The 67,471-nt window shown below is 48.8% G+C and overlaps 1 protein-coding gene across 1 annotated transcript; it reads right to left on the bottom strand.

The window, feature by feature from the left end:
• Positions 1–7,437: 7,437 nt before the first annotated feature.
• On the bottom strand, positions 7,438–26,927 carry TBC1D21 (TBC1 domain family member 21). The gene is made up of 11 exons (XM_034994152.1): positions 26,868–26,927; positions 13,556–13,663; positions 13,321–13,424; positions 12,010–12,104; positions 11,374–11,484; positions 11,157–11,257; positions 10,103–10,199; positions 9,621–9,721; positions 8,550–8,666; positions 7,850–7,933; positions 7,438–7,470 (listed from the first exon to the last, which is right to left on the bottom strand). The coding sequence occupies exons 1-11, from the start codon at positions 26,925–26,927 to the stop codon at positions 7,438–7,440; spliced, it is 1,011 nt and encodes a 336-aa protein (XP_034850043.1).
• Positions 26,928–67,471: the final 40,544 nt, after the last annotated feature.

Here is a 67,471-nt window from a genome sequence, read left to right as displayed (position 1 = left end):
AGAATAAGTGATAGTGGGTGCACCCTACTTCTGCAGTGTCTTCCCGATAGCTATGGGTTCTCTGAGTTGGTGTCTGCTGGACCAAACGCATTTATAGGCATCCGTACTATAATCCTATAATCCGTAAGGTAGGTATCTTGATTCCTAAGTGAAGAAACAGAGGCTTGAAGAGGCTCATTGTCCAGGCTCACCCGACGACTGCCTGGAATCTGACTCTGGAGCCCACGGACTAAAGCGGTTCCCTCTGTGTCTGCGTCGGGTGTGGCCTTTTAGGAGGGAACCAGAGCTGTGAGGCTCGAGGCAGACAGACAGCTCTGGAAGCCTTCACTGACGGGACCGAGCTGAGGTGAGGGGGATGGGGAAGTGCAGAGGATCTGGGCCGTGGGGTAGGAGCGACCCCAGGCACTTCTGTGCTCTCCTGAGGAAACATTTGTCAGTGTCTCCGGAGCCCCAGTTAGCATGTGCTCTCTTCCCCGACACTCACCCCTCCTTCCCCACTCAACAAGGCAGCCTCATTCCTGCGTGTCACCCTGCCATCAGCTATAGGGGTCTCTGAGAACAGGGCCACTGCTGCCCCAGAAGGAGAGAACAAACTCACCCATTCACTTGGGTGTCACGCTTCCTCCCATTTCTTTTTTTTTTTTTTAAAGATTTTATTTATCTATTTGAGAGAGAGAATGAGAGACAGAGAGCATGAGAGGGAGGAGGGTCAGAGGGAGAAGCAGACTCCCCGCCGAGCAGGGAGCCCGATGTGGGACTCGATCCCGGGACTCCAGGATCATGACCCGAGCCGAAGGCAGTCGCTTAACCAACTGAGCCACCCAGGTGCCCCTCCTCCCATTTCATAGAGGAGGAAAACTGAAGCCCAGCGGGGGCTGTGATTGCCCCAACCACGGCTCATCCCTCGGGCCTGTCACCCTGCCTGAGTGGCACGGGGGTGAGTGACTGAGTCTTTGCCGAGGAGAGAGGAGTCAGGAGTCCAGTCTCCCCAGCACAGTATCTCCCCTTCAATTCCTCCTCTGTCCCCCTGCCTTTGTCTGACAGGCTCTTCAACACCCTCCCCTCCTGAGGTTAAGAGTTCTGAGAGCCCGCCTTCGCCAACTCCCCCTCCCCATCGTCACCTTCTCTGTCACTTCAGCTCTCATCTCGTATTGGCCACTACAATGACCATCCCCGCCCCCCCACTCCACCCCTGCCTCTGTTACTTGCGCCACCGTGGACATCACAGCCAGGGCCATTCTTCCTCCCCGCATCGCCGTGCCCCTCCTCCTCGGGGCTTCCACCCTCCTCTCCTCACTGCCATCCTCTCCCTCGCGACTACTGTTAACATTACCTCTGTCAGCGCCACTTTACCCGCCGTGTCGCATGCGATATTGCCCACGCCATGACTGTCCCCACCGCTGCCACAACCATCCCCTCCCGGCCCGTTTCCAGCCCCATCACCACCACCATTGCCAGAACCTTCACCACCCTCACCTCCTCCTCTGCCATCTCCTCAACTGTTTACTATTTTCACCCCATCCCTTCCACCGTCACTCTCCCGCTGCCTCGTTCGCCTCTGTCGCCCCTGTCACCACCTCTCTCCTCCAGTGCTCATGGCTGACCTTGAACCTGGGACTTGAGCAAGGAGCCAGTCTGAGAAGAACATTCCCCCCGCCCACCCCCGCCCCGCCCTGGATTTCTCAGAGAAGATCATCAACAGGCCAGCTGTCAGAACAGTCGCTACTCTTGACCCTTCCTCAGGATGCTTCTGACAGGAGACAACTCCGCCCTCCCTGTCAGCCATGCTTGTACCTAGAGAGACAGCGGCTGTTGGTTGAAGGATCGAGGCCATTAATCCGGGGCTGCCCTTGTTTGCATTATGACTGCATACATTTGCATCTCATTTGCTCCCAGCTTCTGAGCGTGGCACTGTGGGTGTTCAGGTGCCATTTGCATATCACGGCAGGTGAGGGTCAGGCCTTTGAGACTTGGGCACTTATTAATTCCCTAAAGAGATTCTTTTATGAATCTGCTGGTGCAGAAAAGAAGTTGGAATGCTTAATTCTAGAGTCATCCAGCTGCAGGGCGCTACAGGGTGGGGAGGTGGGGCAGGGGTCGCTGGAGGCTTCTGTGTGGTCCAGGGTGGGACCGGTGGTGGGGGGGGGGGGGTTGGCTGCAGAGACCCTGTGGACTTTGGCCCACAGTATCCGTTCAGGATAATGGCCTGCACAGCCACTCCTGTCCTCTCCAGGCCATAATCCATGTGCTGTGTGACCCTGGGCAAGTCCCTTCCCGTCCCGAGTGGAAGGAGGGCATTAAGCCACCAATCACCCTCCAGGCAGCACCTGCTCTGAGCACCAGGATTCTCATTGCTGACTGCGCACAGGAGTCCCCTGGGGAGCTTCTAAAACATACCCACATCCTGGCCCCACCCCCAGAGATTCAGATTTCCTCAGTGGGCCTTGGGCATAGGTGATTCTCCTGTGCAGCCAAGATTCAAAGCTACTGCTTGTGACCCTGCCTCTAGCCTCCTGCTGCCTCCCTTGACCCACCGCCCTCGTTTCCAGTTGCTGCTAATCTTGTCCTCACTATAGGCTCACTAGCCCCAGGCTCTGGCAAGACGGTGTGGGTCTTAGTGCTTCTGTTCCAGGTCTGGGAAATAATTCCTTTCCCCTTGCGGGTGGTGCGGCTGGTAGCCTGCATATGGCAGCTTAGTACTCAGCATGGAACCTCCTCACTCTCCACCTCGGTCTTCCCCCACCTCCCTGCCAGGGGCTGGTCCAGAGAGGGGCCTGCAGGGGCTGGGGTGTGGAGGGGGCTACTCCTGTGCGGCTCTCCTCCACCCCTCCTTTCCCACACTCACATGGCACGGCAGCCCCTCTTGGTCCTTACACTCACCCCTGCATGCCGACGTCCTTGTGCCTTGAGCCCAGCTCAGCCCCGGTCCCAGAGAAGGAATGGCCAGTGCAACCTGAACTTCGTTTCAAAACAAGACGTGGTAATGAACATGGCTCTGATTTGGCCTTCTCCAAACTTCTGGGGCGGGATAAGGGAAGTGGGACAGAGCCTCCTGCACGCTCCTCAGTAGTCCAGCCCCCCTGTGGGTCCTCGGCTGCCAAGGGCAGGGGTGGCCTGTGAGGTGGGGGGTCTGCCCTGCAGAGGAGCACACAGGGGACTTGGTGTGCGCCGTGGGGTAGATGGTGCACCGGAGCGAGGCTGCGAGCAGGTGGGGAGGGGGACACAGGGAGCTCCCCCAGAGCCCATACTGTGGTATTAACAGTGTGGGCTCTGGGGTTCGCCTGTCAGCGCTATCACTGGCCATGCACCCCGCACCGCTGGTTCCTCAGCAGGAGAAAGAGGGTGATGGCGGCGTCTGTCTTCTGAATGAGGTTCGGGGCCGGGCGGCCTATGAAGTGCTCAGCACAGGCTTGGGGCACAGCGCTCACTCAGCAAGGGCAGCTGTGAGGACCGTGGGGTCGGGTCGGGGCCACGGTGCCTGCCCTGGTCCTGATCTCCTGAAGCTCCGGCGCTCTCCGCATTGTCACAGTCCCCTCCCTCCGGGCTTCAGGTTCCTCAGAGGTCTGCGGGGAGGTGGGATTGGGGAAGACGTGCTACCTTGTCCTTCGGGGTGGGGGCTGCTGCTCCAGAGTCTGGGGCCAGGCTTCTCAGAGGCCTCTCTGTGGGGTTCCGGCTCAGGCCCCAGCGCTGAGGACCTCTGGACTTGCAGACCCGGGCCTGCTTCCACCCCGAGGGGAGAGGGTCAGAGGGCAGGACAAGGCACCTACCCTCCCCCAGCAGCTCCAGAACTGAGCGGCTGGTCCATGCAGGGGGAGAACTGGCAGGGCTTGGTGATGAATTGAAGTGGGGGTGGGTGCGGGGGTTGGTGAGATAGGGAGAAGGGGCAGCCTTGAGGATCAGTTTGTCACTTTGCCAGGTTCGACCCACACCGCTGGCTCTGTGGATGGTCCTTGACATGAGTGACCCCCTTTAGATAGCTGAGGAAGAAACCTCACATTCCCTCCTATGTCACTATCTCCTTCTTTCACTTCTTTCTCGCTCTTCCTTCCTGTCTTGTGCTCTTCAGAGGCCAGTGCTCCAGCCTCCAGTCTGGTCAGTGAGGTTGGGTCCCGCGCTGTGGAGGCCCCTTCCCCTAGCTGGGGTCTTCCTAGCAGGTAGGGAGGAACCCTTCCCCCTCACTGGACAAAGGTCTGGAGCTACAGCCCAGGCCTAGGCTCTGCTGGCCAGCCTGGGTTTCTGAGTCTGACACACAGGCTCTGGGGCCCAGAGAACCCAGATCTTTATATGTGCTGCCTCTGCAAAGCTCTTAGTGGGTAGAGAGCCATTATCCTGGCTCCAGGAATAAGGAGTGGGCTTGGGGTCACTGAAGGTAGCCAGAGGGGGGAGAAGGAACCACCTCTGGGGAAGAGGCTTAGAACAAGAATGAAGGGGGGCACTGGTGAGGTCATGGAAGAAACAGCTGGTCCAGGCTTTCATATCAAGCTCAGGACCGATGTTGGAGAGCTTGGATGGGGCCCAGGGGCTTTGATTTTCTTTATCCCGATGCTCATGGCCACTTGACTTATTTAAAAATATTATATTTAGGTCTTACTCATTGGAAGTGTGTTAGGCATTAGTTTTTCCAGAATAAATTTATCACTGTTTTCATCTCCACCATGATTGACTGCCATCACCACCAGGACCACCATCAGCATCAACCCTGAGATGGCCACTGGAGACAGTCAGTAAATTTTTGCTGATGGAACAAAAGTCCACACCATCGCCACCACCAGTGACAGTAACATCTCCACCACTGCCAGAATCGATATTACATGTCTGCCACCAGTGTTACCCCTGACGACACCATGACCACCACCTCCACCATCATTAATGACATCACACCTCTGCCACCATCCGTACCATACCACTGGCACCAAGAACATCACTGACAACCACCAACCTCACTGATGTCCCCATCATCATCACCAAAGCTTATACTGTCACCTCCGCCACCAACCCTACACCATTGCTAATATCACCATTAGTACCACCATCATCTGATGTCACCACCATGACCCATGACAACACCACCACCACCACTAATTGTTATCTTCTCCCATAGAATCATGTTCCTTTCCTTCAGGGCACGAAAAGGAAATTGGCAATTATACATTCTTCAAGGTGATTATCTGGTCTCCACTCAACTCTATGTGACCCAGAATTGGGGATTGTGTCGCTCATCACCCCACTCTTGAATTCTCAGTGCGTGGACAGTGGGCAGCTCACAGTAAGGATTCAATAAACGTGTGTTGGAGTAACAAATTATTTAGACCAGCACGGTCTCTACACCAAAGGGAACTTAGGCTCTAGGATTTCAAAGCTTGCCATAGTTCTATCTTTGGACTGGATCTTACTGGAACAACATGACACTGGGTGATAAAGTGATAAAGGAAGTGAGGAGAAGCCTGGGCTCAGCAGCTCAGTGCGAAGATCCTAATCCACACTCCACTGGCCAGGGGTGCTGCAGATGAGCTGAGAGAAGCCTGCTATTCTAAGATCATTACCATCGCCTGACATTTATCTGAACCTGGATCAATTCAGTGTCAGGACTTAATCCGGTTCATGTTTAAGACCAACAGAGGTGTCAAACATGCTCCCAGGAGGCCAGAGGTTCTTTGGAGGTACCATAGGGAATGACGTGAGGTTTGAGGAGGGGTCTGAGGGGGATCACAGGGAGGAAGGCCCTGGGCTCCCCACCCAAACTTCAAACACTGGGCTCTTGAGAAAGATTGTATAACCGTGGTTTTAAAACATGATTTTACAAACAGGTTTGGAAACCACTGGTCTAGAAAGTGAGTTCTTGAATTTTTTAGTTTTGGAATAGATGTCTGGCATGGTGTATGTGTCTCAACCAACAATCATAGGCCAACTGATGCTACCAGGCCAAAGGATGCCTTAGGAAAAGCATATCTGATGTTTCTCTGGACTCTTCCCAAGGCCACAGTTGGTGCACCAAGTTGTCTTTGACTCTGGTTCTTTGGTAAAATGAAAACAGTTTTGTTCTTAGAGAATTGTATTCCACGAAGGAAGCCTTATTTAAATAAACTGTCTTGGGAACATAAACCCAAGAAGCGCAATACATGAACTTACCCACGTGCCTTCCTGCCTGGAAAGTGCTGGCTCTTTAGCCGTGCAGGAGAGACGCTGGTGGGGGATCAGGGCTTCACTCTTCAGCTACACCCTCTTCCAGGACACACACAGTGGCCAAGAGACTCAGAGCTAGCCATGGATGGGGACTGTCTCTTGAGGGAAGGAGACCAGACACTAATTGGGGATGTAGTGCTTTTTGAGCGACGATCATGAGAGTGACAGGATGGGAGCAGAAAGGGGCGGCCCAGGAAGAGTGAGAAGAGGGTTATGCCTCTTCCTGGGGGCCAGGGTCACGGCAAAACCAGGGATCCTTCCTACCCATCTGTCAGCCCCTCTGAAAAGGTGTAGCCGCTGGGCAGGGGTGCGTGTGTGTGTGTGTATGTGTGTGTGTTTGCACGCATGCGTGCACAGGCATGCAAGAATACACACTTACAGAGCAGATACGGGGACACCGGGCCAGCCCCAGCCCCTCTGCAGGTTCAGCCCCTTCTGGCCCATCCTCCTGTCTGCCCTGAGGGCACCCTCAGAGCAGAGCAGGCTGGGCAGGGGTTTCCAGGCTGTGGCACCATCTGGGAAGGGTGGGCTGCACAAGTCTCTGCCCCAGGGAGTGACTGGACTGCGTTCTCTAGAGAGACTGAGTAAGGCCAAAGAAAAGAGTTTAGTCTTTAGTTAGAGGAGGCATTCCAGGCTGAGATGTGGACGTGTGCTTGTGAGGCTTTGAAACCAGGAGGGGAATGGCCTGCGAGCCAGAGACCTGGGCCGTGTCCTTCCATAGACTGCCAGGGAATCCGTGGACGAACCACTGAACGTGGGATCACGGTGTTGGGCGTGAGGGGGAAAATGGTGGAGTTTGTGCAAAGCCCTGTGGTCAGGACCTCTTTTCAAGACCTGGTCCAGGGATGGAGCAGGTCTATGAGACGCGTTCAGTTTGTCCTCCGCAGGAGGCAAGGAGGCTCTCGAAGCTGTTTCTATCCTGACCCAGGTGCTTTCGAGTGTGGAGCCACCGTAGCCTTGGCAAACCTTCAGCTGTGGAGGAGTGGCCGACGGGCGGGGTCTCCCCAGTGTGCCTGCCCCTTCTCTGCCTCACCTCTCCCTGCTCGCCCACCAGGCCTCTGTCTGTATTGGACATTCCACTCGGCCCTCACGCGTCCACAGGAGACACACTGCCCACCACAAACTGTGACTCCAGAGGCTGTTTCCAGTGTAGTTGTATTACCTACACCCTCACCCTAACGCCCCGTCGGACTTCACGGCTGAAGCACCACCTCCGTCCTGTCCGTTGAGGGCATCTGTCCATTGCGAGAGTCCTCAGAGAAAGAAGTCCTTTAATGACTGAGGAACCTGGGGAAGAGGAGGGTTCCGGCAGGTTGAGGTGGACAGATGGTCTGTTGCTCTCATTCTTCAGTCTGTCCAGCCAGTGACATTCTACTGAACCCCAGGGCGCCCAGCCCTGTGCCCGACCCGCTGGGATGGACGCAGGGCACGAGGGGTGAAGGCTGAGTCACTGGGCAGCGCCGTCTCCCTTGGGAGGTGGGATTTGCATATGCAAACAGAAGCCGACCACGCAGAGCAACACCCATGGGCTAGTGGCAGAGAACAAGGCACAAACTGTGTCTCTGAAGCCGAACATGCCTGCCATATGCCGGGGCTGGGCTCAGAAAATCAGAGAGGGCTTCTTGGATGAGGAAGAGGAAGAAGGCAAATAATGAGGGCCACTTACATCTTTCTGGATGAGCTCAGCATACACCAAGCAGGCAGCAGAGATCAGCACGTCCGCGTCAAGGTCAATGAGGTTGTTGCAGGCCTGTGCCGGGAACGGAAGCCGGGAGGAAGCAGGTCTCCCTGGGCACAGGCAGCTTCCTGCTGCTTCCCGGGGACAAGGCCACTGCTCATGGCAGTCGCTGAGGCCACCTGATCTCGCCCCAGCCAGCCTGGCACAGTGCCGGCGATTTCACCACTGGAATGTGGTATTTGCGGGGAGATGGTAAATATCGTTTTCATACTGGGCTCTGAGGGGTACCAGGGTTCCACTGAGGGTCTCAGGAGCTTCTAAGGAGATCTTGTTTTATAATTGGGCTGCCGCCCTAGATTTTTTTAACCCAGACTCCAGTTGCTTTTTAGAAATGTCAGAAAACTCTCGGTCTTTTGCCACAGGGGACCCTAGGGCCCAGGGGGTTAACTGTGAGGCAGTAAACCTAGAGGTTAAGAAGCATTCAAGGCCTCAGTTTCTTCCTATGTTAAATCAGGGTGCTGCCATGGTGGTTATGGTCCCTCTGCCTCTGGCCTGTCATGGGTTTCCGTGCGTTGGTCTAAATAAGCACGAGCACCGTGCTCAGGGCATCACAGTTCCTGCCAGGGCCCAAGGGCTGGGATGGCACAGGGGTTTTGGGGAGGCTGGCCTGGCCCGAGGGCGCTCTCACCAGGAGGATGCCATCGCTGGTCATGCTCTCCTGCAGCACCTGCTCGCGCACCATCTGCAGCATGCTGTAGGCCACCAGCACCTGGAAGTTTCTGCAGGGTTTCCCCGTCAGCAGAACCTGCAGCAGCCCCCGAGTCTCAGCTGGGGCTTCCCAGCCCTTCGGATGGTGAGGTGCCCGCTGACCACAGGCCCACCCGGGGTCAGCTGTTCCTGGGCCTCACTGCTGACTCCCTCATTCACTCAGGCAAGTGCTACCTTGGGGGGTCCCAGGTATTGTGCTGGCTACTGGGGGACTCAGAGAAAAAGCTTCAGGGAATTCATTAGCTAGAGGAGGAGAGGAGGAGACAGGGAAGGAGGGAAAGAGAAAGGGAGAGGGAGGGAGGAAGGGGAGGGAGAAGGAGGGAGAATGACCCGGTGACTATCCAAAGCATTTGAGTGGAGCTTTGGCAAAGCAACGGTTGATAAGTCAACAATCCAGGGGTGTCCCCAGAGGTCTGGGGGGTGGCCATGGACTTGGGCATGGAAACCAGCAGGCCATGAGGGAGGGTTAAGGAGGGTGGGAGTTGACTTGTGGGTCGCTGAATGCCAGGCTGAGTGTTGGGCTGGACAGAGCAGAAATGGGTAGTGGGTCTGTTCCTGGGGGGGTTCATGGGCTGATAGCCCATGATCAAAGAACTGCACCTTTGACCTGCCCTTGGAGGGCCCCTCCTTCTCCATGAGTGAGGGCTCTGCAGGGAGCCAGCACTCAAATGGAGGGGAAGGCAGAGGAAGGGGCAGCTGGGGATGCAGAGCAGAGGGAGGCCTGCATGGGCAGGGAGGGGGGGCAGGAAAGCAGATCAGGCTTTACCCGCACAGGCTGAGGGGCCCCTCCTCCTGCCCTCGCTGCCCTGCAGAAGGTCCTGGATGGGACTGAATGAACAGAAGGACGTGCTAATGCGCTCACCTCCTCCAGCAAGGCCCCATAAACCCTAACCTGCTCAACTCCATCCCAAGTCAGGAAGCAAGGAAACGGGCTTCCCCCCTGCCCTCTGGAGGGGTGGGGGCCTAGCCCTTCCCTCCAAGGAGGACTCACCTCCCAGAGCCTCCAGACGTCGTCGAAGGACTTGAAGGCATGCTGGAAGCAGAGGCAGAACCAGGGGAAGAGGGACTGCACGGCCCCCGCCCCCTTCCCTCCTGTGGAGAGAGAGACACGGGGTGTCAGCCCGGACGGAGGCCCGGGTCAGGGAAACCAGGGGCGGCACACATGATAGAGCAGAAGCGCCCAGACAGGCCGAACAGTAGGGCACGTGAACACACAGGGGAAACCCAAAATGCCTGGCTCTCACGTTGCCAACTATCTTCGGAGAATGTTTGGAGTGAATTTTCAACTGTCCAGATTCCAACCGCACATCTAGATGAACCCTCCTCCCAGGGCCCGGAGAGAAGACCAAAGGATCCTGTTCTCTCGCTGCCATGACAGGGCATTGCTACCTGGGGCTGGGTCCTGGGTCCCTCTCATTCCTGCCCTGTGGGGGGAGCTGTACGTCTGCAGGAGGTTGGGGATGGTCCACTCACTTAGGTGCTCAGCAAACACGGGGTCCAAGAAGTTGATCAGGGTGTTGAGCATGTCCAGGTTCTTGCCTACTCCGATCTTGATAACACAGCTGTGCTCCTGAGAGAGATGGGTGGGTGGGAGGCCAACCTAATCTTTCTCTGCTTGAGGGCCGGCCTGCTTCACCAACAATTCAGTTCTGGAGGCCCTGTGTGTGGCTGGCTCCAGGCTGGGCTCATGTCTGTATGAGCCTGGGTGTCTGTATGTGTGTGTGCACACTCACCTCATGTCTGTGTCTCTGTGATCTGTGTGTGTAGGTGTGTTCGTCTGTATATGTGTATGCACCTATGTGTGTGGTGTGGGGGGGTGGGGATCCAGAGATGTCTCAGGTGTGGCTCTCAATGCAGTGAGCCCAGTTATGCCTTCACACACACACCGTAGGTCAGAACCAGGTGGGACAGGGGAAGAGCAGTGAGCACATTGTTGCAGGGACGGAGACAATTCTGGACAGCCTCTCACAGACCATGAGGAAAGGCTTTCCAGGGAGGGTGTTCCGGAGAGAAGCAACTTCAAAAGCCCTCAACCTGATCACTGTGGGGTGTGTCTGGGGAGTCCTGCGTCCCCTGGTGGGCCTGAAGTGCGGGTCGTGTGAAGGGAGCAGTGAGAGAGAAGGCCAAAGATAGTCCTTGAATGCCTGGCCAAGGTTATTGGATTTATTCCGAAGGTGATGGGGAGCCATGGAGAGGATCTGTGGGAGCAGAGCCATGTTTTGGGAAGGGAATGCCAGGAGAGGGAGCCATCCCTGGGACTGGCCAGTTACACTCTTTCGAGGTTTGGTGAGAGCTGGATCCAGAGCACCCTTCCAGCCCCCTCCTCAACTCCAGTGCCTGCAACACATACAACCCATGCCCCATAAACTCACTAGGGTGAGTGCTGCCTGCCCAGGCTCCTCTGGGACCCAGAGGGGCTGTTTCAGGGCTGGAGGAAAGAGCTGGGGCTCCCATTGCCTGCCTAACCTCCAGGGGGTGTCTGGTGAGTGGCAGGGAGGTGGTCCCTGAGCTCAGGCCCAGCCCTCACCATTTTCTGCAGGAAGAACTGGAAAAGCCAGAAGGTCTCATGGTCATGTTCCGCCATCAGCTGGAAAAGCATCACCATCTCGTGGAAGCCCTGCTGGTACTCTGGGGTGGGGGTGGGGGGACAGTGAGGACAGGTGAGCCTGGGCTTGGGCGGGGAAGGGATTCCAGGAAGGAATTGAGAAGAGGGGGCTGAGGAGAGGCTCAGCCCTGTGGCCCACCTGCCTGGGTATTGCAGACATAACTCAGGAGCAAGATTTTCTCCAGTCTCTTCTTGTCGATAATGACGTTGCCTAGGGGGTCTTTGTCATAGAGTTTCTGAATGTCATATGCTAGGTTGGGGACAAGAGACAAGTAGGTGGCACCAGATCACCTCAACAGAGGGGCCATGAATGAGTTTATTCCCTAAAGGGCAGGACCCAGGACACCCTGGAGGGGGTTGTAAAAACGGCATCCACCCACGAGACTCTGCCCAGCACCACACCCTGAGCTGCCCGGCTTTGTCCCCACCTCCAAATCTTTGACTAGGCCATACCTTCTGCCAAGAATGCGGCCCAACCCCCATCCCCACTCCACTAGCCCCATCCAATTGAAATCCAGCCTAGTTCAAAGCCAAAGGGGAGATGAAGACAAAGCAGCAGGAACAGCATGCACTCAAGGGAATATGACGCTAGACATATAGGAGCCCCCAGGAGAGATGGTGGATGGACTAACCAGGATTTAGCCAGCAGAATTCCAGAATTCAAGGCAGTTCCCAGGAACCAGGGAATCATCTGCCCCTGGATATGACTGAGGAGCAGGCAGGCATGCCCTCAGGCACTACCCCCTCCCGAGCCCTGCCCACCCAACTAGCTCACCGATGGTATTCCGAGTCTCCATAAAGTTCCGGTGCAGGTTTTCCAGAAGGGGCTGAATCTTTATATACATTTCGCATAAGGCCTCATAGTTCTTCCTGTGCAAAGAGAACTGAGGCTGGAGGAGGCAGCCTTCTCCCGGCCAATCAAGGGAAGTCTGAGCAGCTCTCTCCACTAGGCTGCTCGCCCTACCTGGGTGTGATGTTTCCCCTCATCTCCATCAGGCGCCAGCCCTAACCACGTTCTGTGCTAATGTGCCCCTGGAGGGCAGCATGGAGGTGGCCCTGGGGGTCCCACGGCTGCTCCTGAATCCTGGCTCCACAAATTAATAATTGGGTGTTTGCAAAGAGGGTGAGGCCTTGGAGACATCACGATCCCTCTCTAAGCCTCAGTTTCCTCTTCTGTAGAATGGGGATAATCCTGGCACCTTGGCCTTAGAATTGGAAGGATTGGATGAGACAGTGTCTAGTGTCCATCATTAGAATGTGCTTGGGTGCTGTAGGGGGCTAAATGGCGACCCTTCAAAAGATATGTCTGTGCCTTAACTGCTAAATCCTGTGAATGTGAACTTATTTGAAAAAGGGCCTTTGCGGGTGTAATTAAGTTAAGGATCTCAAGATGAGATCAATCTAGATTATCTAGGTGGACCCTAAACCCAATGACAAGTGTCCTTCTAAGGACACACAGAGAGACAGAGGGAAGAGGAACAGGCCATGTGACCACAGAGGCAGAGATGGGAGGAGTCCCCAGAGCCAGCAGAACCTCAGAGGCAGGGGAGGACCCTTCCCTAGAGCCTTCAGGGAGTGTGGCGCTGCCGGCAGCTTGCCGTTGGGCTTCTGGCCTCCAGAGCCGAGAGAACAGATTTCTGCTGTTGCCAAACCCTCGTTTGTGGGGCCTGTTACAGCAGCCTTGGGGAGCTAACCCGGGCTCCCGTCAGGGCTCTCGAGCTTTCCAGGCTGGCCCTCAGTTCCCCTACTGCCCTGAATGATTCTTCACTGGCCCTTTGTGCATGAATCTTCACCTCAGATAGGCTGCGTAGGCCCTAGGGAAGGAAGGGATAGATGGCGGCGGGGCTGAGGACCTGCTGGGATCCAGCCCAGGCCGGGCAGTCTGTGCGCTGCTAAATGGAGCTGGGTGGGAAGGGGCTGGCACCTCCTGGGTTTGGGCCCTGGGTCAGGAGCACATGGGGAGTTTGTCTCTTAGAATAAGAAATCCATTTGGGGGAAGAAGACTGCACTTGTCAGGCTGGGATGGGCACTCCCTCCCACCTGCACTGCCACCCACTCTCCCCTGACAGGATCTGGAATGTTCTACCTCCTTGTGCTGTCCACTGTGAGTCGCTCATCCTGGGAGCTCTGCCACGAGTAGTAGCCCGTGAGGAACTTCCAGGCTTCTGTCCTCACGTAGGGGTGCAGACCCTGGGGTGGGGACGAGAGGTGAGAGATCATGGGACCTCCAGATGCCTGCCAAGAGGGTGTCTCCAAACGCCATGCCTGCCCCTTGCCCACCCATGCCCTCCAGTGCCAGGGCAAGGCCTTGAGGACCGTACCCGCTCCAGGATGTTCACACAAATGAGGTCTCGTGACTTGGTCAACAGACCATTCTCATCAAAGAAGCCATCCCATTCCGTCTTGTCAATGGGTGGTTTTCTCTTCACCTGGCAAGGACAATCACTTCAGCCCTCTGTTAGGAACCTTTGGCGGTACTAGCTCAGCAAGATGGCGGAGGAGTAGGAGACCTGGACTTGGTCTCCTCTCGGGGATTCGGCTGGATGGGGATCAAACCATTCTGAACACCTACAAACTCAACGGGAGATCGAAGAAAAGAAGAGCAACAACTCTCTGAACAGAAAAGCGACCACTTTCTGGAAGGTAGGACGTGCGGAGAAGTGAATCCGAGGCGATATTCGGGAGGATAGACGGCGGGGGAGGGGCCTCCGTCGGCCGCTTCTGGCAAGTGATAGAGCCGCGGAGCACAAAATCGGAACTTTTAAAAGTCTGCTCCGCCGAGGGACGTCACTCTGGTGGCTAAGCGGGGGTGGAACCCTCCGGGACAGTGTGGTCTCAGGACCCTCGGGGTCACAGAAAGACTGGGGGTGCCTGAGGGTGGCAGAGCTCCCAGGTATCGGAGCCGGGAAGCCGGCTGCAGAGGCGGAGCCCAGGCGTGGGCTCTCAGCTCGGGGTTGCCATAAACCCTGATCCGCAGCACAGTCGGGCCCCTGCTCCTCCAGCAGGGACCCCACAAGCGGCAGATCCGGGGACACTCACCTTCCTCCCCCGGGAGGAGCCGCGCGGGAGCGCACTGTGGGGATCTGCTGGGTTTGGAGACTCCACCCGAGGTCGGGTGCCAGAGACAGAGGCGCGCGGTCACAGGCTGGGTGAGCACGGGGTGCAGCCAGAGACTGGGGAGACGGGAGTGACTGGCGGCTTTTCTCTGGGGGCTCACTGAGGAGCGGGGCCCTGAGTTCTCGGCTCCTCTGGGGCGGAGATTGGGAGGCCGCCATTTTCACGCTCCGCCTCCAAAGTTGTACGGAAAGCTTGCAGGGAACAAAAGCTCCCGAGAGCAAACCGGAGCAGATTACTTGGCCGGGAGGGGGCAAGGGCGGGGCAATTCCGCCTCCGGCAGAGACCTTTGGAAACCACGGCAACAGGCCCCTCCCCAGAAGATCAGCGAGAACAGCCAGCCAAGGCCAAGTTTACCGATCAATGAGAACGGCAGAACTCCAGCGCTGGGGGAATATTGCACATAGAATTCACGGCTTTTTTACCATGATTCTTTAGTCTTTCAAAGTTAATTTTTTTTAACTGTCTTTTTTTTTTTAATTTTTCTTTTTCCCTTTTTCAACCAACATCTTATCAATCCCTTTTTTTAAAAAACATTTTTATTTTTCATTTTTAGAGTCATATTCTATCCCTTCATAGTAGTTACCCGTATTTTTGGCATATATATATAAGTTGTTCTCTCTTTAAAATTTTGAGATAGTTTCTTCTAACAGATTAAATTATACCCTAAATCTCTAGTATATGGTTTTTTCTACTCCCCTGCCTGATCACATTCTCTCCCTTTTTTTTTCTTTTTTCTCTTTTTTTAAATCCTCTTCTTTCAAACAACTTCTTATCAATTCCTTTTGTAAAATTTTTTATAATTTCCATCTTTACAGTCATATTCCATCCCTTCATCATATCAACCCTTATTTTTGTACATATATAAGTTTTTCTTTCTTTAAAATTTTGGGAGGCACTTTCTTATAAAAGACCAAAATACACCCCAAATCTAGTGTGTGGCACTGATCTATATACCAGCCTGATCATATTTGATCACATTCTGGGTTTTTTTTTTGTTGTTGTTGTTTTGTTTTATTTGTTTTTGTTTGTTTTTATCTTTATCTTTTTCTTTTTCTTTTTTTTCTTTTTCTTTTTTCTCTCTTTCCCTTTCTTTTTCCACTGCTTCAGGTCTTTTCTGATTTGTTTAGAGTATATTTTCTGGGGACGTTGTTACTCTGCTAGCATTTTGTTCTCTCATTAATCTATTCTCCTCTGCACAAAATGACAAGATGGAAAAAATCACCTCAACAAAAAGAACAAGAGGTAGTACCGACTGCCAGGGACCTACTCAATACGGACATTAGTACGATGTCAGATCTAGAGTTCAGAATCATCACTTTAAAGATACTAGCTGGGCTTGAAAAAAATATGGAAGTTATTAGAGAAACCCTTTCTGGAGAAGTAAAAGAACTAAAATCTAACCAAGTCGAAATCAAAAAGGCTATTAATGAGGTGCAATCAAAAATGGGGGCTAACTGCTACGATAAATGAGGCAGAAGAGAGAATCAGTAATATAGAAGACCAAATGATGGAAAATAAAGAAGCTGAGAAAAAGAGAGATAAACAACTACTGGATCACGAGGGCAGAATTCGAGAGATAAGCGATACCATAAGATGAAACAACATTAGAATAATTGGGATCCCAGAAGAAGAAGAAAGAGAGAGAGGGGCAGAAGGTATAATGGAGCAAATTATAGCAGAGAACTTCCCTAATTTGGGAAAGGAAACAGGCATGAAAATCCAGGAAGCACAGAGAACCCCTCTCAAAATCAATAAAAATAGGTCAACACCCCGACATCTAATAGTAAAACTTACGAGTCTCAGAGACAAAGAGAAAATCCTGAAAGCAGCTTGGGAGAAGAGATATGTAACCTACAAGGGTAGAAACATTAGATTGGCAACAGACCTATCCACAGAGACCTGGTAGGCCAGAAAGGACTGGCAGGATATATTCAGAGCACTAAATGAGAAAAATATGCAGCCAAGAATACTATATCCAGCTAGGCTGTCATTGAAAATTGAAGGAGAGATAAAAAGCTTCCAGGACAAACAAAAACTAAAGGAATTTGCAAACACGAAACCAGCCCTACAAGAAATCTTGAAAGGGGTCCTCTAAGCAAAGAGAGACCCTAAAAGCAACATAGACCAGAAAGGAACACAGACAATATATGGTAACAGTCACCTTACAGGCAATACAATGGCACTAAATTCCTATCTTTCAATAGTTACCCTGAATGTAAATGGGCTAAATGCCCCAATCAAAAGACACAGGCTATCAGACTGGATTAAAAAACAAGACCCATCGATATGCTGTCTGCAAGAGACTCATTTTAGAACCAAAGACACCCCCAGATTGAAAGTGAGGGGGTGGAAAACCATTTACCATGCTAATGGACACCAAAAGAAAGCTGGGGTGGCAATCCTTATATCAGACAAATTAGATTTTAAACCAAAGACTGTAATAAGAGATGAGGAAGGACATTATATCCTACTTAGAGGGTCTATCCAACAAGAAGATCTAACAATTGTAAATATCTATGCCCCTAACATGGGAGCAGCCAATTATATAAGGCAATTAATAACAAAAGCAAAGAAACACATCGACAACAATACAATAATAGTGGGGGACTTTAACACTTCCCTCACTGAAATGGACAGATCGTCTAAGCAAAAGATCAACAAGGAAATAAAGACTTTAAATGACACACTGGACCAAATGGACTTCACAGACATATTCAGAACATTCCATCCCAAAGCAACAGAATACACATTCTTCTCTAGTCCCCATGGAACATTCTCCAGAATAGATCACATCCTAGGTCACAAATCAGGTCTCAACCGGTACCAAAAGATTGGGATCATTCTCTGCCTATTTTCAGACCACAATGCTTTGAAACTAGAACTCAATCACAAGAGGAAAGTTGGAAAGAACTCAAATACATGGAGGCTAAAGAGCATCCTACTGAAGAATGAATGGGTCAACCAGGAAATTAAAGAAGAATTAAAAAAATACATGGAAACCAATGAAAATGAAAACACAACTATTCAAAATCTTTGGGATGCAGCAAAGGCAGTCCTAAGAGGAAAGTATATAGCAATACAAGCCTTTCTCAAGAAACAAGAAAGATCTCAAGTACACAACCTAACCCTACACCTAAAGGAGCTGGAGAAAGAACAGCAAATAAAGCCTAAACCCAGCAGGAGAAGAGAAATAATAAAGATCAGAGCAGAAATCAATGAAATAGAAACTAAAAGAACAGTAGAACAGATCAACGAAACTAAGAGCTGGTTCTTTGAAAGAATTAACAAGATTGATAAACCCCTGGCCAGACTTATCAAAAAGAAAAGAGAAGTGACCCAAATCAACAAAATCATGAATGAAAGAGGAGAGATCACAACCAACACCAAAGAAATACAAACAATTATAAGAACATATTATGAGCAACTCTATGCCAGCAAATTAGATAACCTGGAAGAAATGGATGCATTCCTAGAGATGTATCAACTACCAAAACTGAACCAGGAAGAAATAGAAAACCTGAACAGACCTATAACCACTAAGGAAATTGAAGCAGTCATCAAAAATCTCCCAAAAAACAAAAGCCCAGGGCCAGATGGCTTCCCAGGGGAATTCTACCAAACATTTCAAGAAGAATTAATACCTATTCTTCTGAAACTGTTCCAAAAAATAGAAATGGAAGGAAAACTTCCAAAGTCATTTTATGAGGCCAGCATTACCTTGATCCCCAAACCAGACAAAGACCCCATCAAAAAGGAGAATTACAGACCAATATCCCTGATGAACATGGATGCAAAAATTCTCACCAAAATACTAGCCAATAGGATCCAACAGTACATTAAAAGGATTATTCACCACGACCAAGTGGGATTTATCCCTGGGCTGCAAGGTTGGTTCAACATCCACAAATCAATCAATGTGATACAATACATTAACAAAAGAAAGAACAAGAATCATATGATCCTCTCAATAGATGCAGAAAAAGCTTTTGACAAAGTACAGCATCCTTTCTTGATCAAAACTCTTCAGAGTATAGGCATAGAGGGTACATACCTCAATATCATAAAAGCCATCTATGAAAAACCTACAGCGAATATCATTCTCAATGGGGAAAAACTGAGAGCTTTCCCCCTAAGGTCGGGAATGCGGCAGGGATGTCCACTATCACCACTGCTATTCAACATAGTATTGGAAGTCCTAGCCACAGCAATCAGACAACAAAAAGAAATAAAAGGCATCCAAATCGGCAAAGAAGTCAAACTCTCACTCTTTGCAGATGATATGATACTTTATGTGGAAAACCCCAAAGACTCCACCCCAAAACTGCTAGAACTCATACAGGAATTCAGTAAAGTGGCAGGATATAAAATCAGTGCACAGAAGTCAGTGGCATTCCCATACACCAACAACAAGACAGAAGAAAGAGAAATTAAGGAGTCGATCCCATTTACAATCGCACCCAAAACCATAAGATACCTAGGAATAAATCTAACCAAAGAGACAAAGGATCTGTACTCAGAAAACTATAAAATACTCATGAAAGAAATTGAGGAAGACACAAAGAAATGGAAAAACGTTCCATGCTCATGGATTGGAAGAACAAATATTGTGAAGATGCCAATGCTACCTAGAGCAATCTACACATTCAATGCAATCCCCATCAAAATACCATCCACTTTTTTCAAAGAAATGGAACAAATAATCCTAAAATTTGTATGGAACCAGAAAAGACCCCGCATAGCCAGAGGAATGTTGAAAAAGAAAAGCAAAGCTGGCGGCATCACAATTCTGGACTTCCAGCTCTATTACAAAGCTGTCATCATCAAGACAGCATGGTACTGGCACAAAAACAGACACATAGATCAATGGAACAGAATAGAGAGCCCAGAAATGGACCCTCAACTCTATGGTCAACTCATCTTTGACAAAGCAGGAGAGAATGTCCAGTGGAAAAAAGACAGTCTCTTCAACAAATGGTGTTGGGAAAATTGGACAGCCACATGCAGAAGAATGAAACTGGACGATTTCCTTACACCACACACAAAAATAGACTCCAAATGGTTGAAAGACCTCAATGTGAGACAGGAGTCCATCAAAATCCTAAAGGAGAACACAGGCAGCAACCTCTTTGACCTCAGCCGAAGCAACTTCTTCCTAGAAACATCGCCAAAGGCAAGGGAAGCAAGGGCAAAAATGAACTATTGGGACTTCATCAAGATAAAAAGCTTTTGCAAAGCAAAGGAAACAGTCAACAAAACCAAAAGACAACTGACAGAATGGGAGAAGATATTTGCAAATGACATATCAGATAAAGGGCTAGTATCCAAAATCTATAAAGAACTCATCAAACTCAACACCCAAAGAACAAAGAATCCAATCAAGAAATGGGCAGAAGACATGAACAGACATTTTTCCAAAGAAGACATCCAAATGGCCACAGACACATGAAAAAGTGCTCAATATCGCTCAGCATCAGGGAAATCCAAATCAAAACCTCAATGAGATACCATCTCACACCAGTCAGAATGGCTAAAATTAACAAGTCAGGAAACGACAGATGTTGGCGGGGATGCGGAGAAAGGGGAACCCTCCTACACTGTTGGTGGGAATGCAAGCTGGTGCAGCCACTCTGGAAAACTGTATGGAGGTTCCTCAAAAAGTTGAAAATAGAGCTACCATATGATCCAGCAATTGCACTACTGGGTATTTACCCCAAAGATACAAAAGTAGGGATCCGAAGGGGTACGTGCACCCCAATGTTTATAGCAGCAATGTCCACAATAGCCAAACTGTGGAAAGAGCCAAGATGTCCATCGACAGATGAATGGATAAAGAAGATGTTGTATATATATACAATGGAATATTATGCAGCCATCAAAAGGAATGAGATCTTGCCATTTGCAACGACGTGGATGGAACTGGAGGGTATTATGTTGAGCGAAATAAATCAAACAGAGAAAGACATGTATCATATGATCTCACTGATATGAGGAATTCTTAATCACAGGAAACAAACTGAGGGTTGCTGGAGTGGGGGGTGGGGTGGGAGGGATGGGGTGACTGGGTGATAGACACTGGGGAGGGTATGTGCTCTGGTAAGCGCTGTGAATTGTGCAAGACTGTTGAATCTCAGATCTGTACCTCTGAAACAAATAATGCAATATATGTTAAGAAAAAAAAAGAAGAAGAAGAAGGTAGTAGGAGGGGAAGAATGAAGCGGGGGAAATCGGAGGGGTAGACAAACCATGAGACAATGGACTCTGAAAAACAAACTGAACGTTCTAGAGGGGAGGCGGGTGGGAGGATGGGTTAGCCTGGTGATGGGTATTGAGGAGGGCACATTCTGCATGGAGCACTGGGTGTTATGCACAAACAATGAATCATGGAACACTACATCTAAAACTAATGATGTAATGTATGGGGATTAACATAAGAATAAATAAATAAATAAATAAATGAAAAAAAAAGGAACCTTTGGCTTTTCTTTTAAGTGAGATTTTTTTTTTTCCACGCTATACTCTGGAGTTTGCAATATGAATCAAGTTCCCTGCTTCTGACTCACTTCTGGAAATCTATCCTGAAGAAATTACTGCAAAGTTATAGAAAAATGCTGAATGCACAATAATTTTCATTGCGCATTACTTACCAAAATGAAAACCGCATGTGCTCTAAACATTATGCAATAAGGGAATAGTTAAATAAACTATAATTTATATGCTCAATGGAATATTGTGAGGCATAAAAAATGATGCTTACAGGGAATGAGTAATAACCTGGAAAAATGAAAATGTTAACGGAAAAAAGCAGAATACAAAATTATACATTCAGTATCTAGCCTCTATCTTCTCTATGCACTATACTCCCCGTATACCTGGTACATATTATGAAAACTACACCTTATATACTCTAGGGTATAGTGAATTAACCACTATAAAAATTCTGTAAGAAAAAAAAAGAAGAAAAAAAACCCCACCAAAAATCCTACCAAAAGCATGGGTCCTGCATAATCTTTTCCTTTTTCTTGTGTTTTCAAACTTTTCTGTAACAATGTCTACTGCTTTGATAGTGGAAAAATATAAAATAAGCACTAAACACTCCGATGAGCTACGTTTTGCCTTTCCTAGAAGAGTAAAACAGTTCATCATAAGAAATGGTTTCTGGTTTATATAAGAGAGGTGTGTGTGTGTGTGTGTGTGTGTGTGTGTGTTTGATGGGGGCAGGTGAGTGCACTGCATGCCAAGTAATTAAAAATGCTCATAAGACAATAACCAGGAGGTAAGAGCTCCTGTCAGAAGCGGGGAAGCTTCGGGGCGCCTGGGTGGCTCAGTTGGTTGGGCGACTGCCTTCAGCTCAGGTCATGATCCCAGGGTCCTGGGATCGAGTCCCGCATCGGGCTCCCTGCTCTGCGGGGAGCCTGCTTCTCCCTTTCCCACTCCCCCTGCTTGTGTTTCCTCTCTCGCTGTGTCTCTCTCTGTCAAATAAATAAATAAAATCTTAAAAAAAAAAAAAAAAAAGAAGCGGGGAAGCTTCCTAGAGGAAGCCTTTATTGGAGAGAAGCATACCTTGAAATGCCATATTGCAAGCATGAGGATGTGCTGATGGACAGAGCTTGGCAGGTGACTAGACATGTCTGATATACACACTCCCAACTCCCCATTGATATACACCTGAATATGCACATGTGTGACTCAAATTGACTTTGCGTATGAGTCACCTGCAGAATCTGCATTGTACGAAGATTCTGACTCAGAGGGTCTGGGGTGGGGCCCAGGATGACGCATTTCTAACAAGCTCCCAGGAGATTGCTGATGCTGCTGGTCCACTGATCGCGAGAGGCAAGCTATTAGAAATTGCTTTAGCACTGGAAATAAAAAAATAAGAACCCACGGGCCCAGATTTGGGATAATTTCCACTAACTCCACATTTGATAGGGATGGGTTGAGCCCCTTAGTAAATCATACACGCTCTATCTTCTGAACCGAAATAGGACACAGGGGCCCATGAAGGTACCAAAAAAAAAAAAAACCAACGCAAAATCTCCACCCTCATTGTTGACCTAAACTTGGGAAGCGGGGTCTGTCCTGATGTCATGCCCCAGTTGCATAGACACTGTCGTCTGAGCAGACCCCGGCTTCCTACCCTCAGACTGCCATCCTGTTCTCCCAACCTATATTCAGACTGCAACACTCAGCATGCACTGTGGCAGGAAGTAAGAGAAAATAGGCAACGTTGGACTGTGTCCTGGGGTCCTTAATCATGAACTTTGGCAATGCATTTCCATAGAAATCTTAGTCAATTTATCAATTTCTACCGTAAAGACAGCTGTGATTTTGATGGGGACTGTGCTGAATTTATAGCTCAATTTGGGGAGAATTGATAATAATATTGAGCTTTCTGACCCATGAACATGGTATATTTCTCCATCTATTTAGGTCTTCTTTAATTTCTCTCAGCATTGTTTTGTAGGTATGTAGGCTATTCTATATTTTATCAGATTTACCCCTAAATATTTTGGGTTGGGGGAGATGTTATTGTAAAAGGTGTTATTTTAAAACTTCCAACTTCCAATTGTTCGTTGCTAGTATATAGAAATACAATGGGTTTTTATACATTGATCTTGTGTCCTGCCACTTTGTTAACCTCACTTATTAGTCCTAGTAGCTTTTGTGGATTCCATGGGGATTTATTATAGAGGCAAACAATCAGCAAACTACAACCCATGGACCAAATCTGGCCTGCAACCTTTTTTTTTGTTTTAAATAAAGTTTTATTGGCACACAGCCATGCCCATTCATTCATGTATTGTTTATGGCTGCTTTCATGCTAAAATAACAGAATAAAGGGGCCCCTCGGGGCTCATTCTGTTAAGCATCTGCCCTCAGCTCAGGTCATGATCCTGGAGTCCCAGGGTTCAAGCCCCGCCTTGGGCTCCCTGTTCAGCAGGGAGCCTGCTTTTCCCTCTTCCTCTGTCCCTCCCCCCACTTGTGCTCTCTCACTCGCTCTCTCTCTCTCAAATAAATAAATAAATAAATAAAAATCTTTAAAATAGAGTTAAGTAGTTGGAACAGAGATATATGGCACACAAAGACTAACATAATCCATATTTCTCCATCTATTTAGGTCTTCTTTAATTTCTCTCAGCATTGTTTTGTAGGTATGTAGGCTATTCATATATTTTGTCAGATTTATCCGCAAATATTTTGGGTTGGGGGGGATGTTATTGTAAAAATTTATTTATTTATTTATGAACTGGCTAGAACATCCAGTGCAGTGGTGAATAAACGTGGTGAGAGCAGCTATCTTTGCTATGTTCCCAATCTTAGAGGAAAAGCATTCAGACTTTCATGACTCAGTATGATGTTAACTGCAGGCATTTTGTAGCTGCCCTTTATGAGGTTGAGGAAGCTCTCTTCCATTCCTAGTCTGCTGAGAGTTTTTATCAGGAATGGCTACTGGATTTTTTCAAATGATACTCTTAATCTGTTGAAATGGTCATACAGTTTTTCATTTCTTAGTTTGTTAATATGGTAAATTATATTGCATGATTTTGAATGTTAAATCAGCCTTGCATTTCTTGATAAACCCTACTGGTGATATTTTAATTATATATATATATATTATATTATATATATATGTTATTGGAGACTGTATGCTAAATTTTATTTAGGATCTTTGCATCAATGTTCATGTGAAATATTGGTCTATGATTTTCTTTTCTTGTAATGTCTTTGATTTTGGTATCAGGATAATGTTGGCTTCATAAAATGAGCATGGATGTATTCCCACTTTAAAATTTTTTAGAATAGTTTGTATTGAAGCAGTATCACTTCTTTTTTCAATATTTAGTATAGCTCACCAGTGAAGCCATTGAGGCCTGGAGTGTTTTTTGTGGGAAGATTTTTAACTACAGACATTTTTTTATTAGATTGAAGGATGGAGTCAGAAGAAAAAAATTTTTTTTAACTTTAAAAATTAGAGATTTATAGGAACAGGGCAGTTTCCTTCTAATTCACTTTTAAAGATAAAAGCAAATAATACACAAAACAACATGGAATTAATAAAAGCATAAAGCATAAAAAATGATAGAAACCCAAATAAATCATTTATGAAAACAAATGCATTAAATTCTCTGATTGGTTGTAAACATTTACAAAGCATTGATGATGTGCCAGGCGCTGTCCCAAGCACTTTATATTTATCATTTAACCTTTGCAACAATTGGCCATCTGCCTAACTTTGCCATGGCTGAATTCACTTACAAAAAGTCACTGACTTCCCCTTTCAGGAAACTCAATTTCTCTATTTCTGCCACTTCTATGGTCAAACCTAAGCAAACTACAGGCCAACCACAAGAACATCTAAGACATTTGCTGACAAGCCAAGGACAAGCACAAGAAACCTGTTGACCTGGGAATATTTCCACACAGAAGTCCTTGCCCTCTCTTCTCCAGTACATTCACACTGCCTGTCTATGCCAGAAATCATAGAATCTGTATCTGGGGTTCTTTGAAGTAAGAGGGATTGTCAACTCAATGGCCTCTCAAATCCACCTTCATTCTCCCATAATCCCCCATTTCTTGCTCCACTAACCTATTAACACGCTGCACCACCATCTGGGTACAATGACCTGGTGATTCAGGCTTGGGTGATATGTAGTCCACGAGGTGCTGGATACCCTTCAGCTCTGCAATAGCTTTTTTCCTAGTCTCTTAGGAGGAGTACTGCTAGTTAGAGCAGTTGTGAAACTCTCCCACCTTTATGGTGTGCTTAAACAGGTCAAAGCTCTCCACTAGCAAACCTAGAGACACCATGGCCATATTTCCTCTAGAGTAGGGGAGCCAGAAATAGGAGGCCTAAGTGGTTCAGTTTGTCTAACATCTTCCTGCTACCAGAGGACTTGGCTGCAGGCATATATCCTCCCACCCTCTTCTATTCTGCATCATTGGGTTAAGATTTTTCTCTAATACTTTAAATTTTTTTATTTTTTAAAGATTTATTTATTTATTTGAGAAAGAGAGAGCACACAGAGGGAGAGGGAGAAGCAGGCTTCCCGCAGAGCAGGGAGCCCGATGCAGGGCTCGATCCCAGGACCCTGGGATCATGAACTGAGCCAAAGGCAGACGCTTAACCGACTGAGCCACCCAGGCGCCCCCTCTAATATTTTTAGTAAAAGAGGAAAGCTACTGCAGGATAAGGCAAGTTTTCCAGGAGGGTCTCTGTTGCCATGTTGCTCTGAATACTCATAGCAACCGAGCCCCCAGTAGGCCTGGGAAGGGTTATACTGGCTGCTTATTGATCTCAACCTCTTCTACTCCAGTTCCCTTGAGGGACAAGATATACTTACTTCCAAAAGTAAGAGTGGCTCACCCAGGGGAGAGCAGGCTGGCCCAAGGAGGGAAGGGGTATTAAAATTGGGGTGGAGGAGGCATATGTGCAACTTGGAAGTTACCTGGGTGATTATTATCAACCCAGGTATGGGGGCGTATCATCAGTATAGCAGAGTGATTAAATGAATGGTTTAAAACAGCGGTTCTCAAAGTTAGCTGCATATCAGACTCACCTGGAGCACTTGTTAAAACACAGATCACTGGACCCCACCCTGAGAGTTTCTGGTTCAGAACACCTGGGGATCAAGAGTCTGCATTACAAGTTCTCAGTTGATGCTGATGAGGCAGTTTTGGGCACCACACTTTGAGAATCACTGATTTGGAAGATGGACTCCGCAGTCTGGGTCTAAATACCAGCTCTGCCACTTACCAGCTGTGTGACTTTAGGCAAGTTGCTTTGTCTCTGTGCCCCAACTTTCTCATAAAATGAAGATAATAGCATCATCCACCTCATAGAGGGTCATGGTGAGAATAAATGACTATAAATAAAGCATTAGAACAGTCGTGGTACATACTAAAAGCTATGTGACAGTTGGTTATTTTATTATTATCACTCTATAAGTTCAGAGAAATGAATAAAGATATAAAGAAAATTCAAATCAAGACTTGGTGATAATTTGCAATAAAGCTATAACATCATTCCTTAATCAATATGATTAATGAAACTTGAGATTGGTTAAGGTCACTGTAATTAGTTATTATGATTTTGAAAAATATACCATGTGGAAAACTTTTATGACTGAGGCTGACTTTTAAATGAAGAGATGTATCTTATTAAGTGGGCTTTAAACCACCTACTAACAAAGGCATTACTGCCACCTGGTGGCAGCATACCAAAATTGTTGGCAAAAACACCAAGGACAATTTATCGAGATTGAACTTGCAAACCTCAAAGTCATTAAAGTTAGAATGTCACATATAGGGAAAGGTAACTGGCTTAGAAAGAAGGGTGAAGGGGCTAGGGGACCTGTGTTTTTTCAGTCCTGATGTGAGATCAAGGTACAACTTCCCCTGCTCAACCTTATAGGCCAGCTCAGGGTTCTAGTCCTTCCCACCCCACTGAGGAAAGTGGCCCTAATGCAAACCAGAAGTTGGGGAGGGAGGGGCTTGGAGCTGATGAAGAACACGCACCAGGATGAAGGAGGCTGACCACCTGGCAGAGAGGCTATTTTCAGGAGAGAGGGTGGTCATGGCCCCTGCAGGATGTCTTCAAAGCAGCTTCTGACCAGGGCTCACTTGGAGCCCTAAATGATGCTTAATTAGCAGGGGAAAGTGGTCTTCCTTTTGGGGGATGAATTTCATTCCCAGGAGGAACTGGGCCTCTCCTTGACCTCCCACAGCTGAACAGAGCTGGGCAGCATGTGTCACAAGGCCCCTGGAACCCTCATCACAATGACCTTGGAACATAGGGGCGCTCAGCTTCAGAGGTAACACACACCCAGGAACCAACCAAAGATATCAGTCAGCCAGAAAATCACAGGACATACAGATGTACAGTGGAGGTTGGGGCTGAGAACATGCAGATCAGTGTGCTGGGCAGGTCAGGGGAGGCTTCCTAGGAGAGGTGGGCCAGGAAGCCTTCCTCCCTATCTCTGGCTAGCCCTCCTCCGGGCTCCCTCCCCTTGTTATCCCACAGATCAGTACCCAAACCCAGATAACACCTAGAATTTGAGCTTCAGGTTTTTGGGGTATCAATTCCAGAGATCCAGAATCAGTTGTCTGGGTGGGGATCTGGGGGACTGTATTTTGAAAAACTCCCTGGGCGATTCAGTGTCAGTATGTGTATTTGATTGGTATCTTCTGGGGTTAGAGACCAGTCTTATTTATCTTTATATACAGAGCACTTAAGACAGTGCCTGCATGACTAATGAATGACTTAATTGAATGGAAGAATAAACGAAGCTCTCTTAGATCTCATCTCACTGTCCTCTCTGAAGGTATTACAGAGATTTCTGTATGTACCTTGTCTCCCCTCCTACCCTGGGTTCCTCAGGCCAGGGTCAATGTCTGATTCCTTTGTGCTTTCCTCCCAGGACCAATCCCTGCAGCCTAGCACTTGGCAGGTTCTCAATATTTGTTGAATGAATCTGAGAAGTTGGCTCCTCTTGGCTCCGGCCTCACTGGTTCTCTACCTTAAGCATTGCTTGCATTTCTACCCAGGTCCCGGCCATTAAAGCCATCTGGCTTGAAAGCATCCATAGTCATTAAGAGAGAGTAGTAATTAGACCAACCAAATTGGAATCAGGAGCTTGGAGATGGAATTTGGACTCGGACCTTAAATTTGGATGTTCCCCCCCTCTGAGCCATGGGTCCCCCAGCCATGAAATCAGAATACAGTCAACCTCCAGCTCTCACATCCTTATTAACATAATGAATCAACATCCAGATGGAAGTCTTCAGTGGACACAATTCACTGTCTCATTTACTGTTACTGTTCTGCAGCTTTCGGGACTGCGGGGGTCCTTTTAAATCAAAACACCTTATTCTCCGCCTCCCTCCACTACTCCATGCCAGCCTAGGAAAGCATTATAGCTTTGTCCCCTTAATCTGCTGCCCCTAGGTCTTCATGGAGCAGGAGGTAGGTGGCTTTGAGCAGAAAGTGGTGGAATGAGGATGGGGCAGCCTCCCACAGCAGGGTGCCTCCATTCTGAGGTCAGCAAGAAGCTTCCAAAGCAAATGTCCAGACCAGGAGACACCATTTGGGATCATCTATACTTCTGTTCCTCCACATTAACAATGTCGACGACTGAGAATTAACTGCAATTTTTCCCCAAGAAGTTCAGGATCAGGCAGGGCGTTGGAAAAACTGAGTGCTAAATCCGACGTGGCTTCTAAAATGAACACGATGGCCATAGATCATCTACTGAACTTCCTTTCGCCTCTGGCTCCTTGTCTGCAAATTGTAGATAATAACCCCGGCCCAAATTAGCTGGTACGGTTTGGTCATATTACAAAAGCCTCAGAGCACCACATGGAGGCTTAATATTCAAATGGAATTGCAGGACACTGAAGCAAGAAGCGTTTTTGATCCCTTTTTGCTAAAACTTACAAGGGATTTGCATGTGTCAATCTCATTTCTTCAGGGCTGAATGGTCCTTACCGCGTCCATTTATTTACATAATTCCCCAGATTCTTTACATTCCCCCCCATCACTTTTCTTTTATGCATTTCCCCCTCCTTGATAGCTGCCCAGGTTTTCTGCTTTAAATTTCCGTACATGGGGGTTCAGGGCACAAGAATCCCAGCTTTTCAAATATTTTTCTTGGTATAGGATTATGGGCAAAGGTTGGAGAGATCTAGAATTTGCATTAAGGAAGTCCTGGGAGGGAGCAACCCTTGCAGCCGATCTTTTCTTGGGAGACTCTGGGTTGTCCGTTGGCGGAAGGGTGTGGTGGTGAGGCAGGAGGGTGGCAGGCAGGCTTGGAAGGTACCTGGGGAAGACCAGCTCATCCTCAGAAGTGCAGGGCTCTCGCAATGAGAAAGCTCATGGGCTTTGGTGCCAGAAAAACCCAGGTTCAAATCCTGACCATGCCGCCCATCCAACCGTGTGAACTTGGTCCCACCTATCCAGAAAGGCATGAAGTCTTTCTGCTTGGCCACTCAGGAGTGGACCTGGGCCTGGGACACTTCCTTACCAAGAGACAGGGAGTCCTCACAACCTGTGCTGGATTTATCGCCTCCTGTGGGAATGTCTGTCCCTGTTCCAGATTCAATGCGCGCTCCTTTGTTCTGCTTAAGTGTGCGCATCAAGTGGCGCCTGGCCAATCCCGCTGCTGAATCTCTTCCCAGCAGGGAGGGAGCGGGGTCCTTTGTCTGCAGCACCCGGTGCATGAGAGGGGTGCGTGCAGATCATGGCCCTGTGTTGGCTGGGGGACGGGACCCATTGGCCACAGCGGACTAATGCCCACTGCTGAAGTTGATCCCCATCGCTTTGTGTGAACACAGCCTTGTTCCCTCCGGGTCCTGTGTGAGTAGGGTCTTTCCTGGTGATGCCGACACCTGCAAACCACGGGGTGGCTCGGCATCTTGGGATGCTGCGCCTGGTGGCGGGCATTGCTGTGCTACTCGGCCTCCTCTGTGCGGTGCACCTCCTCCCCAAAGGTGGTTTCGCTTGACACTATCTCTTGCCCTTCTGCGGGGGGTCAGGGGAAGGGAGAGCTGTGGGATACTACCTCATGGAACTGAAGGGTAAGTGAAGCCACGTGCATAAAGAGCCTGGCCTGGGCCTGGAGCTCGGGGCTTCCCAGTGCATGGTATGTATTATTAACCTCAGCATCCCTATTTTTGTTATTGATGCCCGGACGTGTCCATGAAAATCACTATGAACTAGACGTGAGTCAAGGGGCTGCCTGCTTCTGTGAGGCTTGTTGTAACATCCGTGTGAAAGTTCAAAGATCCCGTGAGCCAGACAGTTTCTGCTTCTCTGCATTTCCCCAGGAACCTAAGGACGAGGATTACTATCCAAGCGGGCTGAGGCCAGTATTAGAAATTTCCCTCGAGCTCCTTATGTCAATGCAACACAACACAACTCTATGCAATTCGGTGTGACCGTGTCCCCGAAACAGTGATCTGCCAGCCCCTTCAAAGGACATCTCCCCATGACTGTCTACGTCTGGGCCGTGCTAGTTCTTGGTATAAATCACACGCATTTTATCTCATTGCAAAGTGCCAATGATCTTTTATGCTAAAGCTGTATTTTTCTCTTTGGCCCTCATTGTGAGGAACGAGGATAAGTTTAGATTTCCCACAGCAGGTTTCCTGCCCTTGCCCCCACGGAGCACGGTATTTCTGACAAAGCTGGAGACAGCTGCACGTCATGTGTCACTAATGTGAGGGAAGCAGAGAGCGGGGAGTTGGGGATGCAGATGGCTGTCTTCTGAGTGCTGTGGCAGTTGGAATTCCCCAGAGACATAGCAAGCCTCGCTGAAGTCCGCTGAGCCAGTTGGAGTGCCAGAGGAGGGGTTATTCACTGCACTTTGGGTCATTTTCAAGGTCTGGGGGGGCCCACACTTCCCCCCAATCAGTTGAAGATGATACCTCTATCACCTCCCATCCAGTTGTCAAGCATGCCAGAAATAACCCACAGGAGCAATGGCTGGGCTTAGAATCCACCAGAATCGGCAAAAGAGAGGCACTCAGCCCTGGGCAGCTGAGCCTGAGTCCCCATGAACTCCTTCCTGCTCTGAAAGGGCCTTGCCCCTTAGGAGTTCCTCATCATGGGTCTCCTTGACCCCTGACCTCCAGCCCATCTGACCTGGACCATCCTGTGTGGGCGGCAGAAGCCCAGAAAAGTTAAGTTACTTGCTTGGGATCACCCAGTGAGTAAGTGGGGGAGCCAGGAACCCCCTACCTCCACCCAGCTTTGCCACTAGCCAGGCTGTCTCTGTCACATTGGCAGGAGTGGGCATCTGTGAACCCCTTGCTGGCTCAGGGGACTGTGATCCCGTAGCCCAGTGAGGAGGAGGGAGTCTGCCATCGCTCCTTCTCCAGATTCTGGACTCGGGTATTCGGTCCAGAACCAGAACGGGTGGTGATGGTCGGGGGAGGGAGGCAGAAGTGCTACAACCTAGCTTATAAAGGCCATGGAAAGAGTGCAACGGGGAGGAAAAAGGACAAGAAATTCCAGCAAACTCCAGGGACTGCTAATGGAGAGAAATAATGTGGCTAATTACATCTCTGAAGGCTATCTGTTCCAAAATGAATTTTTAATGAAAAAATAATGCATTCTCCCTGCTGCTTGCATCACAGAGGGAAGGGACTGAGCAGGGGTTCCCAGGGTCGGCCAGAGCAGCTGTGCACCCCAGTGCCTCTCACCACTTCACCTGTCTCTTCCCAGCATCCTCGTCCCAGGGCTGCCCACGAAGCAGCCTCCCCGGGAAGCCACAGAACCAGCTGGGGGCCCCTCATGTGCCCTGGGCTCCAGGAACACCAGTGTGGACGAAGACCTGTAGCTAACGTCTTCACTGCCTCATAGCTCCGGGCTTCTCTCCAGCAGCTCAGGGAGGCCTTCCCTGGGGTGAGGTTGGGGGGGTGGCATTCCTCCGCCTCCCTCCCACCCCCCCCTCCCCACCAGGGAGTCATGGATCTTAAATCCAGCGGTGTAAAGCTCCTTGTGTGAAATGCAACGCTTGTCTCGAACATTCCAAATACAACTGTTTGGTAAGTGTGGGTTTTGCAGGAAACGAGCCCCATTCTCCCCTCTCCCGGGGATAATCTATCGATGAAAATGGCGGGGGGAGAGAAGCAGGAGTTTTAGAGCTCAACAGACCTGAGTTCAGATCCCAGTCTTGCAACTTACTTGTGTGACCCAGTGATTTAATTTTGCAGACTCAGTTTCCTTACCTGTAAAATGGGGTAACACTATCTACTCTGTAGTGTTGTGAAGTTTAGAGAGTGTCTATAAAATGCTCAGCGCAGTGACCGGCACAGCTCAAGGCGTTGCTGGTGTTGTTATTTGCCCCAGAGCACCCCCAAGCTAACCTTGAATCTCCACCCACTCAAGAAACTCCAAAATTATACATTACACCCCTCAAATTCCCGAGTACACCAGCACCCCTAAAACGCAGGACCACATGTTTCAAATCCACTCTTCAACGTACTCAGACCCACGGAAACCAAACAGCCGCACAAAATGCACAGACGAACACACACATGTCATATAACCATCGCATATGCACACTTATATGCTGCCCAACACACAGCGCAAAACCGATCCGGAGCACCTGACTTGTAAGCACTCTGAAGTGTGTACACACAGACACACCCACGCCCAAGGGGGAAACGCCTGGGCAGGGTGCCAGGGATGGCGCCTTGGGGCCGCATCAGTGTTGGCGGGGTTCACGGTGGTTCCCTTCCCAGAGAAACCCCAGGCTGAGGAGGCCAACGCCGGAGAGGGAGGCCGGCCCAGGGGGGACTCCTTGGAGGTCAGAATTCATGAGGGACGGGGCAGAGCAGGAGGACCCCAGGTGCCTGGAATGACAGAAGGGGACACGCTGAGCCTGGGCTTGGGGAAGTAAAGGATACTGAAGATCAGCACCATCACCTTCCAGTCCAGGGCAGAGAAGGTTCTGGATCCAGACGCACACACACCAGCACCTGGCAGAAGCAGGGAGACCAGAAATATTTCTTTCCCACCTCATTCCCAGTTCTTTCCCTTTTCTGGAACTACTCTATCCTCCAGACTTTAGGACACTCTGGGAGAGCCCCGGATCTGGCCTGCTGATAGGTGCGTGAGTGGTCTGCAGACCAGATGCAGGCAGCTCTCATTACTGGGATTCTCAAAAGGAGGCAACTACCCAGAAGCAGTGTCAGCTCACGGGTCCTGCTTGGAGGAGCAGGACTCCTGTGGCCTCCGTTTGGGGGACCTACTCTGCAGGGAAGGATGTGAATGGAGGATCTTCCTTCCTCTGTGTCTGAAAGTCTTTCACTTACCCGACTGGGGAGGGGCCGCACCTGCCTGGGGGTAAGCCAGCATTCAGGGCGGAAGAGGCTCCCTGGACCCTAACCAGAACTCACCAACCTGCTGTAGTCATAAGCACGCAACACCTGGAGGCAGAAGGTCCCAGGACATTCCTGCCCCACTCCCCACCCTGCCGCCATGCCCCATACTCTTCCTTCCGCTTTCCAGGGCAGAGAGGCCCTGCAAGCTTCTCTCTCTGCAGTCTTTGAGCAAGCTGGGGAGAGTGCCGTCATAGGAATTGTTCCTGCCCCTCATGGGCAGATCCCACAGACCCAGGATGCTGCTCTGCTGGCAAAGCATTTCTTTCCACTAATGGGATTGCGCAGAAAAACATTTGGTCAAGGACATGGAGCCAGTCAGTATTCGGTGGTGTGTGTGGGGGGGGGGGGCAATTTTCCGAGACGGGATCTGAGAAAGAGTTCTATAACCTGAACCCACATTGGCCCTGACCCTGGTCACAGACTAGTCTTGATCACAGAATTTTCAACTGAGCCCTAAAAAACATTTGCAGCAATTCTACTTCACAAAGAGAGAAATTAAGCTCCAGAGAGGGGTAGTAACTTGCTCAAGGTCACACAGCAAATCAAAGACAGACCCTTAACTAGCATCCATTCTCCTGCCTCCTGGCCTAGTATCTTTAGATCTCAGGAAAAGGTGTTTTAAAGCCAGGCTTTGAAGAAAAAAGGGGAAATGCCCAGGTGAGGGGGACCCTTGCAGAAGTTTAATGGAAGAGTCGTGGACGCCCTTACTTTCTGGGGGCCTAGGCATCTTTTGCCCTCTCCTCCCTCTGTGGTCAAGGCCAGGGGAAGGCCAGCCAGGGGAGGGTTCTGCTCCTCACCCTCACCCCGGTGCACAGGGAGGCGGGGGCGGGGGCGCAGGTCTGGGTTGGACATTGCCCCCTCTGTTCGGGTCTTCCAGAGTCGCAGCAACCACAGAGAGGCTGAGATAAGAAGGGGATTGATCTTTCTGCTACTTCAAAGAGAATACAAGCCCTGCCTGTCATGGCTGTTGATCAAAGGTTCTACGGATAATGTTTTATGTGCCCTGCCCTGCCCTGCCCCCACTCTGGGCAGGAATCCCACTCCGCATCATGCTGAGGCCTTCTGCAAACCAGAGAGATCCCCTCCCTTACAGCCAGCCTCCCACAGCAACTCCCAGGAGCCGGGGTTCAAATTCCCTGCCAGTCTTTTCTCCAGGTCCGTGGGAACTGATGCTCTCCTCACTGCACAGATGAGAAATCGAGGCATCGAGTGGTAAAGTAACTTGTCCACAGCCACGAGCTAGTGGCTTGGGAAACCCCCTTTCTTATGGCAAGTCGTCAGAAAGTCCCCTGTCTGATGGCCGAAGTAGGTTCCTCCCTCTGGAGCTGCCTGTTCACCTAGCATGTGTAGATCCCAGAAAGACTGAAAATATTCTCTGTGAGAAAGGGAGGATGGGCCCTGCTTCTAAAATGTCTCATTTCAGACATCTGGAAAAATCCAAACTCTTTAATTTCACTTTGCCTCTCTGGTGGGACAGAATGCAGACTTTTTCCTGCCCTTTCCCACCCTCCCCCCCGCCCAACACTACCCAACTCTATCTATCTGTAAATAGTGTTCTGCCTTATGTATGAAACTCCTTAAATGTTGATTTATTAAATACAGCACAAATTCTAAATTCCTCAACCTGGCATTCAAGGCTCTAAACAACCTTGAGTGGCCACATGGCCTAGTGGTTAAGAGTGTGGGCTCATGGGCCAAACTTCCCAGGCTAGCACCCCAGCTCTTCCACCTCCTAGATTTTGACCCATGGATTGTTTAGAAGTGTGTTGCTTAATTTCCAGTAATTAGAGAATTTTCCAGATATCTTTCTGTTATTCATTTCTAGTTTAATTCCATTATGGTCAGGGAGCACATTTTTTATGACTTCAATTTTTAACGATTTATTAAGGTTTGTTTTATGACCCAGAATATGGTCTATAGTGGATGATCCATGAGCAAATTGAAAGGAGGTACATTCTGCTATTGTTCGTGGAGTGTTCTGTAAATGTCAATGATTCAAGTTGGCTGATAGTGTTGCTCAGATCTTCTATATCCTTGTTGATTTTCTCTCTATTTTCTATCAGTTGCTGAGCAATGAGTCTTAAAGTACCCAAGTATAACTGGATTTGTCTATTTCTCCTTTTAGTCCTATTGGGTTTTTTTGCTTTGTGTATTTTGAAGGTCTGTTGTTTGATGCATACACATTTTGGATTGCTACATCTTCCAAATGAATCGATCTTTTTGTCATTATGGAATATTCCTCTTTATCCCTAAGTTTTCTTCTTCAAGAGTCTGCTTTGCCATTTCAGCTTTTTTTTTTTTAAATTAATGTTCCATACTATATTTCTTTCATCCTTTTACTTTTAACCTATGTCATTATACTTAAAAGTAAGTTTCTTAGAGATAGCATATAGTTAGGTCTTGCTTTTTTAAAAATCTAATCTGACAATCTCTGTCTTTTAATTTGTATGTTCAAACAATTTACACGTGATAGGAGATTTACATGTGGAGAAGGTTGGATTTAGATGTACCATTTTATTGTTTGGTTTTGGCTTGTTTCCTCTGTTTTTCATTCTTTGGTTTCCCCTTTTATGCCTCCTCTTGAATTATTTGAATATTGTTTTAGATTATTTTTCTGTTGGCTTCTTTTTTTTTTTTTAATTTTTTTTTAAATTTATTTATTTGAGAGAGAGAGAGAGAGAGAAACAGCATGAGAGGGGATAGGGTCAGAGGGAGAAGCAAGCTCCCTGCTGAGCCGGGAGCCTGATGTGGGACTTGATCCCAGGACTCCGGGATCATGACCTGAGCCGAAGGCAGTCGCTTAACCAACTGAGCCACCCAGGCGCCCTCTGTTGGCTTCTTGATTACCTTTTTGTATATGTTTTTTAGGTGGTTGTTCTAGGGATTGTGATCCACATATCTAATTCATCATCATGATCTACTTAGAGTTAATATCTTACTACTTGGAGTGAAGTATATGACCCTTGTAGTCCTGCCGACTACTCTCCTTCCTGTGCACTGTAGCTGCTGTATGCAGGATGTCTGTATACAGTGAAAACTCCACCAGACAGTGTCACCATTTTTGCTTTCAGCAGTCATACCCATTTTAAAATACTTAAGAGGGGGAATAGTCTATCATATTTACCCAACTATTCTCATTTTTATTCCTCTTCTTTTATTGCTAAAGTCCCAAGTTTCTTTCTGGTATCACTTCCCTTTTTCTTAAAGAATTTCTTCTAACATTTCTTTTAGAGCTGGCATGCTGTCAGTGAAGTCCCTTAGTTTTCCTTCCTCTGAAAAAAAATTTTGGGGGGGGGGGGGGGGGCTTAGAAATGATATTTTCACTGGGTATAGAATTCTGGGTTGACAGTTCTTCCCTTTCAGCACTTTAGAGATATTGTTCCACTGTCTCCTGGCCCCCATGGTTTCTGATGAGAAATCTGTAGTCATCTTAATTGTTGTTCCCCTGCAGGTAATGTATTACTTTCCTCTGGCTGTTTACAAAAATTTTTTTCTTTATCCTTGATTTTCATTAGTTTGATTAAAATGTATTTAGGTCAGGTTTTCTTTGAATTTATCCTTTTTGGGGGGTTTACTGAGCATCTTAAATCTATAAATTCATCTCTTTTCACCAAATTTGGAAGGTTTTCAACCATGATTTCTTTAAAAAAAAAAATTTTTTTTTTTTTTCCTGCACCAAACTTTTTCTCCTCTCTGCCTGGGACTCCAATGGCATGACTGTTAGACCTTTTAATATTGTCCCATATGTCCCTCAAACTCTATTATTTTTCCAATCCTTTTTTAACCTCTACTGTTTAGATTAGATAATTTCTATGAATCTATTTTCAAGTTCACTGACTCTTTCCTCTGTCATCTTCATTTTGCTATTGAGCCCATAGAGTGAGTTTTTTTATTTCAGTTGTTGAATTTTTATATTATAAAATTTAATTATGTAAAATAAGTTAAAAGATTTCCCTTTGGTTCTTTTTGATAGTTTTCATTTTGTTCCTGACAGTTTCAATCTTTCCACTCATTTCACAATCATTCTTCCTTACTTCATGGACTATAGTTATAATAGCTGTTTTAAAGTCTGTGTGTGCCATCATCTGGTCATCTGGAGGCCAGTATCTATTGTCTTTTCCTTTGAGAGTAGTTGAGATTTTCCTGGTTTTTCATTTGTAATTTGGGGCATTTTGTAATCAACCTTATTTGTTTCAGGCCACAAGTCCTCCCCTGCCTTTTGTGTTGAGTCAATTCATTCACAGCTCAAGGGTGGGTTCAGGACTTCATACACAGATTTAAGGGAGCCTGTTCTCCAGCTCTCCATGACTGTCCTCACACTCTCTGGCTCCCACCTCCTGGTCTCTGGCCTAGAACCTGGGGTTTTAGCCTTTTCATATTGTCACACATTTCCTTTGGCTGCAGTGGGATAAAAAAGAGAAAAAAAATCAACAGAACTTCCCCACATTTTCCATAGGGTCCCCTTTTCTAAGTTTCTCCAGTCAGAGAGAATGATTCTCACTCAGAATTTATGTCCTGCACCACCAACAGTGCAGGAATAGAGCTTCATAACTGGGGCTTTCCTTGTGGTGCACCCTGAAGAGTAAAAGAGAAATGATTGAGATTATTTCTCCACCCCACTCTCTCTTGCAGGTCCCTGTCCCCAGTCCTCTGGCCAGAAGGAGAGGGGTTCTCTTCAAGCTCTTTCTGTTTGTGCCCACTGCACAGATCTGAGATTCAGGCACTCTAGAGTCCAAGCTGGGAGGTATAGGAAGGAAGAAACCCAAATTTGGAAGGTTTTCACATTGCCATATTGGTCAATCTTTAATGTTTATTGCTTTCTCCAGTCCACCTGTTTTGTTTATTTTTCAGAGTCCATTGACAGTACTTTATGTATCTGTTCCAGGGTTCTTACTTGCAATCAGTGGGAGGAGAGAGCAAAGTGTGGTTATTCCACCTTAGCAGTAACCAGGGGCCTTCAGGCAAGTAACTTGAAGGGATGTTTGACTAATTTTGTTAACAATTTTGCAATATTTAAGAGAATTTCAAAGTCAATATATTTATAAATTTAATTTATTAGATTTACAACAGTTTTTCATGTACATGTTGCAAAGGTTACGCTTGTTCAATTAGACATTTAAGTCACTTAGGGAAATTAAATATATGAAATGTTCAAATGTAGTTGAAATTGTTTAAACAAATTTAATTAAATTGCAAATGGCAGTGGCTGTTTAAGGGAGTTTAGTGTTTCAACTTGAGTTAATCAAACCTTAATTGAAGAAAAAGTGAATGTCTTGTTCTTATTTTATTACGTTTATAAATAGAACAATAAGACTGGCAAGTGGAATTTAATCCTTAAGAAAAGCTCTGTTTTTAAATGTGTATCTTTAATAAATGGAACATAAATTTTTAAAAAGTAACTAAAATGGCATTTTTTGTGTGCTCTCCAACCCTTCACATGCACACCAAAAAACCTTCATTGACAGGGGCTCACCTCCTCCAGAGACAGCCATGTCACCCCCAGGCAATTCCCACTGTTGGAAAGATGTCTGTCTTTCTACCTGAAATCCCTGGGTAGTGTAGACCGTACAAGCTGCTGAAGACAGACTGGTGAGTTACTTTACTCTCCTAAGACTCAGTTTCCTTACCTGCAAAATGAGAGTGAAAAAAGGCCTACCTCAAATGTTTGTGCTGAAGATGAAATAAGAGGATGTAGGTAAAGTGCCTGTGTACATGCATCTGTGTGTGAAGGCTTCGCATAGAAAGTGCCAAGAGGCACAGGAGAAGCAAGTATAGCAGTAATAGTAAAAAGTGCTGCTGTTCCTGGTGGTGTTACTCTCAAACCATTTGCCAGGGGTGCCAGGCCTGGCACAGGGGGAGGTCATGGGAAAGCCAAACTGAAGTGGGGGGCTGGACCGTCACTCCTGCTCCTTCCCTGGCCCAGCCATTTCTGGCAGAAATGCAGACAGTTGTCTGGTGGTGCCAGGGGGTGGTTGAAAGATGTAGAGCTTTGGCCTCAGGAAGGCCTGTGTTCAGACCCCAGCTCTGCCTTTCCCCCTGGATGGTTTGAGAAAGCTGCCCGACTCTCCAAGCCTCTGTTCCTTCACCATTCCATGGCATGGAGCTGAGGATCCTTGACTCATAGGGTGGATTTAGGTCTTAAATGGGTTCCTGTGCAGTGTCCAGCATGACGCCTCGCGTGTGGCAGGCTTGTACCCACACACAGGGGTTAGCTTGTATCTCCACCGTGTATGTCTTATTCCAAAGTGGATTCTTTGGCTGCAGGCAATCCAGTTGTCTACACTGACCCAGGGTATCTGGTTAGCTTGTCTACATTGACTCAACTGAGGAACAGGAGGCCCGCCTTCTATTCCTGGGCCTTGACACTTAGCTCAAAACCTTCTCCTCCCTGGGACTCAGTTTTCTCATCTCTAGATTGGGTATGACAGTCCCCATTCTGCCCCCACTGGGTCCACATGACTCAGAGGGCCCGTGGGTGGAGGGCTTAGTTCTGAGGGGTAATTTGCCCTCATAGACTCAGAAGATCTATGGACAGAGCAGGATTCTTGGTCTTTTCTTACCCTGACAGGAAGTTGGATGCTTTGTGCTTCCAAGGGCTGATAATTGGCCTTCATTTTGGGGAACTCTTGGGGCATCAGTGCCACCCTGGCTCTGCTCAAGCTCCGTGGAGCCACTACAGACTCCCCTGCTGCTGCACTTTATGAATGGGGTCTCTGTTCCTTAGATCTGGAATGGTCAGTGAGAACCTCCCCTGGAGTTTGGTTCTCCTGTCTCTGGGCATGGTGACCTGAGTTGGCCATGCCAGGGCTCCCTGCAGCAGCATCTGGATCCTTTAAAGTCACATCAAACCCTCCCCTTCCTCCAGAAAACCCTCCCAGCTCCTCCAACCCACACCACCCTCTTCCTTCCCAGAAGGCCTAAGCCAGCTTCTGCTCATACTCTGTCCTGCCCTGGACTCTTATTGTTCTCGGAATGGCTCGGTCACTTATCAATATCCCAGGCAGAGAGCTTCTGCAGGGAAGGCCCAGAACACCTCCTTCTCTAGCTCGCTGACAGCCCTGACCTGGGATGGCCCTCAGGACCTCTGAGATGGCTGGCTGCATGAGGGCACGTGACGTGGGGCATGGGGACACGTGACGTGGGGCGTGGGGGCAGGACATGGGGGCACGTGACGTGGGGTGTGGGGGCACGTGATGTGGGGCATGGGGGCAGGGGTGCAGGGGCAGAGACCAAGCCCTGGCTGTGCTTCTCAGAACGCAGGCTGCAGAGGGGTTGCAAAGGAGAAGCATGCCCCACAATGACACAGTGAGGCCCAAAGCACTCTTTGGTCTCAATAATGCAAACATCTTGTGTGTGTAGAGGGCCTCATGGTTTCAGAAGGGTTCTCCCATCCCTGCAGCCATTTGACAAAATTGGCTTGACTACTTCCTGCCTGCAGAAGAGACATCCAGGTATTCAGAGGTTCAGAAAACGAGGTGGAATTCTCAAAGGCACGGAGGTGCCAAGGTCAAACACCCCGACTAGAAGCTCTGGTTCCAACTTCCAGCTTCTTAATCTCTGTCTCTTTCACAGAGGTGGGGGGTGAGCTGGTGTGGGAGCAGAGCAGTGAGTGAACACCCACCCACAGCCTCTCTGTGCTTTCTTCAAGCTTTCTCTGCAGGAGAGAGCAGCAGACAAGAAAGGAGGCAGAGCAGACAAGCCAAGCTGCTTGGCATTGGGTCGGCCCCTCATCATCTGGGGTGGATGGTACCTGGAAACCCTGGAGGGCTGGGCAGATGTGAGTGCAGACTTCTACCCTGCAGCCCCAGCCCTGGCCACAGAGACCCCTTGAACTTCTATCTCATGTTCCTTCCCGGTGTCCCAGGGAGACCATGATCTGAGCATCTCTGGAGCTTCCCCAACTCCAAAAAAGAGCATAGAAGTAAGGTTGGAGCAAGCAGTGACATTGGCTAGAGCCTATGATCTAGCTCCAAGGCCCCTGCCTCCTTTCCTACACTGGATCCCAGAAAGCTTTGCTCTCTAGGCATGTACCAGGCTGGCTTCCAAAATCTCCCATCCTTGTTTTTGGTAAGCCGGAGTGTAAAGGTCTTCCCCTCTCCGGATAATTTTGCACTGGACCATTTTCCTCCTGTCTCTTCTCACCTGAAATACAGCCAGTCAGCATTCCTTCCTACTGGCCCAGCAGAAGCTGCCAGGAGAGGAGTCTTGAGTGGATGTGTGTGCGTGCGCGCACGCGTGTGTGTGTCTGTGTGTGTGTGTGTGTGTGTGTGATAGAGAGAGAGAGACGGGGGCGGGGAGAGAAGGAGGGAGAGAGAGAGAGAGGGAGAGAGTTTAGAGAGAGGGTATTTCCTGAAGACAGGCCAGGCCTCTCCTATCAGACAGGCAGGGATCAACCTTGCCCAACAGATCTTTTAGGAGAGAGGTCTCCTAACATCAAGGCCTCATCAGTCCCACCGGCAGGTTCAGGGAGTGGAGGATGCAGCAGTCAAAAGACGCCAGGCCAACTCATTAGGCATGACCATCCAAAGGCTTGGCCAGAGTTGCTGGCAGGCAGGAAGTTCTGACATGGCACTCAGGGCCAGCGAGGTGTGGGAGGAAGCAGAGCAGGCAGCCAGACGGCTGGACACATAGGCAAACTTCACAGGTGCTCAGCATTGGCAGCGAGTGGGGTGATGAGTCAGCACAATTCCGTATTATGCAGATGGGTAAACTGAGGCTCAGAGCGGGGCAGGGCCCTGCCAAATGGTGCAAAGCAAGACAGGGGACTGAAAATAGGTGTTTGGATTTCAATTTAGGTTTTTGGTGGTTGTGTTTTTTTAAATACAAAATATCTGGTCACCTTGTTCCAAAATCAATAGCTAGAAAATGTATTCATCTCTATGCCTTGCCCACTCCCCAGATGTTTCTGGGTAATGGACCATGTGCTGAGGCTCTGGGAGATCTAGGATTGCATGGGCCTGCTCCCTCAGTGGCCAGGCAGGACCTACTTATGTTCAGGAGACATCACAGCCCAGGTTGATGACTATGAAGGAGAATGTGTCTCAGTAAAGTAAGGCAGAGCACTGTGGGATATGGGGGAGGGAGAGACAGACAAATGGGGGATTTTCCTTACTTTTACCTTACCTCATTCCCAAAGGTTTATGGTGGCTGTGAGGCTGTGAGCCCCCAAAGGTTTCCAGGGTCTGGACCTGACCTCGAAGGGTGAACAGGATCCAAAGAGGGCAAGGTAGGGACAAGCATTCCAGAAGGAGGGAGCAGGTTGTGCACAGATCCAGGACAGGTGTGAGGCCTGGCAAAGCCCCAGGGGGCTGGAATGGAGGGGCGGTGGGTGATGCAGAGGGACGGTGGACTCTGTTGAGACTCCCTATTTGCCAGCCAGCCCACTGAGGGCACCGCTGTGGATAAGCCTGCCCCTCCAGAGGCTGATCTCTTTGGCCTTAGTCACTGTGTTGTCACAATGATGCTGTTGACCAACTTCTCAGAACTTAGTGACTTATAATAAGCACTGAGTTTACTATTCTGTGGGTCAGCAATTTAGGCTGGGCTCTGCTGGGTGGTTCTTCAGGTCTCAGTGGGGCTTGCTCACAGCCCTGGAGGTGGACTGGCTATGGGCTGACCTAGGTTAGCCTTGGCGGGGTGCACTAAGATGGCTTGGCTCCGCTCTAGATGTCTTTTAATCTCCTGTGGCCTAGCTTGGGCATGTTCTCACAGGGATGGCGGAGCACAGGAAGGCAGGCTCCAGTGTGAAAACCCATTTTATTTTTATTTATTTATTTTTTTAAGTAATCTCTACGCCCAATGTGGGCTCGAACTTACAACCCTGAGGTCAAGAGTCCGACACTCCACCAACTGAGCCAGGCAGGCACCCCGGAAAGCCCATTTTAAGCCCTCTGCTTGGAACCTGTCTGCTAACATCCCATTGGCCAAGGCAAGTCACAGGACTGGGCCCAGCAGGTGGGGAAGGCCAATACAAAGTCACACGGTAAAGGGCATGGACTCATGGACGGGACCCACTGCAGTCATCTCTACCCAGCCTTGGCCCAAGCATCCACATCCATCGCCCCAGAGAGACCTGGCACACAAGGCTCACCTCGTCCAGATCCCGCCTTCTCAGGGAAGCCCTCCTTGTTGGCCCGGCCCTCAGACTAGCTCAACTGTGGGGGCTCAGGTGATGGTACGTGTGTGTTGGAAGCTGTGTGAGTGTACGTGTGTGAAGAATGGGGTGTATTGTGTAAGCATCTGCTCGTGTACGTCTGTGTGTGTATATGTGACGGTGCGTTGGTGTGAAGGCATGGTGCGTATAACTGAATGTGTGCACGCACGTGTGCATGCTGGTGTGTGTGTGGCTGCCTCAGCCAGATGGTGGGAAGTGGGGAGGGGCTGCCTGTTTCTTCATCATCTCCGCTGTGCTGGGCTGTGGAGCATGGAGGCGAATCGCAGTTTTCTGCGGAAGACGCTCTTCCCGGCCGTGCCGAGCCAGCGTGGCAAAGCCCAGGACGCGAGAGCACAGGGCACAGAGAGAGCCCGGGCAGCACCGCGCCCGGCCTGGCGGCCAGGAAAGGCTTTCTGAAGAAGGGGCAGCTTGAATGGCATCTAGAAGCTGAGCAGAGTAGGAGCAGAGCAGTGCGTTTAGGAAAGGATGGGAGGCTCTCTCCCCTGCAGAGGCACTAGTGTGGCAAAGGCCTAGTGGTGAGAACAGGTGGACGTGTTTGAGGAATGGCTGTGGCTGCGCGTGGTTGGGTCCAGGGGGCCTGCTGGGGACAGTGGGGAAAAGCCTGGAGAGGTGGGCGGGGGCACGACCTCGCAGTTTGGGATGAGGGATGCAGTGAAGCCGAGTTGGAAAGCTGGCTCTGGAGTGGCTAGGGCAGACCAGAGGCCAGAAGATGGTGGGGGACGGTGCAGGGAGGAGGACCCAGGGTTCGGGGGCTAGAGCTGAGGGTGTGGGGATCCCCTGAAATCTAAGGGGTGAGAGGGCTGGCCCTGGGAGACTGTCTGCTGGTTCGAAGCCCGCAAGACAGGGGCCAGGCCAGCTTGGGAGCTCGGGGCGCCAGAGGTCAGGGTTCTGGACTCCCGGGCTGGGCCTGGGCTGCTGCGGATAAGCTTTGGGGCCCTGACTCCACACAGCACCCACCTGAGCGCCACCCCCACCCCCCCGTGGCAGGATAGCCCTGCTCTTCCCTTCAAACAGCCTGGCCCAGCCCGTGTGCCCTGCCTGCTTCTTCATCTGGTGCCTCCTGACACAACAGTAATGCTGACAAAGAGCAGAGGGATCCGAACGAGCCACCAAGTAAAGGAGGCATCACAGTGTTTCCCTAGAGCTGAGCTCTCTCCCCAGCTCCAAAGCCTGCTTCAGACACCCCGCTCAGGTCACAGGCCTGGGGGACCGGCTGGTCATCAGGGAGGCCCCACGTTGCCTGTCCCTCCCCTGGGGAGCTTCCAAGGCGGAGGTCTCAGTCCCACCTGTCACCTGGGAACCTTTGCCGCCCTCTCCCCTGAGCCTCTGGCTGACATCCCTTAGTCCCCCCACAAGGTATTCTCTTGGCCCCGGGCTGTCTTTCAGAACTTATCCCCAGCTGTGCCCACCCTGGCCCAGAGCAAGGACTTCTCTGCTCTGCCAAGGGTGTGGGTCCTCAGCAGGCTTGAGTCTGGCTCAGTGGGCCAGTGGCCGAGGCTCCCTTCCCTGAAGAGTTGTGTCTGCTTCTCATGCAGCTGCTAAAGGCAGGGAGGCCCCTGGATCTGGAATTAAGCATTCCCTGGGGGAAGAACCGAGCTCTGTAGATCTTTTCTTTCCATCTTTTATTTACAGGCAGGAGCTGGGTTTCAGAACAAGGCCAGGCTATATAATCAGGAAACCTGGATTCCTATGACTTGACATTGGGAAACTTCTTTGAGCTTCAACTCTAGAATGGGGACCAAAGCCTCAAAAGGCTGGTCTACCAATTGAATAAGGTAATGCATCTGAAAATGTTTAATGGTGCCTAGTACATAGTAGGTGCTAATTTAAAAAAAATCAAAAAAATTTAAAAATTCAATGATGTACATAAAAAATTACCATGTACCCCTATTCCTAGTACTCAGGGAAGCCTCAGAAGGGAAGATGCTCAGGGGGAAGGGCTTCAGAGAGTTCACAGATGGGTCCTATTAAATATCACTATTCTACACCCTGTACCAAAGAACACAGGTCAGGTTAAATTCAACCTGCAGGTACCAGGGTGGGAAAGCTCGGTGCCAAGGGCACAGGGCAGATGGCCAAGGCTGCGGGAGCTGGAGCAGGAGATGGTGCTGTGAGCTGGTGATTAGGAAGGAGGAAAGTGAGCAGGGCCCAGCAGGTAAGTTTGGAAGGCTGAGAGGATGGATGGGTAGACATCCTCATAACCCCAGCATGATGCTGGCTGTGGGCCCTCTAGGGAAGCCTCTCCTCTGGAAGAAGAGGCTTTGGTCTATGACTACTGAATCTCTTGATAGACCAAGCAGTCCTACACTGCAGGACCTGGCCCAGATCTCCCTGGGTCCAGGATGGTAGAACAGCATGGCCGGGGGCCTCTTGGGCATCCTGGAGCCCTTGTTGCTACAGACCCATCCAGGAAATTCCAGTCCTTTTTGTGCCGGAATTGGGAGCCTGGGGGAAGAGGGGAAAATTCTTTAACCTCTAACGGCAGGCCTGGGAACCTGAAGACATAGAAACTGCATGTGGATCCAGGGAGTGGCTGGAGTGTGTGAATCTTCTCCTTCACCTGCAGAAGCTAGCCCTGGAGTTGCTGGACATGGGGAGCAGGGCTGGTCAAGATGCAGGGAGGGGTGGGGAGAACCAGCGAAAGGCAAACAAGACCTGGGGCTCCTGGGGGCAGGGGCCTGCATGTTGCTTCTTTGCCAGAGCACAGACTGAGCCTGGCCCAGTGGCAATGAGTGTTGGTCAAATTAGTTGATAAGAGAGATCTAGAATGAGATACAGTCACAGAGACAGGGTGTTAGAGAAACAGAGAAGCTGAGAGATGAAAAGACATGCCTACTCAGTGAGAAAACCCTAGAGATAATGGAAAGGGAGAAGGGAGAGAGAGAGGAGAAAAATAAAACAGAACAGAGACAGAGAAGAGAGAGGAGATAGTGTCTTCACCAAGTCCCAAAATAGCAGCTGCTGGTGCCGGCAGCTTGCCCTGAGATGGCCCCTTAATTGGGGCTGAATTCAGCATTCTCTGAGCCCAGCTCGGGTGTCACAGGACGGTGTGTGCTGGGCCAAGGTTGTCAGAAAAGACCCAGCTGGAGCTGGAATGTGTGCAGAGTGTGTGGCTTCCTGCCCTGGGCTCCCCACATCCCCTCCAGCTCCCACTCTGCATTCCCCTCCCCCCCCGCCACCCACCCAGCCCATGGATGCTGCTCTGAGGGGAGGCAGCAGCTCTGGGGAGGTCAGGGCCTCTCCTGCTCCCCTGCAGAGTGGGGAGAGGAACCGGGCTGAAGGAGCAGGGAGATGGTGGAGGGGAACAGATGATCATTGCCTCTGGGGAAGAGATGGTGTTTGGACAGTTGGATACTTAGTGCTGTTATTTTAGGGCAGAGTTACAGTTTCACAAAACTCTCTTAACAGGCTGATTTGTCTGCCCACGTCCTCCTTCCAGATGCCAGCACCCAGTTGTGTGGCCCAAGCAGCCATAATTTAAGGTACCACCTCCTCTCCAGTCCATTCCCCTATTGCTTTGGAAGAAGGGCTGGTCTTGTGTCTTAAGGGAGCACAGTCTCTGCTCCAGCCAGTTATAAAAGGAGGTCTGGCTGGGCTCCATTTCCCCTTAGGATAAAATGAAAACACCTGCTATTCCTCATGCCATGAGGAATTTTCATTAGATGTCAAGAATTTTCCAACAGCATGAGAACCAAGACTAGCATACAGGGAGAGCTGAGTTGCATGACCATCACCCCTACCTCCTTGCTCCATCGCATGGGAAATTCAAAACTTTTTCTATAGACTAATACCTACCACATCTGTGCTTGTGATGCTTGATGCTGGGTTAATTTAAAAATATTAATTGACAATTAGTTGGAAAGTGTCCCCAGACCCAAAAGAAGAAGGGATTAATATTTACATGCCAGGCACTGTGTTAAACAGTTTCCCTTATGTTGTGTCACTTAATCCTCATAATAGGCCTGTGGTGTTTTTATTGTCATTTCTGCTTCTAGATTTGGGAACAGTAGCTGGAAGAGATTAGATAATTTGCCCAAGTCACTTAGCTGGTTAGTGGAAGAGCTGGAGCCCAAACCCTGATCTGCTTGCCTTCAAAGCCCATTTTACTATGCCAGGTGACCCAAGGACATCAGGGAAGGCCTGCTTCTAGAAGCACGCTGAGAACTGCCATAGAGAGTGGAGTGAGTACTCTTTTAGGAGACTTGAGGGAAATTGATATGCAGGGTAGATCTACTCTTTGTTGGCCTTCATGCACAGAGTCAGATGGTAGGGCAGAAATGCCAGCAGGAAGACTAATCCCAAGGGGCCAAGACTTTAGAGCTATCATAGGTTGGGTTCACCTGGAAGCAGACTCTGACATGATTAGTATGCAGGAAATTTACTAGGTAGTGGTCTCAGGACCAATGCTTGTGGGGAGAGTAGTGGAAGAAAGTGGGCTGCAGGACAGTCTCAGCGAAGGCCTCTGCTGATTCCCCAGGAGCTGGGAAGCTGGGATGATCCATCAGAGCTGTCTTCTTGAGTTGGAGTGAGGAAGTTGGACTTTTACTCTCTGTCTTTGACCAGTTACTAGGTGGTGACTGCCCTGGGGAATGGGTGTGACCTTGGACAAGGACACTATCTTCAGCAGAGGCAACTCCACAGAGAGTGGACAGATGAGAGCTGCCAAACAACCACCTCCCAGCAGCTGGGAGAATGGCCTGTAGGGGCCATCTGGGTGGTACAGCACAGCATCCCTGACAAGGGTTCCCAGTGATAGCAGTAAGAGAGGTGGCTGTGGGAAGGCCAACTTCAGGATAGACAGAAATACCAGACATAATATAAACCAGGGACGAGGATTTCCTAGGGGCCAGGGTCCTATAGATTATGAGAGAAAGGGAATGAAGCTGGGTCAAGGAGTTCTAGAATAGTTTGCCTCTGCTTCCTGTGCCAACAATGCCAGACAGAAAAGGTTCCCAGGAAATCAAAGCTGAGGACAGAGTCACCCCCTGGCTAACATGTCCTCCAGAAAGACCCTGAGTGCCTAACCCTGTGTGGAGCTACAGTGGGTGGGAGGAAAAGAGAACAGAAGGACAAGTAAAGGACAAGTTGGTCCTTGTCAAGGCATTCACATTCTGGCTGGGGGTACAGCTTCGTATGTGGGAGCAGGCAGAGAGCAGCACACGATGTGCTCCCAGACTGTCTTGGATGGTTCTGCCAGCTCTTAGAGTGAATTAATTCAGAGAAGGAAGCCAGCAAGGTGGGAAAGTCAAAGAGAGATCCTCAGAACAGAAGAGACTTAGGATGAGCCTTGAATAATGGAGAGGAGTCAGGCAAACAGGGATCTGCACTCCAGAAATGTCCTCTCGATTGCCTGCTCTGCGACTGTGGGGGAAGGGAGTCGTTACTCACCCAAGGTTGGGTTATCTCCAGATTAAGAGGTGACCCAGAGAATTACCTAGTCTTTACTCTTGCCTTTTTAAACCCTCGGACATTCCAGGCGCCCTGGATCTGTCCATGGTTCTGAATTTCTGAGCGCTTGTCCAAGCCTCACCTTAGGAGGACCAAGTCTGCAGAATGTTTCTCCTGCAAGAAAGTGACAAGATGAGCCTCGTTATGTAGGGTTTGTGCACGGGGGCTGAAGCCAATGCCAGGAGATCTTCCCCTGGACACCCAGGCCTCAACTTACCTTCACTGAGCAGAGCAGGACAGGATAAGCAGATTTTGTTTTCCCCAGCAAATTTTCCAGTCATGAACAGAGCACAGGGGCAGCCACACGCTTGGTGTTTATGAGCAGAGCATAATGTGGGCAATTCAAAGGTGTGCCTTCGAGGGAGCTCATTTTTGGTGATGGAACCATTCTGTGTCTTGATCATAGTGGTGGTAATACAGATTAACATGTGATAAACTTATGGAACCATACATATACACATACAAAAATGGGTGCATGGTAAAAGCTGAGTAAGGACTGTAGTTAATTGTGTTGTGTTGATGTTAAGGTCCTAGTTTTGAAATTGCTATGGTTATCCCCACATTTCCTCATACCACTGGGGGAAGCTGGGTGATGAGTACTTGGGACCTTTCTGTACTATTTTTTTTAAAGATTTTATTTATTTATTTGAGAGAGAGAGAATGAGAGACAGAGAGCATGAGAGGGAGGAAGGTCAGAGGGAGAAGCAGACTCCCTGCTGAGCAGGGAGCCCAATGCGGGACTCGATCCCAGGACTCCAGGATCATGACCTGAGCCAAAGGCAGTCGCTTAACCAACTGAGCCACCCAGGCGCCCTGTACTACTTTTGTAACTTCTTGGAGTCCATAGTTATTTCAAAATTTTAAACTTAAAAAAAAATTCTACCTAGTGGCTGGTCCTGCTTAAGGGCCTCTTATCAACTGTCTCTTCTTCACCCCATCTATATCCTTTGGAGGCCCAGCTCAAGTTTCTCTTTCCCAGGAAGCTTCCTGATCACACATGCCCACTTCTTGGTTTCTACAGCATTTATGTTGTAGACACATAGCCAGGCCTCTGTCCTATGTGGTTTTGTGTATCTTTTTTGCCTCCCCAGTAATACTGAGAGTTCTCTGACGGTGGGGGTTTTATCTTCTCATTCTTCTGTCTCTTTCTTAGATCCTAAAGATACACAACCAGTGCTCAACTATTACTTGGTGCCAGACTGATAAATATCTCCTTCCCTCAGGACCCAGGCTTTTTCTAGCCCTGAATTGGCACCTACCTTCCCAAGTGCCAGTGAAGTCCAGCTCTGTGACAGCTTGTTTCTACAAACATGTGAGGAAGTGGGAGAACATTGGACTTGGAGCATGAAAGCCACTTCACCATGAACCATGTACAGAATATCCACATCATCACAGAACTTTACATGCATTGTATCTAATCTTCACAACCACCCTACAAACAGGGAGATGCACCCCATTTTGTACACGAAAACAGACCCACAGTAGGAAGGGGTAAGTAACAGAATTGCAAACCTAGTTCTGTTTCCCAGCTTTGCCACATATAAATCAGTAAACTTGCGCCAGTTGCTTAACCACTCTGATCTTCAATTTCCTCATCTATAAAATGGGAAGACTAATACCTTCATCACAGGGGTTTTGTGAGAGGTAATGAGATAACTTATGGCATTTACTATTCTGTGGCTTCCTCAAAGTCAGGGCCAGGACTGGCTATTTGTTGAAGTAATTGGTAAATGAATTAATGATTGAAAGAATAAACAAATGCTTGCAAAGTGCCAAGCACAGGGTGGAACTCTATAAATGTTAATTCCTCCCTGCTTTCCTCTTCAATCCAGCCCAGGCTTTCCTGGCATGAATTGCCAGGACAGTGGAGAAGCTACCAGTCCCTTCTGGTTCCAAAGGAAGGAAATGTGCCCCCTTGCAATTTGAGGAGTTTGGGCATGGAAGGAGGCCTGGGAATCCCTCTGCCCCTGAACTCATTCTCAGTCTTGTGGCCAGGCAAGGCCAGGGGAAGACTGGTGCAAACCAGCAGCGTGGGTGGGGGCCACTCAGGGGCCCTTTTCCAGGGTTTGTAGAGAGTGGGCTCTAAGCATTGGGCTCGCAGCCCCAGTGTTCCCCCACAAAGTAAGGTGTCAGGGGATCCAAGGAGGGCTGTGGGACACCCACATTTGGAGAAAAGGCAATAGGGCTTTACAGCCCTGTGTGCCTATCCCTCATGCAGAATCCTGGAATCCGAGCTTGTCATGGGTGTGAGGAACCCTGACTGCCATTAATGCAGCTTCAGAAGGCTGATTCTTCTCCAGGTAGGGGAACTGGTCCAAGGCTTGAATCCCCCCACCCCCAGGGTACAGGAGACTTACTCCTTCCCTGGCATGATCATTCACTTCTTGCCCTGGTGGGAAGGGCAAGAACTGGCCATTCCAGCATTTCTGGGATCCAAGGTTGTCTGAGTCAAGCTGAAAGAGCAGCGAGGTGGTAACTTCATAACTGAAGATTCCATGGCCAATTGTTTTCACTCTGATGCCCGGGATAAAATCTTGCATTTTGGAGAGTTCAGGCTGATCTTGGGGAGGGGTAAATCAGCCACAGAATTCATGCTAAGGTGTAAATGATTGACAAGCTAAATTCTTCCCTGTCTGAACAATGCCTGGCCTGCTGGCTCCAAATGCAGACCTCCAAGAGGTCATTCTGTGCAGTTTTTGCCTCCAGAGCTGTTTGATCAGGTGGATAGGCAGCACAGCCCTAATGCTCCCTCTCCCCTAGGCTCCAACCTCCCACCCCCTTTCTGGCTCCAGGAGTCCACTTTGGGATAGGCTTTTGGGTTTAATCCATTTGTCCCTGGTTTGACATAATCCCCCTCATTCTGGACCAGCAGGGATGGGAAATTCGACCAGTCATGCAGGCTCCACCCCCTCTGCTTATTCCTAATTTCAGGGCTGAAAAGAATGCCTGACACTTTTAAGGCCCTTCCCATAAATCTTCCCCTGTGGTTGAACATGTATGGATTAATAGACCCATTTTAAAGATAAGTAAACTAAGCCTCTGCAGGTGATGGTAAAGGGACTTCTCTAAAGTCACAGAGGGAGACAGTTGGCAAGACCAAGTGTAACTCCCAGGGCTCCTCATTTCTGTTCCTGCCCCTGCCAACCCTCCAAAGTCTGCCGGCAAACACCAGCTGTAGTGGTTTCCTCAGCCCCCTCCTCTGCCTCCAGTTCTTCTAGCTTGGACATGGGTGTCTGTTTTCAGGAAGAAACAGGACTTTGTCCTCAGGAAGCTCATGTTAGGGTGTGCAGACGTGAGTGTGATGCAGGGAGCAAGGCGGGGCTGAGGGGCTGGGAGCATGGAGACGAGGGAGGGCTGGGGGATCTCTTGGCAAGGCGGGCAGCCTACTGTGGGATCAGCACAGCTCCTGCAGAGGAGTGTCAGTGAGGTAATGGGCTCCTTGCGGCCGGAGCCTGTGAGAGCCAGTGAGGGTCCCATGTCAGTCTACCCCTCTGGCAGACATTTGCTCTTTCCATTCTACAAACCCCCACTCAGCAGAGTCCTCCAGACACCCAGTGCCCCTAGTCAAGCTCGGTGCTTCTATCACCAGAGACCAAGTGCTCTTCCCAGGTCTACCAGCTGCTCCCACATCCACGTCAGAAGACAGGTCTCCAGAGGGAGCCTGGGCCCCATCCTCACTTCCCCCCCTCCTCCCCAGCACCACAGCCCAGGCCCTGCCCAAGCACTGGAGCACATTCTAACAGCAGCAGTCTGTCCCAAAGACTCCCAGAGTCCCCAGGGGCCTTGATATAAGACATGACAAGCTGGACTGTGGGAACAGGGTTAGTTTGTGTCAGCCACACTCTAAGCTTGCCCCTAGGGTCAACATTTTTTCTAAAATGTTTATGGGGTAAAGGCTCAGGCTGGTCCTAAAATGAAGTGTAATCTCCGGACAGAGTCAGGGCTAAGTGACAGGAGTTCGGGGTTAGAAGGTGTCCCAAATGGTGACAGAAGCCTGGTCTCTTTGGTTTTGGAAAGCAGGGAAGGCCATATGGCCCTATCCACGTGGCTTTACAGTGAGTGCTTCTCTTTCTCCACCCTCCCTCAGGACCCAGTCCCCAGCCAGGGACAGTGGGAGGTAGAAGAGACAAAGATCCACCCAGATCCACCCTCAAGGGGCTCCAGGCTTAGGGGACAAGATCAACCTCACACAGGGAACACTTCCCAAGCACATTTGTTTCCTATGACTGCTGTAACAAATTACCACGAATTTGGTGGCATAAAACAGCACACATTTATTTTCTTACCCTTCTGGAGGTCAGAAGTCTCACAGGGCTAAAATAAAAGTGCTGGTAGGGCTGTATTCCCTTCTGGAGGCTTGAGGGGCGAATCTGTTTCCTTGCCTTCTCCAGCTTCAAGGGGCCACATGTACGCCTTGTCTCATGGCCGCTCTTCCATTTTCAAAGCTAGCGATGCTGGTCACGTGTTCCTCATATATTAATCTGATATTGACTCATCTGACTCCCTCTCCACTCTTAAGGACCATTGTGATTACATTGTGACAACTTGGATAATCCAAGATAATCTCCCTATTTTAAGATCAGCTGATTAGCAACCTTAATTCCATCTGCAAATTTAATTCCTCTTTGCTATATTAACATAATATATTCACAGGTTCCAGGGATTAAGACATGGACATCTTTGGGAGGTGGGGGTAGCTGATGGGATTATTCTGCCCATCACACTAATTTAAAGAGAGCATCTACTCATGGGGCTCAGGCTCCCTTTGGGTTCTCATTCTGGCTTGCCCACTGACTGATATGTGGCCTTGGATGGGTTCTTTCCCTCTCGGACCTCAGCATCCCCTTCTATATTCAAGGAGGATGAACTAGATGATGTACTAATTCCGTAAAGCTGGGCTCTGAAACACAGACACCTACCCATACTTTAGTGGCTTTAAGAAAGACAGCAGGTATATCAATCCAAGATGAACATCCCAGGTGTATGGAGGCTCTGCTCCATGTGCTCATTTAGGGATTGAGATTCTTTCTCTGTCCTGCCTTGGGGCCTTGCCATTCAAAGTGTGTCTCTCGAACCAACAGCATCTGCATCACCTTGGAGCTCTTTAAAAATGCAAATTCTTGGGCACCTGGGTGGCTCAGTTGGTTAAGCATCCGACCCTTGACTCTTGATTTCGGCTCAGGTCTTGATCTCAGGGTTGTGAGATGGAGCCCCACACCTGGCTCCATGCTGAGAGTGGAGCCTGCTTAGGATTCTCTCTCTGCCCCTCCCCCCACTGCTTGCACACATGTGCCCTCTCTCTCTCTCAAAAAAAAAAATTAAATTAAAAAAATACAAACTCTTAGTTCTCATCCCCAGAGTTAGTGCATCAGAAACTCCTGGGTGGGGGTGGGGGTGGGCAGCAATCCATGATCTAATAATACCCATAAGTAACTCTGATGCACACTGAAGATTAAGAACCACTGTTCTAGGGCATTGTACTTATCTGCCTGGGTACAGCTGGGTCACAGGCATGTCTAAGTTTGGGCTCATGGGAAGGGAGCATAGTGGAAGCACCCCATAAGATTTTGTGGGCCGGGCTTAAAAAAACACATACCACATCCACTATTGGTGAGAATTTGGTCCCGTGACCACACTTAGTTGCAAGGGGGGTGGGAAAGTTAGCCCCTAGGTGAACAGCCACGTGGCTAACTACAACTCTACCACTATGGAAGAGAAGGAGGATGGATTTTGATAAATAACTAGGAATTCCATTATAATTGCTTAGCTGTCTTCTATTTCATAAGAATGATGATTTCTTGCATCTGTACTAAGTCCCAAGCCTCATCTGATAAGCTGAATGTACCCCAGAGGGGTGTCCTCCTCTGGTTCAACCCGGCTCTCGCCCCAGTGGCCATAGTTCCCTGGGCATCCTGATGGTGACCATGATACCAAAGTCATTCTCCAATTCGGAATGAGGGTGAGCCAAGGGGAGAGCAAAGAGAATGGCTTTACAAAGTCTTGGCTTACCTAAGTTTGAGTAGACAAAGATTGGGGTGGAGAGACCATGTTTAGGATATCAGACATAGTCACCTTGATTTGCCCCATAAATCGCTGGAGGTTTTCAAGGTATCCTCAGGACAGCAGGCTGGGGAGCACCCTTGTTGCTGCCCCTCCCCCTCCATCAGTATCATCAGCGCCAACATTTATTAGTTGATTCACCACGTTCCACTCCCTGAGTTGTATGCTTAATGACAAAGTGACACCAACTGCTGGATTCAGGAAATACTCAAAGCTTTAGCTGAGGAAAATGGGGAAACAGCTGTCCATTCTCCCCTCCTTTCCCACACATTGTTCTAGGAGCTTCTTAGGGTTAAGTGAGAGGCTTCCTCTTTCATCCTGGGCATGGCATCCCCGGGGTTCAGAAGCCAACTGGTGTGTGTCTTTATTCTTTCTCCCTAGCCACATTGAACCCCTCTGTTCAGATTTTCTGATAGTGTCACAGGTGTTCTGGGCTTTCTCAGATGGCCCGAGTTGGCTGAGCTTCCTGCAGGAACGTTGTCCTGAGCTGGGCTTGGCACTGGGCCTCGACATCAGCAGAGGAACGGTGAAGAACATGCCTCCTGCATTTTCTGTGGCTGTCAGGGATGATGCTGCCTGTTGTGCAGCTCAATGTACCTTAAGTAATGGCTCCCATGATAAATTCCGCTTAGAATTTAATGCCAGGAACGTGTTTATGTCTCCCAAAAAACTGGCCTTTTGTTCTGGCAGAGAGAACTCTATATCCTTTTGGTTCCACTTAGGTCTGGGCTGCCAGGAACCTCGGAGCTAAATTTAATGATTAATTGCAACACCTCAATATTTTCAGTGTAGGATATAGTTCTTGCTTCCTTACGCTTTCACCAGAGTTTCTTAGAGAGACTTCTGTACTACAGTGCATGGCCTACAGCATCAGCTGGCTGAAGTGCCGCTTACAGTCCCATATCAGCCCCACCAGCTTAGAGTCCTGGCAGGTGTGGCAGGGTTGGGAGGCAGGTCTCATGCAGCCCAAGTCAATTCTTAGAGAAACTGAAGAAGGAGACCCACTGCTATGAATCCTATATATTTTTTAAAGATTTTATTTATTTATTTGAGAGAGAGAGAGAGTACATGGTCAGGGGTGGGGGGAGGGGCAGAGGGAACGGGAGAAGCAGACTCCCCGCTGAGCAGGGAGCCCAACATGGGGCTCGATCCCAGGACCCTGGGATCATGACCTGAGCCGAAGGCAGATGCTTAACTGACTGAGCCACCCAGGGGCTCCTGGAGCCTATTGATCTTTATCTCAAACACCCTCTACTGAAGGTATGCTCTCTCAGAAACCACCTGAAAATGTGCTTGGATGTAGGGGGATTTTGAATCATAAAGCCTGCAAAGGAGTACTCTGCAGCTGTGAAAATGAATGAGGACACTTCCTCAGAAATAAAAAGATATTTCATCAGATGAAGAAAGAAAGGAACAGAATAGCATGTATAGAATACTAACTTTCGTGAACAATAGGAGGAAATGTGAATGCGTATTTGGTGTTGCTTATATAGACATAAGGGGGCTCTGGAAGGCTTTGTAAGAAATTAGTAACAGTTCCAGGGAGGAGGTGGTGGGAACTGGGGTCTTAGATGGGAATGAAAGGAAACCTTTCACTATATAGAAACCTTTCACTATACAGCTCTAACATTTTCTCATCTTTGAACCATGTGAAGATATTTAGATTCAAAAAAATATATGTATCTCTGCTCAAAAGACACTGCCCTGTCACAGCCATGTTACCTGTTTCATGAAGACAGCCATCTGGAACCCCGGAGTTTCCTCTGTGAATGTTTTCCTCATACAACCCCATCCCAGGTCAGCCTCCCCTGAAACGGTCCCTGGGGTTCTCAGCTTTGGACACAACCGGCTACACCCTTAGAAGAGTGGAAGGTGGGCTGAGGGGAGGAGGGTGAAAATGCTTCTCCACATCTAAGAACATTTGATGGTCAGTGCCCAGGTTCTGGAATGTTTGCCTGTCAAGAGCGTCTCCTACTGAGACAGGCTCTGATACCATTAAGTGTCATAAGACCAATCAGAGTTCAAACACTGAGGCTTCGGATTCCAACCTTGCCTTGGGTCTGGGTCGACACTTGGGACTATTACTGGTCTGGCAAAATGTGGGTTGAAAGAAGTAGGTTGTGGCAAGAAGGATGGTAAAGTTCAAGACACGCATAAAACAGATGAGAAGGGAAAAGGAGAGAGAGAAAGAGAATACGTGAGTAGAGGACAAGACAGGGGTGGAGACTAGCAGTGAGTCCCCAGTAGCCTGCCCCTGAAAGAACGGACCCGCTTTTGGGATCCCCCCATGTGAGGAATTGCTGAGCATTTTCTTCATGGCTCCAGTCTTGGTCCTCGGCTCCAACTTCTCTCTGGACCTCTGGAGCGCCCACCCTTTGCCAGGCTCTGCCTTAAATGAGCTGAGGCCTCCAGGACTGTGCTCACCCCGTTTTAGAGTGGGGAGAAGCATAGAGCTCATCCAGTCCAGCCCCTTCATTTTATGGAGAAGGTCAAAGTCCCCAGCATGGAGAGTGACTTCTTTGAGGCTGCACAGCTGGGACCTAGAATTGTCATCAAGGGTGAGGGACTGGGGCTCCTCCGGAATGTTCACACCCCCAGGGGATCCAGCAAGCAACTCAGGAAAGGGGGCCTTTCTCTTCCTCATCAAACAGTTTATACTCTGGGGGGGGTCTTTACTCCCAGGTCAAAGGCAGGGGCTGCCCCAAAGTGGGAGACTGACTCATGGGATAGGGGAGATAAAGGGGAAAACACTCTCAGAAAAGACGGCCAGTGGCAGACACACTTGTCTGGGGCCATTAGGATGGCAAGTCAGGGAGATAGAGATGTTTCAGGAAGACTGTCCCTAAAAGGGAAGAAGAGTAGCATAAATGATGACTTAACGTCCCGATAAATCCTGACCTGATATTTCAGCATTCTCGCTGCATGCGTAAATGCCGGGCTTCTGACGGAGGGATGGATGGTGTGCTTGAAATGATGGAGCGCTCCCGTGTCTCTCCAATCTCTTCCATGATGCTGGCCCTGTTTCGTGCTCAGTATCAATAACAAGGGCGTGTCCTGGAATGAAAGATGGTCTGGGGATGGCAGGACCAACCTGTCTCCATTATTACATCTTCTCTGGCAATGGAGTACTGCCAGATCCGTCTTGGAGCCAGAGGAGATCATGGTCTGACTGCTGGTGGACAGAGAGAGCTTGGGGCACAGGCCGCCTCTCCCACCACACTGAGCCGACCCAGGAGGCACCCCTTCCTCTAATCTCCCAAGCCATTCCTTCTCATCCTGCAAAGGTCAGGTTCAGGCTCTGCCTCATCCAAGAAGCCTGCACTGACTACTCCGGCCTGCATCAAATTCTTCCCTCCCCTAAGCTCTTGTGCACTTGCTAACTGAACCACCCATCACCTTGAGTTAATGCTTGAATATTTCACTTATATCTGATTGCTTCCTATGTTTCAATTCCCGATAAAACCATACACTTTCTTAACTTCACAGGGGGTCCCGGACCCACCCATGCCTAGCACAGTGTAGATGCTCAATAAATGGGAACTGAATGACTATCTTGAATTGGAGTATGAGTCTCTTCTCTCCCACCAATCTAGACGCTCATCAGGCATAAAGAAGCCACCTTCTCTGCCTGCCCAATTGCCTGGCACAGAGTACCCGCACAGGACGTAGGGAGAATAGAAGCCAATAACGCTGGCCAGTTTAGTCCCTCCAAGCAAAGGCGAGCTCTACCAGCTGTGGTTAGCAGAGCAAGGCTGCCCCAGATGTTGGTCCTGAGCCCCTCATTCTTGCATGGATCTCCCCACAGATCCCAGGCATCCCACCTTCCGCGAAAGCTTCCATGACATCTTCCACAGGCTCTCCCCATAGGACCCCTGGACTTCCCCCATCACAGCATCTAGAGAGCTGAAGGCCAGGTGGCCTACTGCTTCCTCTGTAGGCTCAAGGAGTGGCCACCATGCCCGCTCTTCTCGTGGTTTGGCCAACGGGCAGCAGCACGGAAGGAGAAAAATGTCACCTGGAGATGTCAGGTTCAAGCATTGTGACACACACCTCCGTGGAGGCTGGCTGACTCCTGCTGTCCCAACTCTGGCCCACAGGAAGCCCTGAGCCCCCTTCCCTTTGTCCTCTTCCCAAATGCCATCCACCTCCACCTGCACAGACTTCTCATGTGATAATAGAGCTATTCTTATTCCTATCGATCCTGGAGAGGTCAGGTGTGTCCAAGCCCGTCCAGGAGGCATACACTTGTCCCTGGGCCAAAGAGATGATGTCACACGTAGGCCAGTGTTCAAGCACCCTTATTTCCAGGAAGTTCATCCTTGTATCTGACCCAAATCTCTTTCAGCACAGCCGAAGCCCAGTTTGCTCACTGCCCTCCACAGAGCTTGGCTCCTCTCCTCGAACTCATTCCCTCACTTCCTCTTTGCCGGTTGTGCAGCCAGGATGGGGTCATCCTGTGACCTCGCTTGAAATCTCAGAGCCTGGGGAATGGTTTTTATCATCCCCGCCGGTTGGTTCCATCTGTCTTAATTACATTTTCAATTTTGTCGCTTACCGTCACTTCGTATTTCCTTCAGTGGCCGAGCGTGTCCACGAGGACTCGGATGGGGGGGAGCAGGGGGGGAAGAGGGGGTCCCTGCCTTCCCAGCCACTTGGTGGTGTTTCCCGGCTCTGTCACTCAAGACTGGCAAATTGCTGGCACCTGCCCCTGGGCTCTCCGCAGAACAGGCTGAATAAAATCGCTGCCCTCACCCTGCACCCCAACTAAACAGCCTTGGCTGTGGCCCAAGGCTCCGATCCAGGACGTCCCTGCTGCCAACTCCTCCAGCCAGCTGCCTGCCCGCCCTCCTGCCGCCTGCCCGTGGGTTTCAGGGTGACCTGGGGCTTGTCTCCAAAGCACCGCAGGAAGCTGAGTGTCCACCAGGCTGCCCGGGGCTGGGCACCTGCTCAACTGGCCTCTCCATCTCTTTCTGAACTTGCTGTGAGAATCGAGGCAGCTCATCTGACCCCCGTGCCTGGACACCCTCATCCCCCGGAGGGGATACAGAGTCTATGCCACAGGTTTGGAGGAAGGGTAAATAGAGGACCCAGAAGTAAAATGGTTTTAATGGCCAAGTATGATATAATGAGGAATTGATACATATTCTGATGGCCTTTCGTTATGGCTTATTATCCAGGGAACTCAAGAAATTGAGCTCACACACAGGGGTTCGGTTAGCTCAACACTCTTTCTTTCCCCCATCAAACACTGAGTCCAGACTCCAGTCCCAGACTGAGCCCTACCACTGATCTGAGGCTGTGGTCCTTGTCATAGACTAAGTTTCGACCCTGGCCCCAGGCTGAGCCCAACCCTGGTCACAGGGTGGCCCCTGTCCCAGTCTAATTTCTCATCCTGGCCCATCCTTCACCTTGAACTGGCCTGGCCTGGTCTCTAAGTACGCCCTGGCCCTGGCCAGTGTAGGCCTGTGCCCTACACATACTCTTCACAAAGGCGGGTGAAAGACAGAAAGGCTGCTTGGGAGTGGCCCAACCCCAGTGCTTGGCGCCCGGGTTCATGTGACTGTCCTTGTGCCCCAGGCTGCGGGCCTCCTATAGCCACCCCTGTCTGAAGGGTGAATGTGGGGGGCCTTTCTGGGGGAGGAGCTGCAGTGGTGCAGGGCAGACCAGAACCAGATGCCACTTCATGACCTCAAGGCTGTGTCTTGAGTGCGTCCATCCCCATCCTTTTCCTCAGAGTCTTGGAGCTCAAGTCTTAGAGACACAGGTCCCTCCCTTTGGAAAAACGCCTCGCCCCTTCCCTTCACACCCCGTGGAGGCCTCCTTCCCGATGTCCACCCTGCTCCCGGGTGAAAGTCAGCTCTCCTGGCAGGGGAGACATCCCGCCTCTCTCCTCTTGCCCCTTGGGCTCGGAGGGCGTCGCCCTGGTTGGTGCGGCTGTAGGGAAGGGAGAGAAAAGTGGCCTCCCCTGGAAAGTCGTTCTCTTCCTCTCCATCTCCAGCTCTGCCTCCACCAAGAAGTCTTCCCCAACACCCCATCCCTCTCTCCAGCTTCTCTCAGACTCAATGGCCTGCATTCGGCACCAGCCACCACAGCCCCGAGTTCTGCTTTGTCTGTGGATGGAGTAGGGCCGACAGCCGGGTTCATTTGACACCCCAGTCACGTCACCACTACACATTCTGGAAGGGATACCACTGGGGCCTCACTTGACACTTAACGGGGCTGGTTCAGGACACGGGCTCTGCCGCTGGAACAGTGACTGAAAGAAGCGTTTATTTCTGGCCCACGCCCAGGTCCCCACTCCTGCCCCGGCCCTTCTGAGGCCCCTGGGGGGATTCTCTGCGGCGCTAGGAGGTCACCTGCACCACGACGCCCTCCTCTTCGCTGGCAGGAAGGGCAAGGGGGCGTTCAGAGTGCTCTCCCCTGCCCTGCTGTGCTCTCACAGAGCCTGGAAGCCTTGGGACTGCATTGCTCAGACCCCTTTGCCGACATGACTAGTTCCAGCCAAGGAGCTGCAATCACGTGTGATTTGGAAGGCGGAAAGAAGGCCGAGGCCATTCTTCCTTAGGCGGTGGACCACGCTGGCGCATGGGAGTTTCGCCAGGGGCTGGATGCCCAGCTGCTGTCTGGTCACCTGGTGTCCCCGGGGGGCTGCGACGTGAGAGCACTTTCCTGGAACTTCCTGACCTCTGCTGTGTGGCTGTCTCGATGAGACCACACACCTAGCCGCATCCCACAGCCCGCATGCTTCCAGCCTGCCGGTGACTTTGGAAGCCCCGCGTCCTTTAGGAAGCCCCGTCTTGCTTGGAGCTCTAGTGCAGTTTCTGTGTCCTGTACCGCACCCAGACAGATTCTCAGATTGTGTCCACCACACCCTACGGGCCCGACCACATCCAGGGCAGCTGGGAAGTGTCGATTTTGTCCCGAGACGCCATGTCCCCAGCTACAGTGATCTATTACCAAAGGAAGGGGGAAAGATTGAGCAGGAAGGCATGCTAGCACTTGCCTTGGCTGCTATGATAAACCCGAAGGAGCTGGAACAGGACTCGTGAGTGCAGCTACCCCAGCACTATTAGCTTTAAAGCGCCCCAAGACCACATGGCTACTGCGGACTACAGAGCCCCACCCATGAGCCCAAGTCTACTGCTACAACCACTTTCTCAGCCACTGATGTTTGGACCAAGGTGTGGAGATGCAGTGAGTGAATAAAGGCCTGGGGCCACAGGCTCTGGGCTACTGTGTCAGCTGGGCCTCCTGCTGAGCCTGTCTTTCAGCCCTACACTGGTGATTTCATCCATTTGACAAGAACTGATGCCTTCCCTGGGCTCCCACCCTTCCAGCACTTACCTCTAACTCACTACGGGCCACACTGGATGGTGCCGGTCTCTCCATAGCTCTGCCTCTCCCTCAAGATCGGGTGGGGTCTGGGGTGGCAGAGACCTTGTCTGATTCATCTCTGGACTCCCAGAGCCCAGCGCTGCCTGCCCAAACCCTATCCTCCATCCATGTTCAACAATACCCTGCTCTTCCCAAATCCGCGGTGCTTTCTCCCCGCTCTGGGACTTCACAAAGGGTGCTCCTTCTCCTGGCACCTCTTCACCATCTCCCTCCTTTGATTCTTACCAGCAAGACTCATCAGGCTCCACCTCCTCGAAGAAGCTTTTCCCTGACCCCTAAAGGTGGGCCAAGCGCCTCCTGGACGCTCCCATGGTCTCTAAGCTTCCCTCTCCCCTCTCCCTACTCAGAGTGTGGCCAGGGAGCAATGGCGTCACCGTCCACCAGGAGCTTGTTGGAAATGTGGTCTCCAGCCCCAGCCGGGACCTCCTGAATCACAACATGCAGTTTAGCAGTATCCCTGGGGGACTCCCCTGCACATTCAAATTTGAGAAGTACCGCTCACTGCCCCACTGATTACATGGACTGGGATCATCTCTCTGGGGTCTTCTACCAAACTGTAACTTTGTTCTAAGGGTAATAAATATTTCTTAGTCTTTTTCTCCCCTCCTTCCCTCTCCACTGGGGTTGCTAGACCTGGCAAATAAAAATACAGGACACCCAGTTAAATTTGAGTTTCAGATGAGCAATGAATAATTGTCTTAGTACAAGGATGTCCCATGCAATATTTGGGGCATAGTTACACATAAAGTGATTCTTTGCCTATCTGAAATTCAAACACAATTGGGTGTCCTGTATTTTATCTGCAACCTTATCCCTGCCCCTCTCAGCACCTGACCTGCCCACAATGATACTCAAATCCATGTTTGTCGAGTGAAGGCTTAAAGGACAAGAGAATGTGAGCCTTGTCTATAAACCGAAGAAGCTTGCCTACCTCCTTTTCAATGTTGCTGCTAAAATAAAACCAGTAAAAGTGCTTTAGAAATGCGTAAGCTGTGTACAAATGTGTTTTCATATTATAGTCCTCATCGCCATTGCCATCATCCAAATGGCCCCAAATATGTGGAAGCTAGACTTTGTGAGCATTTGTGTATGTCAGTAATTCTTTTCTATTGCTCAGATCAATCTGGATGTAGCACATTAGGGCAAATGACATTATATTATAATATGTTATTACTATTATTATTGCCACTATTGATATTGTTATAGTATGCTGCTTTGTGGATCTCTGTGATTATTTTTCCTATAGAGAATTTTATGTTCTTATCAGTGACTTCATTATAAATACTGATACCCGAAACCTTCCCCAAGGCTCTGAATGGCGGGTGCGTGAAAACCCTGCCTCTCCCTCAGTAACCAAGCCATCAATGGATACCAAAGCCATAGAGTGAGTGCTCTGGCATTGAATCCTTTTGGGGGGAAACAGAGATAGAAGGTTATTTTCTGAGTTAAAATCTAGGTCAGTGGTTCCAGAGTGTGGGCCTTGGGCCAGAAGCGTTGGCATCACCTGGTAGATTGTAAGAAAGGCCAAGTCTTGAACTCCACTCCAGACTCCTGAATCAGAACGTTTAAAAGTGGGGCCCAGGATCATATGGGCAATTAAATGCACCCTAAATATGAGAATCACCGATCTAGGTGGATGTGAGAGGACTTGGATCTCTCAGGGCCCTTCCATCCCTGTACTATACTTCTACCATAATTCTAATCTCCACACTATAATTCCACCATAATTCTAATCCTCATAATAAAATTGTACCATAATTCTAATCCCCATATTACAATTCTACCATAATTCTTTTTTTTCTCCCTGGGGGTATATACCCTGGCCGCTCTCTTCTCTCTTTCTCCAGTTTTCTTCCCCCCCACCAGGGTATTTTATTTATTTTATTTATTTTAATTCCAGTATAATTAACATACAGTGTTACATTAGTTTCAGGTGTACAATATAGCGATTCAACAATTCCTTACGTTACTCAGTGCTCATCATGATAAGTGTACTCTTTATTCCCATCACCTATTTCACCCATCCCCCCACTGACCTCTGCGCTAGTAACCATCTGTTCTTGTAGTGAAGAGTCTCTTTTTGGCTTTGTCTCTTTTTTCTTTGTTTGTTTTGTTTCTTAAATTCCACATATGAGTGAAATCATATGGTATTTGTCTTTCTCTGGATGACTTATTTCACTTAGCATTATACCCTCTAGATCCATCCATGTTGTTGCAAATGGCAAGATTTCATTCTTTTCATGGCTGAGTAATATTCTATTATATATATGCCATATCTTCTCTATCCATTCATTTATCAATGGACACTTGGGTTGCTTTCATAATTTGGCTATTGTAAATAATGCTGCCATAAACACAGGGGGCATGTATCTTTTCAAATTAGTGTTTTCATATTCTTTGGGTAAATACCCAGTCATATGATTACTCGATCAAATGGTAATTCTATTTTTAATTTTTGAATGGGACAGTAGTTCCATACTGTTTTCCACAGTGGCAGCACCAGTTTGCCTTCCCATCAACAGCTCACCAGGCTTCTATTTTCTCCATATCCTCGTCAACACTTGTTGTTTCTTGTGTTTTTTATCTTAGCCATTCTGACAGGTGTGAGGTGGTATCTCATTGTGGTTTTGATTTGCATTTCCCTGATGATGAGTGATGCTGAGCATCTTTTCATGTGTCTGTTGGCCATCTGGATGTCTTCTTTGGAGAAATGTCTGTTCATGTCTTCTGCCCATTTTTAAATTAGATTATTTGTGTATTTGGTGTTGAGCTGTATACGTTCTTTATATTTTGGATACTAACTCTTTATCAGATATGTCATTTGCAAATATCTTCTCCCATCCAGTAGGTTGCCTTTAGTTTTGTTGATTGTTTCCTTCACTGTGCAGAAGCTTTTTACTTTGATGTAGTCCCAGTAGTTTATTTTTGCTTTTGTTTCCCTTGCCTCAGGAGACGTATCTAGAAAAATGTCACTATGGCTGATGTCAGAGACTTTATTGCCTGTGTTTTCCTCTAGGATTTTCATGGTTTCAGGTCTCACATTTAGGTCTTTAACCCATTTTGAGTTCATTTTTGCATATGGTGTGAGAAAGTGGGTCCATTTTCATTCTTTTGCATGTAGCTGTCCAGTTTTCCCAGCACCATTTATTGAAGAGACTGTCTTTTTCCCGTTGCATGTTCTTGCCTCCTTTGTTCAAGATTAATTGACCATATAATTGTGGGTTTATTTCTGGGGGCTCTCTATCCTGTTCTATTAATCTATGTCTATTTTTGTGCTGATACCATACTGTTTTGATTATTACAGCTTTGTAGTATATCATGATATCTGGGATTATGGTACCTCCGGTTTTGTTATTCTTTTTCAAGATTGTTTTGGCTATTTGGGGTCTTTTGTGGTTCCATTCAAATGAGGAATATTTGTTCTAGTTGTTGGCATTTTGATAGGGATCCCATTGAATCTGTAGCTTGTTTTGAGTAGTGTGGACATTTTAACAATATTTGTTCTTCCAGTCCATAAACATGGAATATCTTTCCATTTGTTTGTGTCGTCTTTAGTTTATTTCTTCAGAGTCTTATAGTTGTCAAAGTACAGTTCTTTCACCTCCTTGGTTAAGTTTACTCCTAGATATTTTATTATTTTTGGTGCAACTGTAAATAGGATTGTTTTCTTAATTTCTCTTTCTGCTACTTCATTATTAGTGTGTAGAAATGCAACAGATTTCTATATGTTGATTTTGTATTCTGCAACTTTATTCATTTATCAGTTCTAGTAGTTTTTTGGTGGAGTTTTTAAGGTTTTCTATATAGAGTATCATGTCATCTGCACATAGTGGAAGTTTTACTTCTTCCTTACAATATGGATGTCCTTTATTTCTTTTTCTTGTCTGATTGCTGTGGCTAGGACTTACAGTACCATATTAAATAAAAGTGGTTAGAGTGGACATCCTCCTCTTGTTCCTGATCTTAAGAGGATCTTAAAGCTCTTAGTTTTTCACAATTCAATATGATGTTAGCTACGGGTTTTTCATAGATGGACTTTATTATGTTGAGGTATGCCTTCTAATCCTGCTTTGTTTGGGGGCTTTTATCATGAATGGAGGTTGTGTTTTGTCAAATGCTTTTTTTGCATCTATTAAAATGATCATATGATTTTTATCGTTTCTCTCATTGATGTGATGTATCATGTTGATCGATTTAAGAATGTTGAACCATTCTTGCAGCCCAGGAATAAATCCCACTTGATTGTGGTGAATGATTTTTTATGTATTGTTGGATTCAGTTTGTTAATATTTTGTTGAAGATTTTTGCATCTATGTTCATCAGGAATATTGGCCTACAGTTCCCTTTTTTGTGGTGTCTTTATTTGGTTTTGGTATGAGGGTAATGCTGGCCTCATAGAATGAATTTGGAAGATTTCCTTCCTCTTCTATATTTTGGATAGTTTGAGAAGAATAGGTATTAACTCTTCTTTAAACCTTTGGTAGAATTCACCTGTGAAGTCATGTGGTCCTGGACTTTTGTTTGTTGGGAGTTTTTTGTTTTTTGTTTTTTCTGATTCAACTTCATTGCTGATACTGGTCTGTTCAAATTTTCTATTTCTTCCTGATTCAGTTTTGGGAGGTTATATTTTTCTAGGAATTTATCCATTTCTTCTAGGTTGTCTAATTTGTTGGCCTGTATATAATCCTATACTCCTTTGTATTTGTGTGGTGTTGGTTGTAATTCTACCATATTTTGAATCTCCATACTATAATTCTCTCATATTTCTAATCTCCATACTGTAATTCTACCATAATTCCAATCCCATACTACAATTCTACCATAATTCTAATTACTGTATTTGTACAATAATTCTAATGCCTATACTATAATTCTACCATAATTCTAATCCTCATATTGTAATTCTACAATAATTCTAATCCCCATACTATAATTCTACTATAATTCCAATCCCTATACTACAATCCTACTATAATTCTAATCCCCATACTACAATTCTACCATAATTCTAATCCCTATACTATAATTCTAATCCCCATATTATAATTCTACTCCATTCACCAGGATCTAGGAAGACAGGGGCTAGGGGAGTAAGGAAGAGAGCATGGGCACCAAGGGAGGGGATAATATTGACTGACTTGGTATCTGCCCCCCATGG

Source organism: Mirounga leonina, unplaced genomic scaffold (genome assembly GCF_011800145.1).
Source record: "Mirounga leonina isolate KUSES-001 unplaced genomic scaffold, KU_Mleo_1.0 Mir_91, whole genome shotgun sequence".
Lineage (NCBI taxonomy): Eukaryota > Metazoa > Chordata > Mammalia > Carnivora > Phocidae > Mirounga > Mirounga leonina.
Note: the sequence above shows the minus strand (reverse complement) of the source record. Positions and strands in the feature narration are given on the sequence as shown.

Bases quoted from the DNA above. Each gene is read 5' to 3' on its own strand.
- TBC1D21 (XM_034994152.1), bottom strand. From the start codon at position 26,927: ATGACCACCCTCTCTCCTGAAAATAGCCTCTCTGCCAGGTGGTCAGCC. The intron at 10,200-11,156 runs GTGAGGGCTGGG...CATCTCTCTCAG, and splicing joins AGTTCTTCCTGCAGAAAATG to GAGCACAGCTGTGTTATCAA. The intron at 7,934-8,549 runs GTGAGAGCGCCC...TTCCCGGCACAG, and splicing joins CCAGCGATGGCATCCTCCTG to GCCTGCAACAACCTCATTGA.